Source organism: Gymnoscopelus microlampas (assembly GCF_963454915.1).
Source record: "Gymnoscopelus microlampas genome assembly, chromosome: 18".
NCBI lineage: Eukaryota > Metazoa > Chordata > Actinopteri > Myctophiformes > Myctophidae > Gymnoscopelus > Gymnoscopelus microlampas.
Window position 1 is genome coordinate 42,648,757 of NC_139955.1, and position 72,089 is coordinate 42,720,845.

The window sequence follows — 72,089 nt, forward strand, 5'->3', positions numbered from 1 at the left end:
GACAGCTGCACTGAGTTGGGTCTGATCAAGCTCTGGCTATTCACCTGTTTCCTAGGCTGTGTGTTTTCCACTTCCTGTCGATTTGATCCAATGAAATCCAATGAAACTGGTCAGATGACCAATGATATCCAATGAAATCGACAGGAAGTGGAAAACACACAGTCTAGGAAACAGGTGAATAAAGGTGCTCATTCTCCCTCAGTTCTGGCTTGCTCTCCATGGTGGAAGGACTCTACTGGGGCGGTGAGCGACACACTCCACTTCCTCAATATTAGTCATGTAGTTCAGACATTAAACTAATTTGATGTTTTCTATTCTATTTGTAGGCAACATAGGACGCATATACGTAATTGGAACGATACCCCGATCCGGAAAGAACTTTTGTTGGAATTGTTTGATTAACCCCCCCCCCCTGCTGTTGTAAGGAATCCCCCAATAAACATATTATTTTGTGCACTCAAAAACCCTTGCCTCTGTCTTGGTTCGATCAGTCTTTACAAGTTCTAGAAAAAAAAACTTAAGTTAATTCTCCATCAACCAGTCACATTTTGTGAATGTTTTTTTTGTCCAGCCCCAGTCACGGGCATCACTGCCAAATTCACATTCATGGACCAACTGCAAAGGCAGCCTGCTCAAATAGCCATTTTTTTGTGGCTGAATAGTGAATAGCCATGTCACCACTGCAATATGGGATTCAACGCGTTCGTTGCTGTCAAGAAGAAAACTTGTATCTCCATATTTCATACATAATTTATGTATTTGTGTTGCCAGACCCAGGGGGTCGGCCTACATGAGGCCTCCTGGTTTCCTTGTTTTGTAAAGGAATGCCCTACTTCATATGTCAGTATGAACAGTGTCACACAAAAGTAGCAGACATTGCAGAAGACAAAATTAAGTGCAAGTGGTTGAAGTGTGTCTGTGGGTTTTATAAATATTTAACAACTGAAAAGTATTTAGAGCTTGTGACTAAATAATAACTATGCTGGCTGGAGCCACAGGAACAGTTTCCCATTTCCTGAAAGGTAACAGTTTTGGACATACAAGACTTGACGTCACACACACACACACACACACACACACTTTTTGACTTAGACAAAAAAAACACTAATTTTGCCTTAGTAATGTTTATCTGCATTTATTTATATCTGCCTAACTCTACTCCCCTAACACTGCTGATTCATCCTGCCTTATTGCCTAACGAATAGCAAAAAATGTACAATGTACAACTACTACTTGTAGATTGGTAATTTTTTGCTACTTCAATTATTTGAAAACATTAATAACTAGTTACTTTGTAGATTTGTATTATTATTACAAAAGATACATTACCCACTTCAGTCCTATATACATTTCGGCCATTTGAAAAGATCTGATCTACAAGCTCAACGGGTCGGATTGTGAGCTTGTAGATATGCTTTTTTCAAAAGGTTTTTATACATTTGAAAACTTGTGAAATGAGACATTCTGCATAATGAGTACTTTCTACTTTGGTACTTTACGTACATTTTGATACCAATACTTTTGTACTTTTACTCAAGTAAATTCTGAATTTCTGCACTTTTACTTGTAACATTGCAGAGTATTGATACTTTTACTTAAGTAAAACATTAGGGTACTTTTTCCACCACTGGTTGTTTTTGATCATCTCATAATTGATCACCTCATGTTGCCTGATCTGATCATCTGGGTAGATCAAAAAGAAAAAAGTGCATCATGGCTGCAGACCCCTCTTCATCTACCGGCCTATAGACTGAAGTTTATATGCTAATTCTTCTGAGATGATCATGGCAGGCTGTTTGAATCACTTTGAAAGAGAGGGAAGGGGGTCGTTAAACTAGTTTGTAAAAAGTGTGTGTGTGTGTGTGTGTGTGTGTGTGTGTGTGTGTGTGTGTGTGTGTGTGTGTGTGTGTGTGTGTGTGTGTGTGTGTGTGTGTGTGTGTGTGTGTGTGTGTGTGTGTGTGTGTGTCGGGGGTGGGGGGCACTGCCTTTTGAAAAGGTATTTATAAATGATCTGTGATTACAGACTGAATGTAGATGAGGAACAAAACAGTGGACAGACGTTTTGGAAATGTTAATTTGTTTACATTGTTGTATTTCATTTTGACTTATGCTTGCAGTTGTAAAGGCTTTAATAGTGGTTTTAGTTTAGTAAGGTAGTTTGAATGTTAGTTTCTTCTTGTATGGGGTATTTGTCAGGGGAATGGTTCATCATGTCAGAGAAAGTATTGTCATATTTAAACAAATGGTTGAAACTTTTTCTTTCTTTCTAGATATTGACAAAGACTCTATCGTTTCTGTAGTGTTAGTTGGCTTTGTAAATAGCCCTACACGAAACAGTTTGTTTAGTTAGTTATTTTCTTTTTTATAAGCCTCCTTTTTATTTTTACTTAAATTAACTGTATTTTCCCCCTTTATATTTTTAGGTTTAGTTAACTAATAGTTAGTAGTAGTTAGTTACTGTTAGTAGTAGTTTTAGTTAACTAGGCTTAGTTATAGGCTATAATAATGTTGCAGAATTTCCCTGTGATCTGAAGTCTGACTGAACCATCAGTGTTGCCAGATTTTGAGAGAGAAACAAGCCCAAAAGAAGCGACTATGCTACATGAGCCCTCTGAACCTATTTGAAAATAGCAGACCTACAAGCTCACAACGCGTCCAGCTTGCTATTTAAAAAAAAAATCTAGAAGAAAAATGTGGAATATTTTTGTAACATTTTAACAACACAGATATTTTATGGGGGTCCGCAGACAAATACCGTTACATATTAATTTGGGGGTTAGCCCTACTAACGCTCTGGACCAGGGCTAGGGGTCGTTCCCTTGAAAATGTTTGAGAACCAATAGTTTAAACAACATTAGGAAACAAGGCTTGTTTCCTAATGTTGTTTAAATCAGTGGTTCTCAAACATTTGCTTAACAAGCCCAAAATAAGCGACTTTAGAGACGAGCCCAAAAAACCGCAACCTGCAACGATCTCATTTGAAACAAGCCATTGCGGCTTTCCTCGGCAATCCATTTTAGTTGACCTTGTATTGTAAACTGTACTTCCATGTGCATTTTCTCTGCAGCCTTCTAAATAAAGTATTCAATCAATCAATCAATCAATCAATCAATGTTAGGTTGCTTGATAATAATTGGTTTAAACCAATTATTATCAAGCAACCTTACTGAAAAACAAGCCCAAAGTTGTTTATAACAGTGGTTTTCAACCTTTTTTCGCGTCAAAGACCCCCAACTTGACACATATTAGCCCACGGACGGACCCCCATTTGAAAAGATATGCCCTGCAGGGACTCAACCATTTAGGTTTATTGGGGGTCCCGATCTACACTGTATCATCACCATTAGTGTTCATTTGACTCTGAGAGTGTACAAAATGGTCTCAGAGTTACAGACACATAAGGGTCCATTTGGTTCCTAACTATTAATTTGTCTGGGGACCCCCTGGAACCCCCTCAAGGACCACTGGTGGTCCCCGGACCACTTGTTGAAAACCACTGGTTTATAAGAAGCGGACATGGCAACACTGTGAACCATAGGTGTAAAAAAAAAAAAGGTGTCGTGACTCGTGGGGGTCGCAGCCTCCAACAGCTCCGCCCCGCCCCCGCCCCCCATGGTGAGGATGTGTAAAGAGTTGTTACAAAGTAACAAGATAGATAGATCACTGATCAGTGAGAAGAAACGTGTTCAGATTCAGATCAGGATTCAGGCGCAGAAGCGAACGGATCGAAAACAAATAGGCCTATATAAATATAGTCTAGAATAAGGTCGCGTTTGTGGGAATAACAATAATTTTGAGGTACTTTCGTTGAGTATTTCCAGTATTCTACTCCACTACATCTCAGAGGTAAATATTGTGCTTTTACTCCACTACAATTATTTGAAAACTGTTAGTTACTTTTTGTAGATGTTTTGATTATTATTACAATTACAAAATATACAGTAGCCTAACCACTTCAGCCCTGTATATACATTTCAGCCATTTGAAAATAGCCGATCTACAAGCTCACAATGCATCTCCCAGCAACATTTTATGAGCATTTTATGCATTTGAAAACTTTTGTTTGATACCAATACCTTTGTACTTTTTACTCAAGTACATTTTTAATTTCGGACTTTTACAACAGAATATGTCTAACATCGCAGTATTGATACTTTTTACTTAAGTAAAAAAAAAAAAAAAAACATCTGAGTACTTCTTCCACCACTGTCAATTATAGAGAGATCTCAAGATGATTTTCGACGAGCTGAAGCACTTCGACATAGTGTTCGATTCCCCGGACACCCCGCTGTCCTCCCCTCCTGTGTTCAGCGGAGGGGACGCGGTGTCCGGCCGCGTGCTGGTGGAGCTGTCCGCGGCCTGCAGCCTGCAGACCATCAAGCTCCAGGCCAAGGGGGTCGCCAAGGTCCGCTTCACCGACTGGTACCTGCCCACCGAGGACGAGGATTACACCAGGGAGTACAGCGACGAGGAGGAGTACCTGATCCGGAGAGAGGTGCTCCTTCTGCGGGCAGGTAAGAGAGAGAGAACCCCCCCCCCGGTCTGATCTCCACGATGGCACGATCACATGTTATCTTATCAGTGGTGGAAGAAGTAGGCTACTCACATTTTTTACTTAGGTAAAAGTATCAGTACTGCAATGTAGACATAATCTTTTACAAGTAAAAGTCCGGAGTTTAACATTTACTTGAGTAAAAGTATAAAAGTATTGGCATCAAAATGTACTTAAAGTAGCAAAAGTAAAAGTAGCCTATACTCATTATGCAGAATGTCCCATTTCAAATGCATAAACAATATTTTGAAAATAGCAGATCTACAAGCTCGCAAGGCATTGTGAGCTTGTAGATCTGCTATTTTCAAATGGCCAAAATGTATCTATGGCTGAAGTGGTTAATGTATGTTTTGTAACAATAATCAAAATCTATAACTAGTAACTATAAGTTTTCAAATAATTGTTGTGGAGCAAAAGTACAATATTTGGATCCGAGATGTAGTGGAGTAAAAGTATTGGAAATTGGAAATGCTCAAGTAAAGTAAAAATACCTAAAAATTGTAGGCTACTTAGGTTTACAGTACTTACGTAAATGTACGTGAGTTACTTTCCACCACTGGTCTGATCTCCATGATCACATGTTATCCCGAACCTTTTCATGTCAAGGAACCCCCATCTGAATATATCAAATATTTGTATTTGTGTTATAAAAAAACAAAACAAAAAACAAGATTTATTTGAAAATAGCCGATCTACAAGCTCACAATGTGTGTAGTAGAGCTTGTAGATCGGTAGGGTTAAGGTGGTTAAGCTGCTTTGCTTTTGCTGCAGGGAACCCCCTGGAACACCCCTCAACCCCTGGATGTCTCAAACTTTTTCATGTCAAGGAACCCCCAAATTAATATGTATATTTGTCCTGCTTTTTTTTACATTGCGTGCCAGGGACTCCACAATTTGTGTAGTTAAAATGTTACAAACACTTTCCAGATTTATTTGAAAATAGCCGATCTACAAGCTCACACTGCTTGTAGTCTAGACTCTAGAGCTTGTAGAATAGATTTGAAGTGGTTAAGCTGATTTTGCATTTGCTGGGGGCAAATGCAAAATGCTGAAGTTTTTCTATTTTCACACCTACTCTTGCAGAGAGACAGAGAGTGTCTTTAATCCTTTGTGTTCTTGAGAAAAAACTAAGCACGTTCAATGGGAGAACCAGTCCTTTGTGCAAGCAGAGAAGGAAGGTAGGAGCCATGTGATTGTTTTTGCTCCTGTGCTGCGGTCATGGAAAGCAAACTGTTTGTAGGCTGTTTGTTGAGGTGTTGAATACAACACCAGAGATATTTCATATTACCATACTTTTAGCTGAGTGTCAAGAACTAAAAGAACAACTCCTATCCTTTGAACTGGTGATAAACCACGCCAAAAACGTTTTGTTAATGTTTAGCAGTGGTGGAAAAAGTACTCACATTTTTTTTTTAGATTAAGTTAAAGTATCAATACTGCAATGTAGAAATACTCTGTTAAAGTAAAAGTCCGGAGGGTCCCCAGCTAAATGATGGACAGCGACCAAATGGACCCTTATGGGTCTATAACTCTGAGAGTGTACAAATGGAACCAAATGGACCCTAACGGGTCCATTTGGTTCCATTTGTACACTCTCAGAGTTAAATTAACATTGATTTTACAATATGAATTGGGGTCCCAGAGACATACATGCCATTAAATGGGGGTCCGTAGCCTAATGCATGTTAAACTGGGGGTCCTTGAAATTAAGATGGTTGAAAGCACTGCTAGAGAGCCGTAAAAATCTTCTATTATGGGGGTCCCTGGCTTATCCTTTCAAATGGGGGTCCGCGGGCTAATAAGTGTCAATTTGGGGGTCCTTGACATGAAAAAGTTTGAGAACCACTGCTTTACACCACTGAAACATGGTAGTATGAATGTTAACGTGCATCATTTGTTTTCCGTCCCTCAGATAATGGAAAGCCCACCCTGCTCCCTGCAGGCAGACATGAGTTCCCCTTCAGTTTCCAGCTTCCAGAAGAGACCCTGGTGACGTCCTTCGAAGGGAAACACGGCAGCATCCGTTACTGGGTGAAAGTGAAGCTCCACCGACCCTGGGCCTCCGTCACGGAGGTCAAGAAAGAGTTTACGTTCATCGAACCCATCAACGTCAACACACCCACCCTACTGGTACGGAAATACATGCGCAAAAATCGACCCGCAGCTGTACCACTGCAAAAATTGCTCAAATTCACATACACTCACATAGAAAAAACATCAGCTTTTATGCTTTGTCAGCAGTGGTGTAGAGTAACTAAGTATATTTACTCAAGTACTGTACTTAAGTACAATTTTTAGGTACTTTTACTTTACTGGAGTATTTCCAATTGTCTATACTTTTACTTCTACTCCGCTACATCTCAGAGGCAAATATTGTACTTTTACTCCACTACAATGATTTGAAAACTTAAGTTACTAGTTACTTTGCAGGTATAAATTATTACATTATAAAACATACATTAACCACTTTAGCACTATTTTATACCTAGGCGATTTGAAAATAGCCGATCTACAAGCGTTGTGAGCTTGTAGATCGTCTATTTTCAAACATTTTTGTACTTTTACTTTTGGTACTTTAAGTATATTTTAATACCAATAATTTTGTACTTTTACCTCAAGTAACATTTTGAACACAGGCCTTTACTTGTAACAGAGTATTTTTATAATGTGGTATTGCTACTTTTACTTAAGTAAAAAAATGTGAGTACTTGTTCCACCACTGATTTTCACCCAGTGCAACATTATCACTCCGCCGTAATCTGAAGACTCAACCCTTCAGACTCCTCCGTAGCCTGTAGCACTTGCCGTAATGCCGTAGCCATGACGACCGTATAGGCTTATGCAAAGGTTAACATGTAATTTAGATAGCATGTCATGTAGACAGATGCCAGGTTCATTTTTGACCTGCCACCCTATAGTTTGTATAGTTTCAATGTACAGAATTTGATTATACTGTTTAGAGTCTAAACAGTATAATAAAAAAAGATGTCATCTATCATCAGTCTAAACTTTAGACTGATGACAGGTTCTTGGTTTACCTGTGATCCTGGATTACTATTTCTATGCATTTGATGTATTACCTTTTGTTTACCGTGCTTACTGTAAATCGCTCTGGATTAAGAACGTCTGCTAAATGCCTAAATCAGGGGTCTTCAACAGGGGGTCCGGGACCCCTAGGGGGTCCTCAGAGTTACTACAGGGGGTCCGCCAAGCTCACAACGCTGCGAGGCGTTGTGAGCTTGTAGATCTGCTATTTTTGGCTAAAGAGGTATATGTGTAGAGGGAAAAAAGAGCAGACCAAGTAAACAAAAAAGGTTTAATCTGAAACACAATTTTATACAATATAGAGGAGGGGGTCCCTGCTTCATCTCTCTCTCAGCTAGGGGGTCCTTGGCCTGAAAACGTTGAAGACCCCTGGCCTAAACTGTAAATTGTAATCAATTGCCCTGATGAAACATTGTACTGTGACAAAACATTTTGCTTGTTTCTACCGAGTGACTTATGCATGTAAACATGTTTTTTTTTCTCAGACATCACAGTCTGTCACCAAAGCAAAGAATGTGACCGTGTGGTTACGGAACATTGGACACCTGTCCATAAAGGCTCAGATCCTCCGCCAGGGCTACACACCAGGTGAGAGACGAGCTCTTTTCTAATCAACATTCCACCTTTGATTCTGCCATTGTTTAAGGTTTTGTGTTGGTGGGAGGACCTTACAAACAGGATGGAGACCAGGATTGAGGATGTAGGCCTACAGCTAGGTGTAGAACAGTGGTGGAAAAAGTACTAAAATGTTTTACTTAAGTAAAAGTATCAATACTGCAATGTAGAAATACTCTTGTTACAAGCAAAAGTCCGGAATTCAAGATGTGCTTGAGTAAAAGTACAAAAGTATTGTCATCAAAATGAACTTAAAGTACCAAAAATAGAAAGTACTCAGAATGTCCCATTTCACAACGTTTTCAAATATATAAAAAAAAAGAAATGTATATAGGGCTGAAGTGGTTTTGTAATAATAATCAAAAATCTACAAAGTAACTAGTAACTAACGTTTTAAAATAATTGTAGTGGAGTAAAAGTATAATATTTGCCTCTGAGATGTAGTGGAGTAGAAGTGAAAGTACTGAAAATTGGAAATACTCCAGTAAAGTAAAGATACCTCAAAATTGTACTTAAGTACAGTACTTGAGTAAATGTACTTAGTTACTTTACACCAGTGCCAGGGGGTGGTCAAAAAACACGCGCTAGCGTGCACGTCCATGCCTCTGTGAGACTGCATGCCCGCTGCATCGAATCAAGCGGTGCGACCGTGAATGCCTGGGTGATTTGCATACATACCACGGCTGTAGGAGCCCAGCATGCAGCTCTGTTGTTGGTACTTAAAAGAAACAATAGACAGCCGCGAACGGCACTTCGCACCTCACCACCCCCGCTTCTATACTGGGGGCCCTATCTTCCTAAAAGGTTTGGGCCTTACTCCTTATGCCTAAACCTTTAAGGCATTTTTTACTATTTTGAAAAACATTTGAAAATTGTGAAAACACGTTGGGAGCTTGTAGATCGGCTAATTTAACTATTTAAAAATGTTTTTCAAAATAGTAAAACATGTCAAAAACACAAAAAAGCATTGCTGTCTCTGTTTGTTGAAGAGGGACACATTTTCTTAATGCTGAATTATAGAGCTTCAGCTGATAAAGTATGTACATTTAACTAAAGAGATTGCGCATAGTCATATACATGTGAAAGAACGCAATGGTAACAAGCTGCTGTCTTTATTGCGTTGTATGATATATATAAGCATAATAAACATAATACACACATGTATTAAATTTCTCAGTCACCAAGACTGATTTCAGTCATTTGGATTCCATAGAAGCCAGCGTGTCTTCTATGGAAGCATGTTGCGCAGCGAAAATAGCCGATCTACAAGCTCTCAATGCGTCTGCGACGCATTGAGAGCTTGTAGAAAGGCTATGCTCTACAATTCGGTTATTTTAGAGCATTTGAAGTGGTCAAACTAGCAATATGTTCATAAGTATCTTCCATAATATCTTAATCGTCTCGGATATGTCATATAAAAGCAAAGGTTAAAGCCTGAGTCTGTGATTTCTTCACATGGTTGGCAGTATGTAGAACAGCAGGAACAATATTACTAAAGCATCCTAATTGTACATAATGTATTCATTGTTTAGGAATCGGCGCTAGTGTGTGTGGGGGATCCTTTAACACGGTTTCACAAATCGCACATTAGGACATTTTCAGTCGTGAGATTTAAACTAGCTTGAATCCATGAATACAATGATATAGCCTACATTGGTTACCACCAATGTTATGTTTATTATCAATAAAGAGGTCAAAGTGAAAGCTTGCTGTCACAGTTTTGTTCGTATAATGCTGAGTTTTACACAGCTTCAGCAAGAGGGACGGGGGACGTTAAGCAAAAGCAGGGACGTGAGCAAAGATAGGGCCCTGGGTCTATACTTATATTTCGCCGAAATAGCCGATCTACTACTCACAACTCACAATGCCGTCGTAACGCTTGTACAGTAGATCTATTTTCTCTGAATATTTGCCATTGTTTTTGCCGAATATGTTCTCCCAGAATGATTTGGGACGCAAGGGTTCATCTGGTTAACCCCCCCCCCCTCCCCCCTCTCCACAACTGTGCTCTCAGGCGAGGTCATTCCCGTGTTCGCTGAGTTCGACAACGCCACCTCTCGGGCGGTGGTGCCCAAGGCCTACATCACCCAGACCCAGACCTTCATCACCACCGGCGAGGGAACGACGAAGAAGGAATGTTCCGTGGTGGCGACGCTCTGTGGCGCCGAGGTTGGAGCGCAGTGCCTGGCGATGTGGGTCGGCCGTCCCATCAGGATCCCCAGGGTGGAACCCTCCATTCTGCAGTGCCCCATCATCAAAGTGGAGTACATGCTCAGAGTAAGCATTTTTTTTTCTGTTTGTGTGATTTACAATGAGAGGAAAAACACTAAACAAGCCACTCAATGGAAGTTGAGCACTTTAACCCATTGAGACCTGAAGCCGATTCTACATGTCTCCTAAATTTCAACAGTATTCTCAAAAACATATGTTTCTGTATCAGTGGTGCTCAATTTTTTTCATGTCAAGGACCCCCAAAATTATATGTATTCGGCCACGGACCCCCATCTGAAAAAAATGTGTTCCAGGGACCCCCAGAAACAAAGATTTTAGTTAAAAATGTTCGCTTTAACATTCAAAGATTATTCAAAGATTTGCACACATTTTCACGATTTTTCAAAAATAGCAGATCTACAAGCTCGTAGCGCGGCACTCGGTGCCGCGCTATGAGCTTGTATATCTGCTATTTTTGAATAGCCCAAAGTGTAAAATAATGCTTTTTAGCTCAAATCTAAAAATGACACAGTTCCAGGTCTTAATGGGTTAATGATTTCAGAGTGCATGTATCTTTGTATACCTTTGTGGTGCCAGCGGGGATAGAACCGTGGCAGTGCTCTACTGATATGCAATAGACAGGAAATCAAACCCGTAGCTACAAAGGGAGCATACAGTATTCTTTACAAATAATAATAACGCATGTGCCCAAGACTTGATGTTACATGCAGTGGTGGAAAAAGTACTTACGTTATTTGACTTAAGTAAAAGTAATAATACCGCAATATAGAAGTACTCTGTTACAAGTTAAAGTCCGGAATTCTAAATGTGCTTGAGTAGAAGTACAAAAGTATTGGTATGAAAATATGCTTAAAGTACCAAAAGCAAAAGTACAACATTTTTTGAAAATAGCAGATCTACAAGATCACAACGCGTTGCGAACTTGTAGATCGGCTATTTTCAAATAGCCTATACGTATAAAATAGGGCTAAAGTGGTTAATGTTTGCTTTATAATGTAGTCATTTATCTGTGCAAAGTAAGTAGTAACTAAAGTTTTCAAATAATTGTAATGGAGTAAAAGTACAATATTTGAGATGTAGTGGAGTAGAAGTAAAAGTATAGACACTTGGAAATACTCCAGTAAATTAAAAGTACCTCAAAATTTCACTTAAGTACAGTACTTGAATACATGTGCTTAGTTACTTGTGTGTACATAATAATGCATGTGCCCAAAACGTGATGTCACACATGTCCTAAAGCCGTGCTCTCCCATGGTGCTTTTCCTCAGGTTTTTGTGGAAATTCGCGGCACGTCCAAGCTGTGTGTGGAGCTGCCTCTGGTGATGGGCACCATCCCTCTCCGCCTGTCTGGCGAGAGCAGACTGCAGGCCGTCTCTAGTCCCTACCTGGAGTGGCTCAACGTAGCCTTCCCAGAGCATCAGCATCCTGCGCGTAAGTATCTTGTCTTAACCACTTAAAGGAGTACCTAGGTCAGCCAAAAAATTACCTGTTTCCTATCAGTTACACACCTCATGAAGCATTGGATTCATGAAGATTGTTTTGTTTTTGTCCAAGTCCTGAGCCAATAATTTGATGATGATAATAAAGACCCTAATGTATCCGGTTGGAGACACAATGAGTCTCCTTTATGTCTCCTACCGTATACATTAGGGTCTTTATTATTAGCATGCTTCATGGGGTGTGTAATTGATAGGAAATAAGTACATTTTTGGGTGAACTACTCCTTTAAATCCTTATTGTGGTGAAGGCTTTCACAGAAAATAGCAGATCACTGTCAGCTATTTTCAGCGAAAGCCTTCCTCACAATAACAGAAAACAGAAAAGACACTAGTTTAGAGCCCAGAGGGTTGTTCTAAAGTCCAGACATGAACCTCAAATCTCACTTTATGTTTTCCCTCCCCTCAGCAGCTCCTCCTGAATACAGCTCTGTGGTCACAGAGGAGGAGGCAGAACAATACACCTCCTCCTCATCTCCTCCTGCTTACTGCGAGGTGGGTAGCGTCTCCTCACCAATACAAACCCCCCTGCTCGTCCATTTACCCAGTCTGCTTTAGTTTGGCTTAGTTATTATTACATATAGAGAAGAATGTACAGTCTGTGTAAGGAAGATGAAACGGTAAAACAAACATCTCTCAAGTGAAACAAAGAAACGGTCATGAGCCAGATTGAAAGTCTACTATGTGTTTTATTCTTGAAACTCAGCCGTGTTTTCTCTCCATCGTGTGTACAGGTTGACCCCTACCCTCAGCCCTTGTCATGAGACCTCACCTCACTGAGTGACCTGCTGAACCAGGAGCCTCATCCGAGCCTCCTACCTGGATCACTTCTCTCTGATAATGGACCAACTGTCTGTTTGACAGAGAATCTCCCCCAAACTCTTTTTCAGCGCAGAAAGACAGAGAGACATGTTACCGTTCAGTCAAGATAAAACCAGGAACGAAGTACCGCCAGTTCCTAGTCCTCCAAGTGATTCTGGCTTTTATATGAAAGCCCTCAGAACGTCCGCGCTCATCAATGAATCCCTCACAAGAAGCTTGTTCAGAGTTGGATGGAGTTTAGGACATTTTGTGAAATAGCTCCTTCGGCCAGACAATCAGTTTCATGGATGACCAGACTAGCAAGAGAAATGCACACACACACACGCACATGCACATTTCACATGTTACGCACACTGGCACACGACACTTTGGATATCAGGATTGCACACGCAAAGATATGCACACTATGTAAATGCACATACACATATACAGTGGCGTGCACAGACATTTTGAGGGGCAGATGCTCAAGTAAATTATACTTTTTTTTTGTTTACTTGGTCTGCTCTTTTTCCCCTCTACACCTATACCTCTTTGCCAAAAATAGCCGATCTACAAGCCCACAACGCCTCGCGCTGCGAGGCGTTGTGGGCTTGTAGATCTGCTATTTTTGGCTAAAGTTCTCCTCAGAAAAGGGATGCTAGGTTTCGAGTGGTTATGGTAAAAAGAAAAATCATATCACATAAAGATTTGGCGGACCCCCTGTAGTAACTCCGAGGACCCCCTATGGGTCCCGGACCCCCTGTTGAAGACCCCCCTGTTGTGTACCCCTTTTTTCTCAAAAGGGCACTTCTGGTCAAGTGGGCAAAGGGCAGGTGCTCTAGCACCACCTAGAGTCTATCTGTGCACGTCCCTGCACACACACACACACACACACACACACACACACACACACACACTACGCACACTGGCACATGACACTTTGGATGTCAGGTTTGCACACGCAAGCATATGCACACTATGTAAATGCACATACACATATACTGTAGATACATGTAAATAGATATTTATACACACATACTATGCAGTGTGCACATGCACATAGTAGGAAGTACAGTAGGAACCAAGCACACAGCACCTTCAAGTACCTCAAAGTACGGTATGCTATGACTAATGTACATACTTTTCTCACTGTTGTTGCTATTATTTATCGTTGTGTTACTGTTGTTATTGCTGCTACAATGCCGAGGAACCAAAACCAAAGAATTGTATACTTTGTATATAAGATGTAACAATAAACATCTAAAAGCTTGAATCGTTTGTTTGTTTATAAGGCGAGAGTTGGAGCTGCAGATGGTGTCACAGACCGATGGTTTCACAAACCTTTTAGCTCAAGAACCAAAATAGAAATTAAACGTTTGCCCGTGACTCAAACTAGTGAAAATGTCTTAAACTTCTTTTAATATTTATTTATGGAATTATTAGATTTTTTGATGTTATTTATGAAATGCTTTTGAAAAAATGTTGGAATTGTTTTTAATTGATGAAAAGTTGTGACTGTTTTGGTTTTAACTTTTAAAAATCTTTTGAAATAATATATTTTTTTATGTAGGAAACAAAAAAAGGGGGATATTTACTCGCGCGACCCATGAAAATTCCTGTGTTCTAAACATGTTAGATTAATTGGAAACACCCGTCCTTGGTTCTGGTGACCGATATTATCCTTCTAATACATGAGGATATATAAAAAATGAAAAAAGTGAAAAAACACGGACACATTAAGAGGGCAGGATGAGTCACCAGAACCAAGGACGGTTTTATATAGTATAGTTTGAAGTAACAATGGGTTTGTATAGGAATAGGTATTAGGATATAGTGTCTGATAAAATGAATATCAAATATCTAAATACTGAATCAAGCAACTTAAAAACTGTCTGGGGGCCTCACAAAAGCCTGAGTAGACGATAAGATGACCCATTTTGTTGTTTTAAAGTGAAATATCCCTCTTAAAATAATTCTCACTGCTTACTACTTACAAGTAAGCCTTTAGTGCTAGTGGGAATGTAATGTGCTCTGTATGTATAAGGTAAATGAGGTGAGCCTCCTGAGCTGGGTTGGACTAACAGTGAGGACATGAGCTTCATGGCTGGTTTATCTCTGACCTTTATGCAAAGCAGATCTGCAGGACAGCAGCTTTCATTGCTGTTACCGTCTTTACTCTTTAACGTCCAGTCAGACCGCCAGCCAGCCAGACAGACAGCCAGACAGACTGCCAGACTTTAACCATTGTGGCTGTGCTGAGTCCACCAGGGTCTTTTGCGCCCACCACCAACGTAACGATGCTACCTGTGGTGTTCCTGGCCAGTGCATTCTACACTCTGTTCGGTGGAGGCTGTCGAGGAAGGTCTCTGTTGTTAGTGTCAGGAGGAGGATGGGTTCTGTTGGGTTCTTCCTCTGGACTGGTTCGGGGCCACAGTGTGAGGGTTCGGTACCGGATGGATTTGCAAGTAAATGGTGGTTCGGACGTACTGGACGGTCCAGGATCAGGAGGCGTCAGAAGCGTGTTGGAGACCAGTTCGTCAACAGGACTACATAAGATCCAGGGGGCAGTGCTGGAAAAAGTATACTCACATTTTTTTTTTACTTAAGTAAAAGTATCAATACTGCAATGTAGAAATACTCTGTTACGAGTAAAAGTCCAGAATTCAAAATGTACTTGAGTAAAAGCACAAAAGTATTCGCATCAAAATATATATACTTAAAGGTTTTCTTTGGTTAAAATAAGTGTTAAATAGCTCTATATTCTGATAGTACTCATTGCTATAGAGTGTTTGTTCAGTAAAAGGAGTCTCCTTGTCTCTCCACCTCTTTATTAAACAGAAAATGCATTTTCGTTTCAGTTTCAGTTTAATTTCCAATTTTATCCAATCAGGATAGAGAACTCAATTAGGATATAGATTAAACAAGTGAAATTAGAAGTGATGACACTAAGAAATGAGCAGACAAAATTGGAACTGGAACACTATAAAAAATGAAGCTTAAAATGGGTACTTTCTCCTGTTTGCCTGAAATTTTGACACCTACCGGAAAATGTATTTCTGTTTATTAAAGAGCTGGAGAGACGGGGAGACTCCTGTTACTGAACAAACACTCTATAGTAATGATTACCATCAGAATATAGTGCTTTAACCTTTTAACAAAATACTTTTTGTTTTAACCAAAAAATATCACTTACCCTACGTTTAAAAGTACCAAAAGTAGAAAGTAGGCTAAAAAGTACAATATATTTGCCTCTGAGACATAGAATTGAGTACAGTACTTGTGTAAATGTACTTAGTTACTTTACACCACTGGCAGGGGGACATGATGGTGGAGTCTGTGGAGAACCTCCAGAATCAAGGCGACGACAGTCTTCCAGACCAGCGGGTGTTTGCTTTCCATCGGCTCGACATCACCGTGGCGTCTGAGCTGACCCTGACGTCTGGCAAGGAAGAGAGAGAGCTGGAGATGGTGGAGAAGGAGGATGCTGGGATGGAGAGGGAGGACCAGGGGGAAGGGGAGGACGGGGAGAGGAGCCCCTCGGTGGTGAAGGCTGTGGGGGGAGACGTGTACCTGGAATCACACGGAAGACAGGGGACAGGGTTGGACCTCCATGGCATAACAGGTCAGACTGCACACCAAGGTTACTTAAGTTTTTATAGGTTTTTTAGGTTTATTTTTCTGTTCTGATTTTCAATTTCAGGTTAGTTTTAAATTGTTTTTAAAGTTGGTTCAGTTGAATTTTTTTTTTTGAAAAGGTTTTAGTTGAGTTTTTATTAGATTTAGTGTTAGTTTTAGTTCTTCATCAAAATCTTCATCATTTGTCAGGAGCGAGATTCAAAGAGAGAGAGAGAGACAGACAGACAGACAGACAGACAGACAGAGAGAGAGAGAGAGAGAGAGAGAGAGAGAGAGAGAGAGAGAGAGAGAGAGAGAGAGAGAGAGAGAGAGCAACAGAGTCAAACTAATCTCTCTCAGTGAGCAAACTGTATTTGACTGGTAATGTTGATAAGAGAGAAGTGAGAAGAACTGTATTATTGCTCTCGTCTCCTGTTGTGTCCCGTTTCATTCCATTCACTTCCGTTCCTTCAAGTGTTCAAATGAAAGTTGTCAGTGAAGTTGTCTGTCTGTCTTCCTGTCTGTCTTCCAGGAGTCGTTCTCCATGTTGGCATCAGCTTCAGTGGAGGCCGGACCCAGGTGGAGGCCGGACCCAGACGGAGGGGAGGACAGGTGGAGGACGGTGGAGGTCGAGACAGCAAAAAGTGGGGACATGATTCTGATTCTGACAAGGAGGGGAAGGAGGCCGTGCCTCTCTCCGTACCGTCCACCATGCGAAGGGAACTGAACGAGGAGCTCACTGATGCTAAAGCTAAAGCTAACGATGCTGATCCCAGAGTACCACACCAGGATCTCACTGCCACTAAGGCTAACGCTAATGATACTGATCCCAGGGTACGACACCAGGATCTCACTGCCTCTCAGGCTAATGCTAATGATACTGATCCCAGGGTACCACACCAGGATGTCACTACCACCGACGCTACGGCCGATGCTAACAATGTTGATCCCAAAGTACCCCACCAGCATGTCACTACAAGACAGAAACATGACCTAACACGACACACCAGCGAAACGCCTAACAGTGAAGTCAGTGTTGAGTCTGACTACAGAAACCTGGTCACCGGAGAAGACGTCCTCTCACCTCCATCCTACCACGATATCCTACCCACCCCCTCACCCCTCCACCCGCCTCCGCTACCGTCTGCCGATTCCTTTACCACAGGGAGGGAAGACCGACAACGGACAGGGAGAAATGAGGAGGGGGTGGCCGAGGGACAGACAAACGGGGAGAGAAGGGGACAAAAAGAGACAGAAGGAGAGAAGGTGAACGAGAGCAAAGGAAAGAAAGAGAAAGAAAGAAGTGCAATCAGGGAGGCTGGCCAGCTGCAGCCATATTCGTGGTGGACAGTGAGGGTAGAGCGCCTGGGAGTTCTGGCTCTTCTTCTTCTGTCTACAGTCATGCTCGTCATAGCCTGCCTGGTTATGTGGTGCCCACACTGGCACAACAAACACAGACGCCTCCACTGCTGCCCCGAGAAACATGGCTGTCTCCGCTGCTGCCCCGACAAACATAGCTGCCTCCGCTGCTGTCCCGACAAACATGGCTGCTTTCGCTGCCACAACAAACATGGCAGCCTCTGCTGCCCCAACAAACATGGCTGCCTTTGCTGCTCCAACAAACATGGCTACCACTACCGACATGACACAAATGCCTGCCATCACTGGAACCAACACCCGGGAGACAACAATTGTATCCATGGCAACAAACAAAGTATCCTCGGCGAAAGAGACACGGGCTGTCTTTTGGGTATCAATCAGGATGTTCTGGACCAAGGTAAACGTATGGCATGCCATTTGTCCGACAGCCCACTATTCCGAAGTACCGTTTGTCCGACGGCCCCCATTATAATTTACCCTAACTAAGGCTGTCACGATCAACTAGGGCTGTCACGATTATGAAATTGTTGGCTTTTAGGCTTCGTAAACAAAAGGTGCACAGGGCAGATATGACAAATATGTGTTTTGAGCTTGTAGATTGGCTATTTCCACTATCTTTGAAAATGTTTTCTGGGACGTCGGAATAATGGGCTGCCCCCTCTATTTCAGTGCTATTTGAATGATGAAGACAGTGAAGACAGACAGACAGACAGACAGACAGACAGACAGACAGTGAATGCATTGGAAAATGGTCGGCAGTAATGTCACTCAATTAAGTTGTCTCAGTGTAACTTTCTTTTGCTATGCAGATTTTGGATAATTTCTAAAGAACATGCTTTCATTGCTTTCATCCTCATTATCAGGTTACCACTGGGACACTTCTGATTGGCTGCCAGAGCATGACGGAAGAAACAGCCCTTTCTCTTCTTCTGACCCGGCCCCGATGGAGAATGAGCCTCATCCAGTGCTGTGTCACACCCTGATGCACAGGATCCAGCCGGAGACAGAGTCCCTGCCCCCAAGGGACCGGACCCAGCCTCCGACCACTAAACGGCTCCGTTCCCAAAGCGAGCCTGTCAGCAATAAGTGTCATTCAAATGCCCCAATGTCCCACTGCGAGCCAGACAGCCACCAGTACCGATGCTGTCCGGAACCTGAGCCTAAAGAACTCGACCTGCACCAACTCTGTATGTCTCACCCATCCACCCATCACCCATCCACCCTGCCGGCGCTCAGCCCACCTCAACAAGCAAAGGCCCAGCTCCATCCCCGTGGCAACGGGGGGCGATGTTTGCTCGGAGCCCACGGGCAGACGCTCTGCGGCGCCGGGCCCATGCAGCGGCTGACCGGCCCACTGGATCGCCCCGGATCTGGATCAACCACACCACCACCATCATCGCCCTCTCCATCTCCCTGTTGTTCCCTCGCCTCGCCTTCTTCGTCTCCGGCAACCCGTGGCCCCTGCTCTCCACACCCGCCGCCCTCACCCTCCTTTTCTACGTCGTCCTCCCCCCACTCTGTCCGTCTACCTCGAACCTCTGCCTCCTATCCGTACCTGCCTCCCCGTGCCCACTCCTCCTCCTCATCCTCCTCCTGCTCTCACTTGGAAGGTTTGCAGATTCTGGAGAACGGGGAGGCGGGGAGGAGAGAGGAGCGTCAAGACCTCTTTGGTTATCTGTCTGCCTGAGACTGGAGTCACCGCATGACCACACGACTCATACACTGTAAAATCCTCAGTGTTCATTTCACTCCAAAAGGGTGCCAGTGTAACCAAAGTGACCTATGAGGGTTTCTACACTCTCAAAATTAAAGTTAAATTAACAATGAATGCGCCATCGTGGTTGTATCCCTCCAAACTGTTTCAGTTTACTATGTCTGTCCAGACTCCTCCTATCAAGAAATACCACAAACTAAAGCAGGGGTCTGTTATGTTTTTCAGGCCATGGACCCCTAGCCAAGAGAGAGTGGAGAGACGAAGCAGGGACCCCCACTATAGCATAACATTTTGTTGCATATTCATTTATTTTTCTTTTTTGAGAAAGCCTTCCAATCAACTTGATGATAGGCTGATTGTCTCACCAATGTCTGTTGACCATTGATACTAGTGTGGAAGTTTTCAATGGGTTTTTCTTTTAAGTGCCTATGTGTTTCCTCCAAGTGATGTGTCTTTGTTTACACACATTTTGCTAATATGTTGATAATGTGTATGCTCAGACATTTACACATTCTTGGAGGAAAAACGTTACCACGCAAAGATTTTCCCCAGATTTATATAAATAAAGAAGTATTTGTTTTCATCACTCACAATACATATAAATGCATGTGTCATAATTACAGTATGACATAACATGTATGCGCAGTACAGGGCAGGTCCGTGGGTCAAAAGTAACATAGTAATATAACTTGTAATGTTGTTACCGGTACTTGCTCTTGATACCAAGTAATACGTAATGTAACATTTTACCTTATCAAGGAGTAATAAATGTTGTTTACTATATTCTGTCATTAATTACCATAGATAGAGTGTTGAGTATGATTTACTTTGATGGCTAATGCCGCTTGTAATCTGGAAATGATTTATCTACAAAAGGTAACATCATAATGTTCTTGGAAATCTAACGTGCAAATGTCCTATAAAGCGGCATTTCCATACCAGCCATTAGAATCATACTTTACTTTTGATTTTCTTTTATTGCCTGTATTGAGTTAATGCAGTAGTTTTAGGTTGTTTTATATATTGTAATATGAACTAGTGCAGTACCCATTTCAGTGTAGTACTCTGAAGCCTGTCTATGATGTCAGTCATCTATGACACACACACACACACACACACACACACACACACACACACACACACACACACACACACACACACACACACACACACACACACACACACACACACACACACACACACACACAGATACACAGATATTCCTGGGTTTATAAAGATGTAAAAGACAAAATGTAATGGTGTTCAAATGTAAATAGAAAGTACGGTACTGTAGGGGAAAAAGGTTTCTCAAGTCAAAGTAATGACTTGACTGACTTGACTTGACAGGTGAAAGTGCGAACTCAATGTGCTTCAAATTAAAATACAACAATAGTAGCAAAATACATCAAAGTAGCAAAAAAAGCATTAGTGACCACCCTAACCTCCCACCCACAATTGTACAGAAAGCAGAAATTACACGATGTCTCACTTCAAATCATGCAAAGCGCAGAAAAACAAAAGGCTTGCATGACAGAAACACCAGAAACTGCAGACGTTCGCTGACAGACAATCAATCACGCAAGCCGGTTGTAAAGAATCCTGTCCTGTTTTGCTTTTGTTTGTTTGTGTTTTGTGTAGTGGGCTGTTATTTGTTTCTGTTACTGTTGGTAGTCATGGCTGCCCGTTCCCACCTGATGTAGTGGGGGAGTCCCAACTGGAGCAGCCTTTTTTATTAGGGTGCTAAATCCAAATAATGATTGACGTTTCAATGCTACTGCATCGAAACGTCAGTGTGTTCTCTCTACGTTTATGCACTGAGAAGAAATGGAAAGGGAGTACTGCCGTGCCTCAGCCAAACGAAGGCAGGTTCTGGTGCATCACAGAAGCACAACAACATAGCATAGACGTATACGAACACACTGACGTTTCGAAAACATTAGTGTGTCGAAACATTAGTGTGTTCTCTCTACGTTTATGCAAGTAGGTTCATTTTAGATCCAAGATGGTGAGGGGATTCTCCAAATATTGCCTCCACAGGTTGGAGAAGCGACACATGGTAGCACCGTCGATGATCCTGTGGTCAGCTGACCAGCTGACATTCATGACGTGAGCTTTGACTACATCCCCTCGCGAGTCGAACCTGGGGAGAGTCCGGACGGTCCCCAGAGCACCGATCGCCACCTCTGGAGGAAGAATGACTGGCTTGGCGTACGTCCCTCCGATTGAGCCGATGTTGGACAGGGTGAAGGTTCCTCTTGTGAGGTCAGAGGTTCCCAGCTGACCGGCGGCTCCCAGAGCCTGCAGGCGGTTCAGTTCCCGAGCGACGTCGAACACGCCGAGCAGCTGAACGTTCTTCACGTTGGGAACCAGCAGGCCCTGACCGGTGTCCATGGCCAGGCCGATGTTGTGAGACGCCTTGTAGGTGATGTTCTGACAGCCTTCGTCCACTGACGCGTTGAGAGTGGGGAAGTGCAGCAGAGCGAGTGATGCGGCCTTTATGAAGAAGGGCATATAGCTCAGTTTGAGTCCGCGAGCCTCCATCACCGGTCTGAGCTCTGAGCGCAGAGCGACGAGCCGCGTCAGATCCACCTCGTCGCAGTAGCCGAAGTGGGGAATCTTCAGGGCTGCCGTCGTGGTTTTCACCATGGCTTTGTGGAAGCCTGTCAGAGGTTCAGTAACGTCTTTCCCTGTGAAGACGGGTTTGGGTTTGGCCGTGGCCGGCTGCGGAACACTGGGCGGAGCCTTATCTCGAGGAGTGTGGATGTCCTGGAAGAGCTGAGTCGGAGGCAAGCCGGCTCCGGTCTGCTTGGCCAGGTAGTCTAGTACATCCTGTTTGAAAATGCGACCATCACGGCCCGTTCCAACAACCTCACTCAGTTCAATGTGGTTCTCCTTGGCCAGTTGTCGTACGCAAAGTGTGGCCAGAGTAATATGACTGCCGTTCATCGCCTGGTGGTCGTGCTCATCGCGGGACGTGGCTGGAGTCTCGACCACCTCCCACGCAGCCTGGGTCACCTCTGGACCGGACTGCGTCTCGATGTCCACCAGTGGCTTTCCAACTAAAGCTGTGTCTCCCACATCATAGTAGAGTTTGCGTACGATTCCGTCATACCGACTGGTTATTGTCACAGAGGCTTTGTCACTCTGGACCTCACAGACGCTATCAAACTGAGCCACCTGGTCTCCTTCCTTCACGTGCCATTCTGTGACGGTGACCTCCATGATTCCCTCTCCAATGTCTGACAGTTTGAACTTATGTATGGGTCCCTGACTCCTGGAAGTGGTGTGTACTATAGTCTGGGGTTGCAGAGGGGGTGTAAGGGCCTCATGGAAGTGCTGTGTACCAGCCTGACATTGCAGAGGCGAGGCAGGAAAGGAGAGTAAGCCTGGATCATTTTGTTGCCTTTAAACACCTGGACTCTGAAACAGCAACGTTTGTACTGGTGTGACAGTAAAGCTCTTGATAAGGTCATTGAGCATCTAGTAACTGCTGCCATCGTGCCCACTTGCTTGCACGTGACACTAGGCACTGGGTTATTAGTGAAGCGCTAACACAGTTATTTAGTGTCACAGCTGTGCGCTGATTGGACAGAGTGTGTTGACAATTTCACGGCTGCTATGGTATGCAGAGATCAATTACACTGTCTGATGTCATGTACCTCCATACTAGGACGACAAGACAAACATGGAACTCCATATTTGGGCACCTCCATATTTGGGCAAGACTGACATGGAACTTCATATAATGCAGTGTTTCCCAAAGTGGGGTCTGGGGGCCCCAGTAGTCCTTCAGGGGCTTCCAGGGGGTCCCCAGCTAAAATGAGTTTAACCATTTTAACCCTATACATTGGCTTTTTGAAAGAAGCCAACGTGATGAGCGCTGTGAGCTTGTCGATCTGCTACTTTAACAAAAAAATCTTGGAAAAGATTTGGAATATGTTTGAAACATTAACAACACAAACCTTGTATGGGAGTCTCTGGCACACTATCTTTTCAGATGGGAGCTGTTAGCTAATGGACTTTAATGAAATAAAAAATCACACCCTGTGTGAAGGAAGCGGTGCCTTCGATGAGCCCCGTATTGATGTTGTCATCAATATTTGTTTATAGCCCAGCCAATAAGAATGTCCGGGTGTGTCCGGACAGACACACGGACACACGGACACACGGACACACAGACAAAGTCAGATATAGAGCGGTTGGCACCGCTAAAAATTCAATGAAAAAAAAAAAAAAGATAATTAAAGAAATAGTTTAAAACACACACTCTAACCCACTCAGACCATATTCACACAGCGGCCATATTGGAATTTAACATTGAAAGTGCCACCCCGTTGCCGTGGAAACCGGGGTGGCACTTCATTGACTTAATATCAACATGGCCGCCGTGTGAATATGGTCTGAGTATAACAGAATGCATGGTGGAGTCAGATATATGCATGTATTAACAACCATGCGAGCTTAAACAAGCAGTTATTTACTGTTTCTCTAGTCCCTGGCCTTGTCCAGATTGAAATCCCTCGCCCGGAGGAACCGCAGCAAATGCTGGCCCTTTGGAATCTTTCCCTTGTGAGTCTCTTAGCCAAGCCACTGGCGCAGTCGACAGCTAGTTCTCCTGCAGAGGCGTTAAGTGTCCTATAGGGTTGTAATATGTCTGATGTAGTCTGCGTCCAGCTTGTCATCGGTTGAGCCAGCCTGTTACTCCGTGGGAATGGCAGGCTCCATCCTGGCCCGCCCCATTGGCATTGGGCACTGAGATGGCTGTGGCTGTGGAGAGGGACAGCTGGGGCATCGCAGTGGCAACCGGAGAGGCCAACGGAGGACTCCAGCGAGGGATGGAAGTGATTCCCTCTTCCGCCAGCTCTTTCATGTAGTATTCTATAATCTCTTTACCCTTGTCAAAATAACCGGCATACTGTTTCATGGCGATCTTCTCCGCCGTGCTCTCGAAGCCAAAGAAGGACTTTATGTCCAGGGTGGCCGTCTGCTCGAAGCACGTCCAGTCCTCGTTCTCTGGATGGACCTTATAGGTGCAGATCTCGTGGACGACGAGTCTGTTGGAGAACGACTCGTTGTTCACCTCGATGTGCATCGTCCTCTCTTTGCGGTTCAGCGTGTTCTTCTGAATGAAGTATAAGTAGTCCACACCAGCCATCTTCTTGATAAGCCAGCTGTCCACGTTAACTGTACAGCGCCTCTCGGTGACCAGAATAGAACCATCCTCTCTTTGGCTCTCGCCGAGGACGTCACAGTCCACAACCACAGGGACCAGGGGACACGTAGGGAACCTCCTCACGTACGCCGCCATAATTAATTCAAATGGATGTTTGTAGACGATCACGGGCGACTGGTATTCCTGCACCATTGTTAGTTTTAATCCACCAGCAGCCAAAACAAGCTAACACAAGACCGTAGCACAAACACCTAGGAGGTAACAAACATATTTTACAACAAATTCCGCCCCCCTTTCGGGTTGGAACACTAGTTTCAGATGAGCATGTGAAGCAACACGATGCTATTTAGACCGCTGCTATATCTGTGAAGCAAGGTTTGGCGACCCCTTTTTATTCACGCAAGTAATATATACGTGACATCACTGGTGATGCTGACATCCATTATTTAGGCATTGTGTAAGCGTGACATCACTGGTAATGCTGACATCCATATTTGGGCATTCAGTTGCTGATGTCATGTCACCGTATAGTGCAGTGTCCATATTTGTGCATGACCGTATTGAGCATTGAGGGGGCGACATCCTAAAATCATCCTGTTAAAATTGGCTTCAGGGAGGGCGAGCAGGGGCGTGGGTGGGCGGGCGCACAACGTCACCACGCTCATGTCACCATGACTCAGCCATAACCATATAAGGAGTTCCCAATGCAGCTACGCCCAAATATAGAATGTGTTGTCTAACCTCATCAGGCGCAAACAAATCAGTACGCTCAATATATGGGCACAAAAAGGGGCATGCCTATATATGGGCATATACTGATGACATCAGGGATCTCCACATATGGGCATAAAGGGGACAAGGACTGACAAATACAAAGATCTCCATATATGGGCATAAAAGGGACACGGGTAGACAGACAGATACAGAGATCTCCATGAATGAATCATGATGTGGTTCGTTCATGATGAACCCATTGAAGTGCCCCACACAATCCACTGGAGGGCGTCATTGCATAGATAATAACGGTAAAAGGTACGCTCTTGTTTCTTAGCCTGGTAAACCACCCTGGTCGCGGAATTCACATTTCATTTGATTTCAGCAATCAAATGAAATGTGAATGGGTGGTTTACCAGGCTAATTGTTTCTGGCTATGGCAGAGTATGGAAGAGCAGCGGGTGCAGCCCTCTCATGTTGGTGACTCAGTCAGAATAAAAATAATAAACCGCAACTCCTTCAAAAGTCAGTAGGCCTATAGCTATGGTCGTATAATAATTGTATTTTTATCGACTGTGTTTAATGTCTTGGGCCAGAAGGATTTTGCATGAGTTATGTATGCTAAGGAATTTTAGAACGAGCGACGGCCCCGCCCCCGTCCATTGAGTTCAATGGACAGGTGGCGCCATCTCGAGGGGTCTTCTCAGCTATTAATTTCAATGGTGTGACGCCACGTTCTTTTCTATCATACTGTTAACGTAGGTAAGGTCATAATGTTTAAAAAAAAAAAAAGAACCTTGGAGATGCCGGGGATTGAACCCGGGGCCTCATACATGCAAAGCATGCGCTCTACCACTGAGCTACATCCCCTTCGTATAGCCCTATGTTATATTGATATTATTTATATGTGTTGCCACTGCTCCTCCTGTCTGTGGCGCTATCCCAGCAAATCACATCAGTAGCCTATATTACTAAACAGTAACAACACATATGACATGTTTATGTTTTTTTCGCCATTTATTTTATGATAAAAGGTTACTATCAGCTCCCATTAGCTCAACAAACTCAGGCTCCCCCTTGGTGAAGTTTGACATAGACGGGGGTAATTTTTTCCACTTTGAAGTTTGAATATCCGGTCATGTGCGGATACGGAAACAAAGTGTATTGCTTACATTTATGTGTTCGTGGAAGTTACCGGATACAGTAGGCGGGTCCTACCATGGGTCCTACGCGAACCCTTTTTCTACCCCTTGTTTTTCAGTAGCGGGGGGCGGGGGGCGGGCGAAGTATAAAAAGTATAAAATAGGGTTGATTAAAGTGTTTAATCAATGTATTTGATAGTAAAAAATCTATAAACATTCTTTTTTAAAGAATGCGGTTCTATGAATTGGTCCATCATCATCAAGATGATCAACATTTTTTTTTAAAGAATGCGGTTCCTCATAAGTTACTCATAAGGCTATCATCATATAATGATTTACTTATATTGACTGTATCGACAGCTGTTTCACTCATCTAATATAACAGTTTATACTTAGGCTGTCGTGAAAGTGTAATATTTAGAGAAATTCTAATCAACCCTATTTTATACTTCGTTGTACAAAGGTGTTGTGCAAAATAACAAAATGTCCCGAAATTATAAAAAAGTTACTCATAAGGCTATCATCATATAATGATTTACTTATATTGACTGTATCGACAGCTGTTTCACTCATCTAATATAACAGTTTATACTTAGGCTGTCGTGAAAGTGTAATATTTAGAGAAATTCTAAGTTTCAAACGCAAATTTTATTTTTAATTTAACCAGTAAAACCACGTTGAGACACAGTCGCAAAAGTAGTGGTGAGACAGCTGTTTCACTCATCTAATATAACAGTTTATACTTAGGCTGTCGTGAAAGTGTAATATTTAGAGAAATACTAAGTTTCAAACGCAAAAGTAGTGGTGAATTAGGCAAATGGATATTTATTATATATTTAGACTGCATGTTTCCTTTAAAGTTTAATGCACGCAACTGTTTTCGCCAGATTTCATTTCTGCTGTTTCTCATGAGCGTGCGTCAGTCGGGCTTCAACAACAAAGCCGTCTGCGCATCGACTTCCGCTGCACTGACAGCGCTCGCCCAGTGTGGGCGGAGCTATCCGTCTAGGATGTGACGTAGGGACTAGGGCGCCCCCCGCTCCCCGCCCCCCGCCCCCCGCTACTGAAAAACAAGGGGTAGAAAAAGGGTTCGCGGGTCCTACATCGTCTCTCACAGTTAAACAGTAAATAGAAACCAAGGAGGCTTTCCACGGGGGTAATGCGCGAGGTTAGAGATCATTGAGCTCGCAGCTCCCAATGTTTATAATATATAATTATATTCAGTCCACCATCTCAGCCCTGACAGAGATGTTGGGGGTTCTGCTTCACTTGGCTGGGGAAAATGAATATAAATATAATAAAGTCAAATAAATGAATCTGATGCAACTTGCTCTACATCCCGTAGCCTGGAGGGACGGCCGGTCGCGCTGTGATTGGCTAGGTGGGAAGAGAGGCGACGGCTGAAAAAATTAGCATAGTTTTGTTTTGTTTTGTTTTGTTTTGTTTTGTTTTATTTTATTTTATTTTGTTTTATTTTATTTTATTTTATTTTATTTTATTTTATTTTATTTTATTTTATTTTATTTTATTTTATTTTATTTTATTTTATTTTATTTTATTTTATTTTATTTTATTTTATTTTATTTTATTTTATTTTATTTTATTTTATTTTTCAAAAACTACCCACATAGTTTTGAGTTTAACCTATTATTATTAAAACAAATGTGGACGTATCTCCCTGACAACCAACTAACCAATCGCTACTAGTCCATCCCTCCAGCCTATGGGATATATATCTACGTCGCGTCCGGCGTGCGGGCGTAGAGAGGAAGTGTGTGTGTAGTTAGCTTGTAGCTATTAGCCTGGGCTTGTGTTCGTGTTAACCGGTCGCACATGCTGATGAAACGACACACACGTAATAATAATAATGGCAGACAATAAAACAGAGATTCAAGAGGCCATTAAAACGCAGGGCGAGGTGGTTCGCAAACTGAAGGCAGAGAAGGCAAGCAAAGAGCAGGTCAGTAAACTGAACAGAAGTGAATTATAATTATATAAACGTCCATGACGGTTGAGCTGCTAGCCTTATGAATGACAACCAATGGACACGACATACTACAGCAGTGGTTCTCAAACCTTTTCATGTCAAGGACCCCCAAATTGACACTTATTACCCCATTTGAAAAGATGTGTCAGGGACCCCCATAAGAGAAGATTTGTATGGCTCTCTAGCAGTGATTCTCAACCGTTTTAATTTCAAGGACCCCCAGTTTTACATGCATTTGGCTATGGACCTCCATTTAATGGTATTTCTATCTCTGGGACCCCAATTTATATAGTCAAATGTATGTCAATTTTGAGAGTGTACAAATGGAAGCAAATGGACCATAACGGGTCCTTTTGGTTCCATTTGTACACTCTCAGAGTTACAGACCCACAAGGGTCCATATCCATATATTCCATATATATATATATTCCTAACTATCTATCATTTAGCTGGGGACCCCCTGGAACCACCTCAAGGACCCCTGGCCTTTCAGGCTTCATATGTTCTGTCCTGTGCAAACATTGCACTGGGCAGTAGCCCTGAAACATGACTGTCATGTGAACCATGGCTACACTGGGCAGATATGACAAATAACTGAAATATATATATATATATATATATATATATATATATATATATATATATATATATATATATATATATATACAAAAAACGTATTGACATATGGAGGCGTTGTAAGCTTGTAGATCTGCTATTTTTAATATTTGAAAATGTGTGAACATTTTTCAACATGGAAATGATTGGATAACCATTATGCAAAAAATAATTGCGATTATCTCAAATAATTTTGGAGCAACTCGACCCAGACTCGTATGGCAAACAGTGGTTCTTAAAGGTGGGGTACAGCCAGGGACCCTCAGGGGTTCCTTGAGGGGGTTCCAATATTTGGACCCTTCTGTTACAGGTCCTTTTGGTTCCGATTTCCATTTGGTTTGAGAACCACTGCTCTATGGTTAAAGAGCATATCCATGGGTGGGTTACACATCCCACTGATATGCAGCCAGGGCCATAATGTCAAAACTATCTATGTCAGTGAATACTAAGTCAGTGAATACTATTGAACACTAATTAAGTCAGTGAATACTAAGCCCCCCCCCCCCCACAACCATAAAATCTCCTTATTTTTCACAGTCTAATAATGTTGGCAGGTGTGATCTCTGTGACGGTGTGGTTTTGTCCATATGTTAGCCACGTTCATCCTGGCCTCCTCATTTTTGGGCATGTCTTCATTATAGGGCTAAACATTTTCAAAAGTAACCTAAGTATAGAATAGGTAACTACTACTAATTGGTTAACGTGTATTCTTAACAGACTACCAACCTGACTGCTTTGCTAACTGAACATCTGTGTCAGGCTATCCAGCACTGGTATATCCTTTTTTTTTTACTTAAGTAAAGGTAGAAATACTCTTGTTATAAGTTGCTCGAGTAAAAGTGCACATTGCAACCTAAATCAAAGCAAAGTAACTAGTAAGCTCAGCTGTCACATAATTGTAGTCAGACAGTAATTAGTATAATATTTGCCTCTGTAGTAGTGATAGTGGAGTAGAAATAGAAACTATTTTTAAAAAAGTACCTTTTTTAAAAAGGCGTACTGAAGTACAGCACTCGATTAAATGTAATTTTCCCACCACTGCAATGTGCTGACGTTACTTAAGTTCAGCTGCAGCAAGGGGAGTCCCTGGGGTCTTGTCTTAGCTCCAAAAGCTACATCAATCATAGTCTACTTGTACAGGGAAAAGCATCATACGTTTCAAAGCATGTTATGTAAATTATCATTCATGACAGCTCTGTCTTTGTGTGATACCAATCTGGGATTCGAATCTGGGATTAGTAGAGGAGTTTGGCTCCTCTTTCTTAGTCCACTTCCACCCGGGTGCTTCTGTCTTTTGTTCCTACTAACAACACTACATGATGTTTAAGGCGGTGGTGCTGACTTGAGAGATTATTGTGATACTGACAATGTAGGTGGCACTGGTGGCTTCTTTTATTTCTGTCTGTCTTTATGTAAAGCAGGGGTCTTCAACAGGGGGTCCGGGACACCTAGGGAGTCCTCAGAGTTACTACAGGCGGGCCGCCAAATCTTTGTGTGATATGATTTTTCTTTAGCCAAAAATAGCAGATCTACAAGCTCAAGACACCTCGCGCTGTGAGGCGTTGTGAGCTTGTAGATCGGCTATTGTTGGCAAAGAGGTATAGGTGTTGAGGGGGGAAAAAAGAGCAGACCAAGTAAACAAAAATAGTATAATCTGAAACACAGTTTTATACAATATAAAAGGGGTCCCTGCTTTATCTTTCTCTCAGCTAGGAGGTCCTTGGCCTGAAAACATTGAAGACCCCTGATGTAGCATTCAAGCAAGCCACCATAGGTTCATCAATGTGTGTGTAGTTTTATGCACGCCATGCCCTCCCATTTGTGTTTTGTGCGTGTGTCCAGTGTACGATGGTCCCACCCACTATGTACACATTCCACCCAATTACTCACATTTGGTTTCATTTTGATGTTGTCTGGGTTTTTTGTTAATGATTGGATTTCACTGACTGACAATATTAGAGGCAAGGACACCATATATATTATATATATATAAAGGTGTATTCTTTAATTCACACTTTTGCAAGGGTTCATGTGATCATTGCCTCTTCCTTTGCGACCTAGAAGGAAGGCTGCGTTCACAGGGCCTGAGGCAGTGACATCCCTGTTGTTTTGATTTAGAATTAATGTTTGATAATGTGGTTTTCTGCTGGAATATCTTTTGAGCTACAACTCGTCTAGTCTTAACCGTGTCTGAATTGTCTCAAGGCTTAAAGCTAGAGGCTTAAAATAAAAACGGCAAAAAAAAACACCCCATTAAGAGATCCGATCACTGTTGACCACTTTTCAACCTCCCGTCCCTATTTTGGGCATTTCATAGGCACACATGTAGATCTGCTACTAAAATAGCAGATCTACAAGCTCACAACGCATTGTGATGCATATAGATCCATCTGTTTTTGCCAGGCGACACCATATGACATAGTAGAAAATAGGGCGAGAAATGGGTCAGTGACATCCATCCCTGCACTTTATTGTCTTTCTGTGCAAAGCTGCGATTGGCCCTGTCAGTTTGATTGACCCCTGCGTCTCATGTTCTATCTTCCACGCTGTGATGATGATGATGATGATGATGCTGCTGCATCATGCCCTGCCCAACCCCTAGTGCTAGGGTCGCTCACCACTTTTCTCCTGTTCTTCCTGCCGGACCCTCGTTGATTACCTCCAACAACATCACCACCATCGCCTTCCTCCGTCTGCTCTACCTCTCTGGACCTTCCTGGATGACTGGGACTGGGCCACTAACTGACTGACTGACTTGGTTTTGATGGGATACCTCGGTTGGCCTTGGACAATGGCTGCACTGATGGTTGAACTCATGTACTGAACAAACCTTTTTTTAATTTTTATTTTTCTATCATCTTGAAACTCTTCACTGTTTTTTTTTTCCCCCTCGTGCTGCTGGGATGTATGCACTGGGCCCGTTCTCACTGCGAACATGTGCCTGTTTGGTGGGGCGTCACACTGGACTGCTGCGTGCCCCATTTCTGCGCTCCGTTGTCGGGATGACCGTGAATCAGGTTTGTCTTTCTAGGGGGCGTGGTGGTGGTGGTGGGGGGCGTTTTTGGCGAATAGAAAGGGACATGGGGGGGCCCCCTTTTCCACCAAAAGAACTTTGGTTCCTGAACTGGTTCCGTTCTAGATTCTTGGCGCCTTTTGGTGCTTTCACGAAACCGGCCACGAACCGGCTTGCGTTTCCACCAGTTTTAAGCTGAACCATTGTAATTGGGGGTAGAATTGGGCAGAAGACATAGCTGAATGCTGAATGAGAGCCTGCCTGGGGTGCAGGAGTCCCCAGTTGCCCCAGGTTCGATTCCAGGCCTGGCCAGCGATGTGTTGTACAGTATATGACTGGTCGAAGTGTCCATTTTTTCATGATTTTGCTTTTGCCACTGTTTATGTCGCATCTCTATCTTCCAGTTCAGGGCAAGAAAAAACTAGTATTTGTTTGGTTCCAGTTCCGAACCAACTTTTAGTGTTCTGAACCAATTCATTTTCAGTGGAAAAAAAACACTCTGAACTGGTTCAAAATTAGGCGGGGGGGGGGGAAGAACGGAACCGGTTCAACCCTGGTGGAACAGGGGCCATGGAGTCCCGGGGATTGATTCAACTGGCTGTCACATAAATAGGGGTATACACTAATTTCACGATATGATACACGATATTGGGGTGGCGATAATGATAACAATACAATATTTTAAGGTGTTTCATTATCATCAACATTGTCCCATCACCTTCAGTTTGCTGTGGTGGAAGTACCTGAGTTAATAAAATACATTTAATAAACTGTGTCTGTAAAGCACGTTTCCATGATACCAGAGAGGGTTCCTTGTAAAATCCTTTCATGCAATCTTAGTATCTATTTGATCACACAGAAATGCAAAGCATTATTGCCTCTTGCTGGACATATCAATAAAGTCTTGAATGAGTGTCAGCTGTGACTATTCAGTTTAATTGATCCATATAGGGCAGAAGACAGCCAATGATTTTGATTGATTGATTGAATACTTTAGTAATCAGAAATCTAGACAGCAAAAGGATAAAACAAAAAGTCCTGGGGACTTGTTTCCATTGTGGTCCCATGTATTCAATTCATCAACATATGATTATGATGATGACTATACAATGATTACTGTGTTTATGGTCAGCTTTCATTTCAACTCTAACTTACATAGTCTTTTGTCTTGACGTTGACGATGCATATCGGCACGCTTTAATATCGTGATATTTTCTGGCACCCTTAAAAGTAAATGAATGAGTTTTCTTTTCAAGTTGCTTACTGGTCCACATTTGCTACAAGATGAATTTCATAAAGAAAATGATCAGCAGTAGGCCCACTATGTTTATGGTTTTTGTGTGTGCATGCATACTGCATAATTATATCATCGCTGTCGGGTGGAAACCTCATGTGTCCAAAACTGTGACTTTTCAGGAATCAAATTCAGAAGTAGCAGATCTACAGTTGATCAAGTATATGGCATTCATTTACGAAAATGCACAAAAAGTTGGAATATGGAGATGGGAGGTTTCTGCTCGACAGCGACGATAGACATTGTTTTTGCGTGTGTTACAGATTGATGAGGAAGTATCCAGGTTACTGCAGCTGAAGGCTCAGCTTGGCGGTGATGATGGCAAACACCAGTTTGTCCTTAAAACACCAAAGGTAAGAACAAACGCCACACTCACACAGACACACACACACAACCAGGTTGATGCTTTCTTTTCCTGACTTGCTCTTCTGACTTGCTCTCTCTGTATCTCCTTTATTTATTTATACATTTTTCTTCATCTTTGTAATGATTTTCTCTGATCACGTGCGGCAGCCTCACTTGACTCTCTTCTCCACCAGGGGACGAGGGACTACACGCCCAAGCAGATGGCCATCAGAGAGAAGGTGTTCAACACCATAATCAACTGCTTCAAACGCCACGGTGCCGAGACCATCGACACACCCGTCTTTGAATTGAAGGTAACGGACGACGGGGCATTTGTGACCACATGAACCATATTCTGGGCTTGTCATAATAGGCAAACATTCAGCAAAAATAGCCGATATTGCAGCTATCTTCTAGGGCTATTTTAGCTGTTGATGACGGGGTTAAAGGCATTGTAGGGAGTTCAGACATAATCAAAGAAAAAAACTGTTGTCAAACACCGCCCCTCCAGCAGTTCTTTTCCCCGACCACCAGGGGGTGACGCAGGGGGGACTTTTTAAATGAGTCATGCCCAAAATAGGTTGCCTTATGCGGATACAATTCGCGGAAATGCCCGACCCTACGGTTCTCTGAATTTATATTTTTAAATAGGCTCTTTCATGATAAATTGACCACATATATGAAGCTAAACAACTAAATTCTATCCAAACGATTTTTTAAAAGTAAATTATGTGCCTCAAAAAAGAAGTTTGAGAGCGTTTTAAAACCGAAAGTAAAAAGTTGATACGGGCACGGACGCGCACGGACGCGCACATGCGTGCGTTAATTTACGACCCGGACATAAACAACATGAACATAAACATTAGGGAAAATACGAATTTCAGACAGAGGACTGTGTTTCAATGAAGGAAAACACCCCAGCATCATTATATAGTGGCTGATAGAGGGGAGAAAATGCAAAAAATATATATATACATATTTTTTAAATTTAGGCTTAATGTTCCCTACAATCCCTTTAAGGTAGGTTCCTTTTTGTTAAATAGCTCTATATTTTGACAACAAACAAACATTCCCTATAGAATGTTTGTTCAGTAACAGGAGACTCCCCATCTCTACAGCTCTTTTAGTAAACAGAAAATACATTTTCAGGTCACGGTACCAGTTTTAGAGAACTCGCACAGGATACAGAGTAAACAAGTTAAAGTGGAAATGATGACACACAAAAAGGCTCACTATCCCTCCTCTGCACATGTCCAAACCATCTCAGTTTGGCCTCTCTGGCTTTATGGCCAAAACATCTCACATGCACTGTTCCTCTGATGTACTCGTTACTCATCCTATCAATCCCCGCCACTCCCACTGAGAACATTTTTAGACCTGCAGCCGATTCTGCAAATGTCTCCTATATATCCCAACAGTATTCTGAAAAACGTATGTTTCTATATCAGTGGTTCTCAAACCTTTTCATGTCAAGGACCCCCAAAATTATATGTATTTTGCCGCAGACCCTCATCTCAAAATATGTTTTTCCAGGGACCCCCAGAAGCAAGGATTTGAGTAAAAAATGTTCGCTTCTGGATTTTTCAAAAATAGCAGAATGCCGCGCTACGAGCTTGTATATCTGCTATTTTTGAATAGCCAAAGTGTAAAATAAGGCTTTTTTTAGCTCAAATCAAAAAGTGACACAGATGCGTCCCAGGTCGTAATGGGTTAAATGAGCAGGTCAACATTTGACCTGGAACATAACTGATGAATGGGTACTCTTTCCTGATTGGCTGAAATTGGCAGCCCACCTGGAAAATGCATTTTCTGTTTATTAAAGAGCTGGAGAGACAGGGGAGAGGGCCCTGTTACTGGACAAACACCCAGTAGCAATAAAGTTAACAAAAACATCTACTGATGCACAAACTTTGACGCATCATCAGTGTTGTTTCCTGGAGTCACTGGGTGTTTCGGGTCTCGCAACAGACACCCTCCCTCCAGGCGACCCGACCGAGGCTGATCAGACCCCCGCCTGTGTCCCAAGTGGCATGCTACTGCCCCCACTGTCTCTTGAGGGGAGTTAGAGACAGTGCTAATTAGGGCTTTAGGATGGCAGGTGAGATGTTGAACAGCAAGTGTTGGCGACACTAGGAGGCTCTAGGCACTATGGGTTGACTCCGGGCCTTATAGAGCACCGAGTAATGTATGTTTACTGTGTGTTGGAGTTTCTTACTATCTGCTGTAACATAAATTGCCCAGTTTGGGACATAATAAACTTGAACTTGAAGTCTGACATAATTTACTCATCCTACCTGGGTTGCGGTTTATTTCCCCATTCAGAATTCCCATAGACTTGTTTAATATCGCGTCAAATAAGAACTGTGTTACAAAAATAAACAAATGACCCCGGCGGTTTGACTCATATGGATATGAAGCATCAACTGACGGTGAGAAAACGATAATGTTACTGCGGCCAAATTAGTTACATTTTCGCCAGAAATAGACTTTATCAAATATGAGTGACTGACTGACTATCATAAACGATACAGCGACACCTCCCTGACAATTTCGCCGGGACAGTTTGTTTATTTTTGGACCACAATTCTTATGAGACGATTCTAAGATGACCCAATGTTACTCTACATAGAGAAATTACTTCCGCAACCCAGGGGATGAACGAGTGACGTCAGGACTTCAGTACTCTATATGTTCCGGGGGAACATATAGTTTTGCTCTAACCAAAAAATATCACTTACCCTACCTTTTTAAGTTTCAGTTGAAGTCATGCGTGTTGGAAGCTGATGCTTCGTTGTCTCCCTGTTGGGTGTGTGTGTGTGTGTGTGTGTGCAGGAGACGTTGACGGGCAAGTATGGCGAGGACTCTAAGCTCATCTATGACCTCAAGGACCAAGGAGGAGAGCTGCTGTCCCTCAGATATGACCTCACTGTATCCTTAGAAACCAGTCCAAAAAGACGCAGCCGCCGTTGGACAAACAAAATGCATGTGTGTGTGTGTGTGTATGTGAAGCACGATTCCACTAAATGAAGCCTGGCAACACGTCTTTGACATGGTTGGAGTTATGGAGAGATTACTACGAGATATGTTAGAGCAGAGATATACTGACGGGTCTGGTATAACGTTGGAAGGCGATCGCTTAAAAGAAAATAGCTGATCTACAAGCTCACAGTGTGTCGCAGATGCGATGCGTTGTGGAGAAAAATTAGGCTTTAGAAGGTTGGGAAATAAATGATCAAAGTGGTCTGAATGACTTCTAGATGCAGTGCCATGAATTTGATACAGTTCAGGATCATCATTAAGGAGTGTGGCACGCAGACTTAAGTGATAGATCTCCTTTTGCATGAGAAATGGTAACGCATGTTGGACAGAAGAGACTGATTACTACGTACATATTTGTACACAGGAAATAGCCGATCTCCAAGCTCACAACCCGTCACACATCCACAAAAGGGGAAAGTACACATTTAAGCACCGGGGTCCATGGGTGCCAGACACCTGGTCACAGTAGTGTATCCTTGACCCCAGCCCACTCTCAGGTACCATTTGCTCGCTACCTGGCCATGAACAAGGTCACCAACATCAAGCGCTATCACATCGCCAAGGTCTACCGCCGTGACAACCCAGCCATGACCCGGGGCCGCTACCGGGAGTTCTACCAATGCGTGAGTGATCCTGAGAGAATGAATACAAAATGAATAAAATAACACAGTCAATTTCAAGTGTCATAGAGCATACATGGGCGACTGGCGGCCCGGGGGCAACATGTGGCCCCCTCCTTCACTTAATGCGGCCCGCAGGTTAATATCGGAATACTGATATATTATTGATTTCAGCTGTTACAATTCCAAACATGCAAACATGACCCGCTTTAATTACTTCAGTCTATATTAGTAGCTTAAACATTCTATTGTCTTTTTAATGTCCAATGTATTTGTATTTAACTTCATAAAGTTAACATAAGTATAACTAAATGCATTTGAAATTTAATAAAAATGATACTTTTCAGGATTCCATAAAAAAAATAGCAAAAAAAAAATCGGGATTCCAATTCAAAAATCGCAAAAATAGCAGATCTACAAGCTCAAAACGTTTTGAGCTTGTAGATCGGCTATTTTTTCTACTTTTGTGTGACAAAGAATGGTGGACAAAAAAAGTTCAAATACGGAGATAAGAGGTGTCTGCCCGACAATATGCAATGTGGCCCTCTGGAGTGATTGTGGAAATATAGTGGCCCTCTCCATCATCAAAGTTGCATCACCCCTGTTATAGAGCTACTGGGTACAGCTTTTCTCAGGTGCATAGGTCCATTTCTCATATAACAATGAACATGTCAGTGGCATCAGAATAACGTGTTTATGATTAAAAGGCCAATAGAAATATATATAGGGAATATGTTTGTTTCATGGGTGGGTGGTACCCACCCATAAAACAAACATGGGTATGAGTGTGCCAAAGCATTTGAATGATAAGTTTATTTTTATGACGTGCACAGTTGACTAATATGAATGTCATGTGTGCGTTGGAAGAAAGTAGTTTCGATTTTCAAAGTGACTGAGAAAATCTTTATTATGCTATTTCATTGGATTAGTCCAGTGGTTTTCAACCTTTTTCATGCCAGGGACCCTAAATTGATATACATTTGGCCGCGGACCCTCATCTGAAAATGTTGTGCCAGGGACCCCCCAGAAGCAAAGATTTGAGTTCAAAATGTTTGCTTTAAAAAATATATACATTCAAGGCTATGCACACATTTTCAAGATTTTTCAAAAATAGCAGATCTACAAGCTTGTATATCTGCTATTTTTGAATAGCCAAAGCTAAGTGGATAAAATGATTGTGACACTATGTTAACACATGTTGCTGGGGACCCCCTCAAGGACTACTGGTGATACTGCTTTTACATATTAGTGTGTGTGTGTGTGTGTGTGTGTGTGTGTGTGTGTGTGTGTGTGTGTGTGTGTGTGTGTGTGTGTGTGTGTGTGTGTGTGTGTGTGTGTGTGTGTGTTCCCTCCCAGGATTTTGACATAGCAGGTCAGTATGATCCCATGATCCCCGATGCCGAGTGCCTGAAGATCGTTCACGAAATCCTCAGTGAATTAGACCTGGGAGACTTCCGGATCAAGGTGTCTCTTTAACACACACACATTCATACTCGCCCTGCGATTTCATAAATGCATCCGCTGACTATTAAATGTGTTTAATACAGGTGAATGACCGGCGTATTCTGGATGGAATGTTCGCCGTGTGTGGCGTGCCAGATGACAAATTCCGAACCATCTGTTCAACGGTCGACAAGTTAGACAAGGTACAGACACTCACTACCTACGGCCCAGTCGTGTACTACTGTATGTGCCAGTCAGTCTCTTCCTTCATGCCTGGATTCTCTTATGTCCTCCCCTTACTCTTAAGCTTGATTTATACTTCATTATTGCGGCTGTTTATAGGCTGTTCAAAAAGCAGCGAGGAGCTAAACATGGAAGTTAATACGATTGTATGACACACACAAGAACTCAGTGCCCAATCTGTTAAAAGTAGGGTAAGTGATTTTCTTTGGTTAAAATAAACGTTAAATAGCTCTATATTCTGATAGTATTCATTGCTATAGAGTGTTTGTTCAGTAAAAGGAGTCTCTTTGTCTCTCCAGCTCTTTAAAAACAGAAAATGCATTTTCCTTTCAGTTTCATTTCCAATTTCATCCAATCAGGACAGAGAACTCAATCAGGATATAGATTAAACAAGTGAAATTGGAAGTGATGACACTAAGAAATGAGCAGGCAAAATTGGAACTGGAACACTATAAAAATGAAGCTTAAAAATGGGTACTTTCTCCTGATAGGCTGAGATTTTGACACCTACCGGAAAATGTATTTTCTGATTATTAAAGAGCTGGGGAGACTCCTGTTACTGAACAAACACTCTATAGCAATGATTACTATCAGAATATAGTGCTTTAACCTTTTAACAAAATACTTTTTGTTTTAACCCAAAAATATCACTTACCCTACCTTTAATCAATGTGAAATACTAATGTCAATTATGATAAAACAAGAGACTTGGCAAAAGTCATGGCTCCTACATTCGTTGTACGACAGTGTCACGTGCCAAAGATATTAGACCTACAAGCTCACTAGTTCTGAACTTGTATATCGTCTATTTTCGTCTCTTAAAACGAAGTATAAATTAAGCATAACTCTCTCAAGACTCCTCACTGACTAGTCTTCTTCCACCCTGAACATCAACCTCCTCCTTCTCATTGCTAATACCTGTGGTTCTCTTCTGTCCTAGATGTCCTGGGACGAGGTGAAGGAGGAGATGGTCAAAGAGAAGGGGCTGTCAGAGGACATAGCGGACCAGATCGGGGAGTATGTGAGCATGCAGGGTGAGGCCACCACCACATATGACTGACTGACTGACTTGCACCCTCACAACAGCAGTCGCGTGGCAGAGCTTTCATCTCTGTTGGCATGGTTAAGATCTACTCAAGCTGGGCTAACGCTACAGGAGTTTAAAATCCTAACCGATTTTGAAATCGGTTTGCATCAACTGTCAGTGTTGTCATAAGGGAAATATTGAATTATCGTACCGGAGGCTTAACATTATCGTATTTGAAAGAAAACTATCGTACACAGCCAATAAAGAGAAATCACACAAATATTATTATTATTATTTAACCCTTTAAGAACTGGAACGCATCTCTGTCATTTTTAGATTGGAGCTAAAAAGCATTATTTTACACTTTGGCTATTCAAAAATAGCAGATATACAAGCTCATAGCGCGGCACCGAGTGCCGCGCTACGAGCTTGTATATCTGCTATTTTTAAAAAATCGAGAAGATTTGCGCTAAACTTTGAATATATATGTATATTTTAAAGCGAACATTTGTGACTCAAATCTTCGCTTCTGGGGGGTCCCTGGAACAAAATATTTTGAAATGGGGGTCCACGGCCAAATACATAATACATTTTGGGGGTCCTTGAAAAAGATGAAAACGTTTGAGAAACACTGATATAACGCCTATGTTTTTTCAAAAAACTGTTAGGATTTAGAAGACATTTTATAGAATCGGAACCTCCAGGTCTTAATGGGTTAACTGGTTGTGGGTGCATGTTGTGTGTCCCAGGTGGTATGGACCTGGCAGAGCGCCTGCTCCAAGACCCGAAGATGAGCAAGAGCCCGGCGGCGTGCGCCGGCCTCAGTGACATGAGGCAGCTCTTCAGCTACCTGGAGCTTTTCAAGGTCACGGACAAGGTAAAGGGAGTAGACCCAGTCTAGCGCCTAAGACTCCCAACAATAACCAATGTTTTCCATCACTGCGTTAACTCATCCACTGCCACTGACGTAATAAACGTAATTATTAATTTTTCCCCCCCAAAAAAATGTTTTTGTTTTTTTTTTGACCCAAAGACCAAGGAGATATGATTTTTCGAAGGAAAAGACTCCCATCCACTTCCTTGTTAACTTAAAGCTTAAAAATTCTGTATCTCAGCTCCTGAGTACTTTTTTTTTTTCAATGAAAAATCTCTGGCAGTGGGCAAATGCGGCCAGCAATAAGTCTGGCAGTGGATGAGTTAACAGTAATCAACAAAATATACTATAAAAAAGTGTCAAATTGACACATTTTGAATTGAAAATAGTTGTGGTTACATGCATTGTGAGCATATATAGATCAACTATTTCCACATTTTTATCTGTGGAAGCAAGGCAAACAAAATCGAATGCCTCAACTCCTACAATTCCAAGTGCTTGTCAGGGGGGGGGTGGGGATGGGGTTCAAATATCATTCATTTTGGGGGATTGTGGCCTGAAAAGTTTGAGAATCCCTGGTTCCCATCGACCTCCGTCTCCGTCTCCAGGTGGTGTTCGACCTCAGCCTGGCCAGAGGTCTGGACTACTACACGGGCGTCATTTACGAGGCCATACTGAGCCAGGCGGGAGGCGTGGCGCTGCCGCCCGCAGATGACGGCGCTCAGAACGGCGCCGCCGCCGGAGGAGGAGGAGACGAGACGGTGAGCGTGGGCAGCGTGGCCGGAGGCGGCCGCTACGACGGCCTGGTGGGCATGTTTGACCCCAAGGGCAGAAAGGTGCCCTGCGTCGGGGTCAGCATCGGCATCGAGAGGATCTTCTCCCTCATGGAGGCCAAGGCTAAGGTAAGGCTCACCTGAAGACCTTTAACTGGGAAGTGGTTTTGATTGATTGATTCTAAATCCGGACATAAGTATATTATATTCAAAAAATTACAAAATATTTGTTGCTATATACTGTACATGGCAACAACAACCCAAAAGGGGTTCCCGAATTCAAAGGTATAGTAAAGTATAGAGGTTACGGTATAATACTATATGATGGTATCTGTTTTACAGGGATTTGTGCGTACCACGGAAACGCAGATCATGGTCGCCTCAGCACAGAAGAACCTACTGGAGGAGAGGCTAAAACTCACAGCCGAGCTCTGGAACGCCGGCATCAAGGTCTGGTCCTTTGGTCTGATTCCCTATACTTGTGACGTTGTGAGGACCAAATAAGTCCACATAAGTATAGTAGAAATATACATTGTTAGGACCATTTTCCTTAAAATGTGTTTTTGATACGTTTATTATTAGAAAGAGATTCAGGTTGGGATTAGGATTAGACATTCAGAGGTTAGCTTTAGGAGTTGGAAATAGAGCTAAACGTTGTGAGCTTGTAGATCTTTTTTACGGTTAAAAATGGCTAAAGGGATTACAAAATCAATCATAAAATCGCTGTGCAAAAATGTTGATGTCCTCACAAATATAGTAATACAAACCTGTGTGTGTTTGCAGGCAGAGACCATGTACAAAAAGAACCCCAAGATGCTGAACCAGCTGCAGTACGCGGAGGCGACGGGGGTCCCCCTGGTGGCCATCCTGGGAGAACAGGAGCTGAGAGACGGAGTGGTCAAACTCCGCACGGTTTCCCTCAGAGAGGAGGTGGGGAACATTGGACTCTTATTCTTACTCAAAATGTTTAAAGCCCAGTTCAAAACAATTAAGTACACGTCCCAGACTCTTCTCCCTTCCGGCTCCCAAACTGTGGAACAAACTCCCCATTGCAGTTAGAACTGCAGACCAGTGTTGATTTCCTCGACTAAAACTATGACGAAAAATGTTAGTCGACTACCTTTTTTCACTGACGAAAACTAGATAAAAACTAAATAAAAACCAAGCTATGATGACTAAAACTAAGACCGAATATACTGACAATTTCGTCAACAAATAAAAACTAGACTAAAATGAGATCCAGTAGAACTAAAAGACAAGTAATTTCTGGTGTCGGGTGTTGGTGTCTGAAAATAGCAGATCTACAAGCTCACCCGTTGTGAGCTTGTAGATCAGCTATTTTCAGCATGCAACCAAGTGTAAAATCAGCCATTACGGCGCGATCAAGGCACCGCCAGAATACAGTCGACTGTAACTAGACTGAAACTAAATAAAAATGTGCTGTCAAAATCAACACTGCAGCAGACTCACTCCCAATTTTCTGCCGTAATCTGAAGACTCACCTCTTCAGACTCCACCTCAGCCCATAGCACTTGCCCTAGCCTTGACGACCTTGCAGTCTTAGGCAAAGGTTATAATGTAATTCAGATAGCATGTTACTTTATAATGTAATTTAGATGGCATGTTCTTCAGACTGATGCCAGGTTCAGCTGTTGACCTGGCATCCTATAGTAGCAATGTACATATTAATAAATGTTTTGATAGTGTAATGTTAACTGTTATTGGTTTACTTATGATCCTAGATCACCGAGGCACTACACTGTCTCTATGCATGTGATGTATTACCTTGTGTTTACCTTGCCTTACTGTAAACCGCTCTGGATTGCGCTTCTGTGTTTATTTCTACTGTTTTTATTCCACAGCTGGCCCCACCCTTGCCCTGTTCAAAACCCACCTCTTCAGACTCTCATTCCCCACCTTAACTCTAATCCCCCCTTTTCTTTCAATTCTAATATTTTTGTTTGCTAGTTTTTAGCTTTTTAACTAGTTATTCTCCTAATAAAGTTGTTTTTATTTGTTCTGTTTTTTTGTAAAGCGACTTTGGGTACAGAGAAAAGCTCTACATAAATTGTATGATTATTACTATTAACATTACATGTTTATGGCAGAGATTACTCGCACACACCTTTTCTTTTTTTATCGCACCCACCTGCCTGTGAGAGAGAGAGAGAGAGGGCGCGAATGAGAGAAAGTTTGGGAAGAGCTGATGCAATATAATAGGTTGATGCACTAATGGAAACAGTAAACAACCTGTCGTCTCCTTGATGTGGACTTCCCTGTATTAGTATGTTACCAACCACAGTTTTTAGGATGCTGTTGCACGTTTCAACTCAGCTTGTCGTGACCTTAAACGGTTTCGTCATGTCACGAAACATTGATCTGAACTGTGCATAATATGTATCGTAGATGGTGCTGGATAGCAATCTTTAGCTGTGAAAATCAACCAGTTCTGAAATGATACCAACGCTATATGTGTCTTTTTAACTTACAGGTTGACATACCAAGAGGAGATCTAATAGCCGAGATCAGGAGAAGGACCTCAGAGGTCTAGTCCCTCTGCTCTACCCAACAACAGCTGCTCCGCTTCACCCGATTGGTCCACACACATTACACAGAAGAATCCTACAGGACCCAATACAGTTCTAAACAGTTCTTGTTCTTAACAGTTCTTGTTCTCAAAAATAGTTCTTTAACTTCTTGGACAATTGGTCCACATACATTACGCAGAAGAATCCTACAGGACCCAATACAGTTCTAAACAGTTCTTGTTCTCAATACAGTTCCTTAACTTCTTGGACAAAGCATATTGAAAAAAAAATCACTGTCCTGGATGCAACTTCTCCATACATTAGACGCACACTATAGGCTCTGGGCGCGTTCGGAAATACAGCACTGAGCGCACTGGCCACAACAAACTAATAGGCAAGTGCACTCCGGTGTGCAATTTCCGAACGCACCCTATGTGTATGCCTGTAGCTCCTTTTTCCAGAAGGTGGCATTCCCAATTCAGGTCAGTCATGGCTTTGTTTGATTGGCTCCGCAAGATTAAAACACACAACACCTTTTTGTGTTTCCTGTTAATATCTGCTGCTGAGTAGTCTCGCGCTACCAGACTGTTGCCTCCCACAATTTTCAAATGTTTCCAGCATACAGTCTGGGACCCGGAAGCTCTGATCATGATTAGAATATAAATCGGATGTGGAGCCTCCTCTCCATTTCCGTTTCATCTTTACAGTCGCGCAAATTTATCCTAATATAAATACAAATCATCTAAGTGTATTTAGCTTGCTGCTTTGCAGAAATGGAAATTAAAAAGTAAAGATATTTTAAAATATATTTTCGTGAACGGAAGTGCCAGTTTCCTCTCGGATTTTGGGAGTTGTAGTTCCAGACTCTATAGCATTCAGAGATCGTGGAATATTTGTCTGGCTACGCAAGACTAGCTGCTGAGCCAATCAAATTAAGCTACAGTATGAGGAATTGACCGGAACAGGAAAAGGGGAACTACAGTCATGCGTAGAGCCAGTATTGTATGGAGTGGTTGGCTTATGTATTGGCATTATACCCATCTAGCCTTTTAGGACACCAGCAAGCCAACTGCATTGAAAGCAACCAAGAATGTGATGGTTTGCTACTTTCAAGGAAATGTCCTGGAGAAAAAAAAAACGTTCTAGCATACAGTATATACATGTATAAAGACAAAGCAGTCGGTGGTAAAGCCAAACTTGTATATTTATTCGAAATTGTTTAACTGATGGCAGAGCCTGTTGTGGCTTATATCCAGGAAGTCTCTCTGCAACAAACACTGCAGTAGTAATTACTGTCATTTCAGATTCAGTACCTGCTTGTTAATGTCATCGCGAAAATAAAAAGTTCAAACGATACTAGACTGATTCCAGATTCTTTGCTTATACAGCAACAAAAATGTAAATGATTCCAGGTTCTTTGCTTTACACAGCAACTACACGTATGTGTTAAATGGTTTGCATAATTGCCTTGATTTATTTAGCATAATACTGTGTTGATATCATGTAACACCAGTTCAGCTGGTTTTAAACGATGTACAATATAGACCATGTCTGTACTTTAAATTTAAATCTTGTACTGTAGAATAGCAGTACAATAAATCTGCATTGTTTTCAATTCAGTCTTCACAGAAGCACCGATTTCACTCCGCTGTACTCGTGTGTATCATTCAAATTGGTCTTGGTGTGGAAGTCAATCACAATTCTATGTGGTTCAAGATGTATCATTCAAATAATATCCAAATTGGACCGTGTGAAAGTCACGATTCTATGTGGTTCAATATGTATCATTCAAATTGGACTGTGTGGAAGTCACTCACGATTCTAAGTGGTTCGAGATTAAGAGCACTAGATGAAAGCGTTGCCAACCACCTCATGATGACTCAACTCAAATCCACCCAATAAATGAGACAGAAAAGGAAAACATAAGATCTAAATCTCATTTACTTACAATGAGAAAAACAACTGGCACTCGAATACGTAATAGTTATAAAAAAGCATGCATAAAACAAACATAAAAGTTCAAACAAAGACAACTTATCTTTTTTTTTCATAAGCATCAACAATTATAAAAGCAAACATGCATATAAATCCACAAACAACATACAGAACAGGATCCACAAAACTGCATCATCTCCACCCCTCCTCCGGGAACAAAACATGTTAAAGGTTATTACATGGCTGAGGTAGAGGTATTGTGTAAACAGCAACAGGCTGAACAAATGATGTTTAAAGGGGAACAGTTATTTCAGGTGGTGATAGCTGGTTGGCTTAGTGAAGCAATGGGACTAGCAGTGAATCAGGGCACATAAAAGGCCGACAGCACCTGTGTGGCGGCGGCACAGCGAGCATCCTCTACTGTGCCCACGGCGCTGGGCCCCGGCAGGGTCATGACCGTGCCGGTGAAGGGCGCGGGCAGCCCGGCAACCTGCACCGTGTAAGTGAAGTAGATGAAGCCGTTGGGCCCCGTGGCGCTGTACTGAACGTCGTAGCGCGGTTGCCCGCATCCGTACAGCTCGCACACCTTGCGGAGGACGACCATGGGGGACGGCATGCCCATCGCCGCCACCACCGAGCCCCCCTCAGAGAAGCCGTTGTTGTTGGAGCATGAATTGGGGCGGGACATTGGGGCGGCGGTGTTGATGGGTCCCCCCACGGCCTTGGAGAAGGCCCGCGGCGCAGACGGGGCGCCCCCCCGCGGCGCCTTGTCCTGGACGGCCCGGAGAAGAAGGCGCGGGGGCAGCGGGGTCGAGGCGCGGGACTCGCCCGAGGACTTGGCGGGCTTCGCGGGCGTCATCGGCAGGAGGCTCCTGGGTATTTTTTGCGGAGCCGCTGAACCCTGGGTGCTGGGCGTGGCTGCCGGATGCCACTTGACAGAAATGGTCACGTTGTAGTTCTTCTTGAAAGCTGCAGGGGACGTGATAAGAGGAGAAACAATTGTAAATTCAGGTCAGGATACCAATTTTGTCCAATGAGGAGAGAACTAATACAGGATAAACCAGCAACATTGGAAGTAATGAAAAGAAAATGAGCAAACGAAATTGCTACTGGAATATTATTAAAATTGAAACTGTTAAAATTATCTTTGTGGGGTTCTCGCTCCCGATTGGATTTAAGAAAATGTATTTTCTGTTCACTAAAGAGCTGGAGATATATTTTGCTATTTTTGAATAGCCATAGAAATCTAAAAAGTGACACAGATTCTTTCCCGGTCTTAATAGGTTAAGTCCAACAACCTACCTTCTACCAGGATCTTCTTGGCCATGGAGGCGGTGTGGTGAGAGGAGTAGGCCACCAGAGCAGACATGCCCTCTATGCCAGGCCCCGTCTTCAGAGTCACAGCCTCCGCTCCTTCACTCAGACCATGCAGCACCTTGGGAGTGAGGAAGAATTGTACATTATACTATATTGTTTTTTATGGTAGTTAGTGTGGTTGCCCTAACAGGGCAACCAGACTATAGTAGTCTTCCTACTTTAGTCTTCTTCCGCGCTATTCCTCCCACAGTTTCCCCCCCCCCGATTTGGTGCCATATGTCAAAATGACCGGCTTCACCGGGAATCGTGCGCTTGTATTTTGCTAAGAGATTGGTTACATAGTTTAATTGATATTGATTTATTAGTGCATTCAATTTCCCCATCCACTTTAATGGGAAAATGAAAAAACTCCCATTCAAGTATTATTTTCTCAGAAACTGTTAGGGCTGGAGTTAAAAGACTTGGAGGGGAGGTTTGTAATTTAGTGCAAAATAATTACACTAGTCGGCCTCATGGTGGCGCTATAACATCCTAACCTTTACATTTTACCGTCACTTGTAGTGATAGGTCATATTTGGTAGCCTGATGGAGCCAAAGATATCTCCGAAGCCGCCCCTGTGAAGTTCTGTGATGTTTTTATTTTGCTGACGTTTCCATTTGAACCAGAACCACCCTTGAAAAGGAAAATACATCTAAAAAAAACATCTCTTAGAGATGGGGTTGTGTGTGAAAATCCCAGTAGATCAGCAGTTTCTGAAATACTCTCAGACCAGCCGTTTGGCACCAGCAACCATGCCACGTTCAAAGTCACTTAATTCACCTTTTGTCCCCCATTCTGGACGCCTGGTTTGAACTACAGCAAATCGTCTTGGCCATGTCTGTGGGTCTAAATGCATTGAGTTGCTGCCATAACGATTGGCTGATCAAGAAATGTGCGATAATGTGCAGTTGGAGAGGTGTGTCTAATTAACTCTTTTGACTGCCACGAAATAAAACATTGTTTGCCACGCCGCTGCCATCGATTTGAGTGTTTTTACTAACCTTTGAAAAATCATGGAATATTTTCCATGATCGCCGTCCTCATGCCTTTTCACAAAAAAATAGCAGCTCTAACAAGGTCCTAACGCATTATGAGCTTGTAGTATATCGTCTATTTCCGGTTACGTTTCCACACAAGCCGTGGCACCAGCAGTCAGCAGCATGGATTAAAGCTAAATAAAAAAGTGGTGTCAGGCCAGGTCCTAATTCGTGAATCAACATGTCTTAAAAATAACAAAAATAGCTGATCTACAAGCTCACAGTGAGCTTGTAGATCGGCTATTTTGTCTGTGCAGCAACATGCCATTCCATAGAAGACATGCTGGCATCTATGGAATCCAAGTGACTGAAATCAGTCGTGGCGACTGAGACCTTAAAAGACCCAGAGTCAGGGTCAGTTTTATACTCTCAAAACGTTCAATGAACACTTCCCAACATTGCAGGAGGGCTCTTCAGCAAGGAATACAATTAGTGGGACAGTACAGATGATATGGTATACTATTTTGTCATTACAGATTAATGTTTGCAGGCTGCTGCCCTGGTTCATTCTCTTTCACAACCTTAGAGCTGCTCGAACTCATTCCTCAAATAGTGTTTCTGTGTACATTATCATGCTCAATCTGTAAATTTGTGTGTGTGTGTGTGTGTGTGTGTGTGTGTGTGTGTGTGTGTGTGTGTGTGTGTGTGTGTGTGTGTGTGTGTGTGTGTGTGTGTGTGTGTGTGTGTGTGTGTGTGTGTGTACACATGTTGTGACTCTTGACTTCGTTTCTTTGCGGACAGTCCATCAGCCCCTGGGTCAGTGATGTTTTTAGCTGCACGTCCTACGTCTGTGACTCATATTATTCCAAAACACATTAAACGTACTATCAACGCGTCCAGAAGACACACAATGTTTACATTGACCGGAGAAACACCCTTTTCTTTTGCCGACCGGACGGAAGTGATTTACAACTTGTAATTGGCTTTTACAACCACCAACCAACCTCTCCACTTACGTATAAAGAAACGTCTCTCAGTCCTCTCCCGACCCCACTCTGTATAAAATTAATCATAAGAATTGCCTTGATTGTAAGGACAAGGGACATCATCATTAAATGGGCTGCGTCGGAAAACACTTGTGGTAGCAACTTGACAACTGCCCAATCTGTTAAAAATAACTCTGCCTTCTCTTCTCCTCCTGCCAGGCACTCACTGGCTCTGTTGCTGTGTGTGTGTGTGTGTGTGTGTGTGCGTGCGTGCGTGCGTGTGTGTCTCAGAAAGAAAGAGACTTGATGCGAGTGTGTGAGAGACACAGGCTGCCCATTTACTTATCCCACGTAAATTTGTCATGTCATTTGATTGGGGACGCATTTAGAAGACCAACCGTGGGTCCCGGGACCCATTAAATTGAAAACCTAGCTCTTGATAGCCTTTCAGTTAGGAAGGGGCCAAACGCCCAAAGGGCCCTTTTTTTCTAGTTTATAAAACACCCTGATGAAGGCATGTGTGAGAATGCAATCTGTAAAACATTGTGAAAGAAACCTCCACACTAGTGCCGCGTTTCCTACCTCAAAGAGCTTCTCAAACCACAACCCCTTCCAATACCAACTTTCTCTTTGCCCCTGTGACCAAGTTCCGCAAACATGGGCGACCGGGCATTCTGCTCCACACCTGTGGAATGAACTCCCCGACCATTTGAGAGCCTCACAGTCTACCAACGCTTTTAAAAATGGGCTAAAAACATTCCTTTTAAACAAAGCTTTACTTAGTCTTTTTTTTTTTACTCTATGCTTTAATTCGTTTAAAATCTACGTTTTACCCCAAGAAGGGTCTTATGTTGTTGCCGATGTTTTTTGTTTCAGTTTTGCCGTTTTTATGCCGTTGTTTTTAAACCCGGTAGCACTTAGTGATTTGCAAAAATGTAAAGTGTTAAAATGTTTTTATTATTACCCCACCTTCAGTAGATACTCCCTCCCCATGCTGACGGGGAAGGGCTCCAGGCAGAGGTGTCGCTTCTCCGTGCTCCGCCGTACGCTCAGGCGGACGTTGGCGCCCAGCGGGTGGCCGTGCAGCGCCTGGACGGCGCCGGCGGCCAGGGCCGGCGAGCCGTACTTGGCGTAGGCGAAGCCGCGGTTCTGCCCGCTGAAGTTCATCATGAGGCGGAACTCCCACAGCGGCCCCACGGAGCCGAACAGCGGGATGAGCACGTCCTCGTAGGCGTCGCGCGGGATGTGGCTGATGAACACCTCGCTGCCGGCACACGGGGCCGGGCCCTTCCAGCCTGAAACCACACACACACACACACACACACACACACACACACACACACACACACACACACAGACACACACACGGGGGAAAGAGGATGAGAGGGGCGGCTAGAATGTAACTAGAGATCAAACTAATCAATTTGATTTGAGCTAAAAAAAAGCATTATTTTACACTTTGGGCTATTCAAAAATAGCAGATATACAAGCTCATAGCGCGGCACCGAGTGCCGCGCTACGAGCTTGTAGATCTGCTATTTTTTTTAAATCGAGAAAATGTGTGCAAATTAATATATTTATATTATTTTAAAGCAAACATTTTTATCAATGCTTCTGGGGGTCCCTGGAACACAATATTTTGAGATGGGGGTCCGCGACAAAATACATATCATTTTGGGGGTCCTTGACATGAAAAAGTTTGAGCACCACTGACATAGAAACATACGTTTTTTTCAGAATACTGTTGGGAATTAGAAGACATTTTGTAGAATCGGCTTCAGGTCTTAATGGTTAATAATGTACGTCATAGACCAGTGGGGTCCGGGGAGCCCCAGCCCCAGGGGTCCTTGATGGGGTCCCCAGCCAAATTACTGATAGTTATAGGAACCAACTGGACCCTTATGGGTCTGTAACCCCGAGAGTACACTCTCAAGAGTTAGATTAACACTGATGATCCTAGAGATCAAAATGGTATAAAATGGGCAGCGAGCTTAACAAACGGTTATTGGAGTTGACTGACTAATCTTTTCTATTTGATTGAAACCTTTAAAAAGATTGAGTACTTTTTCCAGCATTTGGCAGCAAAGTGTATGCCGTGCGTGTGCGTGTGTGTTTGTCCTGGGCATGACGTTAAACTGCCCTGTTGTAACTACCATCGTCAATGTAGTAGGTGCCAGTGGATGCATTTGCAACTTCTGTGGACTATGTAGCTTGCATACAAGAGTGTGCATGTGTGTTTGTTTGTGTTACCTTGGGGCGGCCCTCCAAACTTCCTCTGGCCGTTGACCTGTGTCAACTTCAGGTTGGTCATCTTCAGCCACCTCTCCAGGGCCGCCTTACGCTCAGGGTTCACCTTGAGTCACAGTTTGGAAACAAAACAGCGACAAAACAAAACAAACCTTTAAAACATGAACCACTTTTAACTACTCTCAACCTGACAACCGCCCTACAACCACAAGCCTCCTCCAATGGTGGAAAGTAACTAACTACATGTACTCAAGTACTGTACTCATGAGAACAAATTTGAGGAAGTTTAACTATACTGGAGTATCTCCAATCTTTCAATACTTTTACTTCTACTCCACTACATCTCAGAGGCAAATATTGTACCGTTACTCCACTACAATTAATTGAAAACTTAAGTGACTTTGTAGATTTTGATTATTATTACAAAACATACATTTACCACTTCAGCCCTATGTAAACTTTGGGTATTTGAAAATAGCAGATCGACAAGCTCACAATGCATCGCTATCCTATGCGATGCCAGCTTGTAGATCTGCTATTTTCAAAATACTTTTCCACATTTTAGACGGGATCATTCTACATAACTAGTACTTTATAAGTATGTTTTGATGCCGATACCTTTGTACTTTTAACTCAAGTAAATTTATATTGCCAGACATTTACTTGTAATAGAGTATGTCTGCAGTGTTGACACTTTTACTTAAGTAAACAATGTGAGTACTTTTCCCACTGATCCTCGTCGAGTTTTTTAGGGTAAAAACAAGGTTGACAAAATATGGACCTTAATTAGTTCATGCGCAACAGCTGCGTCATGTCTGATAACAACATGCTCCCCCCCATGGCAAAGCCCCGCACACATTCACACAATGTAACACTGTATCCCAAGTGTAACTTGGATACATTAATCATAATAGGCCTGCAAGAGTTCAATTAATCAATGTAGCACGTTTGCATGATCGACTTTATGCCGTTTAGGTGAGGTTCTGGGCTTTGTTTAATTGTTGCGGGTCAGACAGACAGACAGACAGACAGGTGGGATGAAATAAATAAAGTCAATCAAGACGCACCAACGACCTTAAGTGTTGATTTTCATTCCCAACCGGGACGTGAATTAATTGCAATTAAATGAAAAACAACAAATCAACAACATCTTTACCTGCTGGTCCCTCTCGGTGTCCATCATCTTCAACCGTGTGTGTGTGTATGTGTGTGTGTGTGTGTGTGTGTGTGTACAGTGTGGGAGGGGTCAGGGGTGCGGGGTGCATGTGGGTGTGTGTGTGGGGTAACTGGGTGTCAGTGTTGCCATATCGTGTGAGAGAGATAAGCAACCAGGTAAAAGATCTGCTAGTTTCAAAAACTCTTGCCAATTTGTTTTGGGGAATATTTGGAAGATACCAAATCTTGGTACGGGAGCTCCCTAGCACAAAACATTTTCAGAAGGGGGGTTTAGAGACAAATATATTAATTTGGGGGTCCTTGACATGGAAATATTTGAGAACCACTGGTTTAAATAATAATGAAAAAAAAACTTTTAGAAACAAGGCAACATGGCAACACAGGTGTGTGTGTGTGTGTGTGTGTGTGTGTGTGTGTGTGTGTGTGTGTGTGTGTGTGTGTGTGTGTGTGTGTGTGTGTGTGTGTGTGTGTGTGTGTGTGTGTGTGTGTGTGTGGGTCTGCAACAGGCCATGAACCAGCCGTGACCTCCCTTGGTGTGCAGCCATTGGACAGAGTCTGATGATGATGTACAGAGTTGGGCGTCGTCAGCCAAGTGGACGTGAAACAATGGCTACTTTAAAAGGTAGGTTGACCTGCAGTCAAACATTTTTTATGCTCTATGCACAGCAGTCATGTTGGATAGAAGGTTACTTTCTTCACAGTCAGGTCTTACCATAGGCTCTATTCACAGCAGCCATATTGTTTAGACATTCACAGGTGTTACCAATGATACTAATGAAGGCTCTGTCCCATTCTGGTCAAACAGAGTCAGGGTGCTGATATTATACATGTCGACTCACTGGAAACACTCTGTTACACCAGTGGGACTAAAATATGGGTCCAGGGGGACCCTCATGGTTCCTTAAGGGGGTTCCAAATCGCCCCTTACGGGTGTGTAACTCTGAGAGTGTAAAAATGTAACCAAATGGACCCGTACATTTGTGCACTCAAGAGTTATGGCGGTGGTGGAAATTGAAAAATCTGAGAACTGTGCTACACGAAATGGAACAGAGCCTTCATTAGTATCATTGGTAACACCTGCTAAGGAAGTGAAAATATGGCTGCTGTGAATTGAGCCTATAGACGGATTTCCGCGCGACGTCATCACAGAGCAGAATGCGCAATCTGCGCATGCCCGGGTGAAGGCGCGTTCGAAAATACAGCCCTGAGCGGCAGTGAGCGCACTGGCCAATACAAACTAATAGGCGAGTGTGCTCCGGTGCGTAATTTCCAAACGCACCCATAGGCTTCCCCCCGCAGCTGCGCGGTCATATTCCTCTCATGTTTACTAACAGGAAACCTCTCTATAGGGACCCCCGTCATATGACGAAGCACTATTAAAGCCATATAGCTAACACTTGTAGCCAGAATGCGACATCATCATGCGTTTGTTTACAAGTGTGTCAAACTGGACACACGTTTCTTCTTCGGTTTGTAACTTTATAACATGCTGCTAAACTGTCGACACATTTAAGTTCAACACAAGGCTTTACCCAGAGTTTGTTTTGCAAAGTAAACTGAACTCAGTTGTTTACAATCTATATATTTGCAAAACTGTCAACCAACAGTTTTTACCACTGTTTTTGCAAAGCTGTAAACAACTTACTGCTTTTTACACTCATTTTACACGCAAAAACTGTAAACACAACTCACTGTTTTACTAATTTTTGACTCATTTGCAATGTAATGTAGTGTATTTGCATAGTACTTCTAGCAACATTATAGAAATACAGGTGGTCTCTCTACAAACTATTTTGCCTTTCCACATCCACACAGGTGAAAACACTTGTGTTGATAATGAGTTAACTTACAAAGCAGAGAGCTTGAGCACAGGGCAGGTTAACAGCTGGTCTGCAGTAGTCTCGGAAACCCATGCCTTTTTTTTTTTAGGTCTGCAGTGACAAGAAGGGATGAGGACAATGATGAAGAAAGAGGGGTGAGAACTAGGAGGTGAATATAAGGAGGTGAAGAAGCAAAAGGATGAGGAAGGGCAGTCAGGAACACAATCAGTGATCAGAGCATCTGTGGTTGACTTAACCATGTTGTCAGGAGGGCTGGTCACCAGGTTCAACCCAATCTGAGCCAGTCTGGTGCAGCTGCAGCTATCTGGGTATTTCATGAGAACTGTCAGTGCTGCCTGTAGTCTTACTGGTATATAGGTTACAACAGTGGACGGTTCTCAAGCTTTCTCAAGTCAAGGACTCCCTAATTCAGTGGTTTTCAACCTTTTTCATGCCAAGGACCCCCAAAATTGATATACATTTGGCCACAGACCCCCTGAAAATGTTTTGTGCCAGGTACCCCCAGAAGCAAAGATTTCAGTTAAAAATAATTGCTTAAAAATATATATATATTCAAAGATATGCACACATTTTCAAGATTTTTCAAAAATAGCAGATCTACGAGCTCATAGCGCGAACTAATTTTGCTGGGGACTTCCTGGTACCCCCTCAAGGACCACTGGTGATCCCCGGACCACTGGTTGAGAACCACTACCCTAATTGATACTGTATGTATTTGGCCGTGGACCCCCCTCTTATGAAAAGGTTTTGTGCCAGGGACCACCCCGAGAAGAGAAGATTTATGTTTAAAAAAATGATCAAAATTGTTAAAACATTTCCAGATCTGCTATTTTTGAATAGGCCAACATATAAATGGATAAAGTGGTTAAAATTACTGTGATGCTGTATTAACACATTTTTATGAGACCCTATTTTTATGGGCGGGGGGGTCCTTTGAGAACCACTGGGCTGCAATAATATGTACTGTACACTCATAATGAGAAGGGTCTATTTTAGTTGTCTTGTACATTGGAAATTGTATGAGTGTGTTTATTATTGATTAAACTTTTCTGAACCCATAGCACTTGCCTATAGCCTCGTTTCCAGCCCTGGCACTTGCCCTACCCTTGACGACCTGGCAGGCTTATCTCATTAAGACCTGAGGCAATCGTTTAATTTTTTTCTGAATCCCAACAGTTTTTTGAAAAAAATATAAAAAAAATATTTTCAAGATTTTTCAAAAATAGCAGATCTACAAGCTCATAGCGCGAGCTTGTATATCTGCTATTTTTGAATAGCCAAAGAAATCTAAAGTGACACAGATGCGTTATGGGTTATGCAAAGGTTACAATGTAATTTAGATGGCATGTTATTTAGACAGATGCCAGGTTCATTTGTTGACCAGGCATCCTATAGTGATATAGTTTCAATGTACAGATTATTTATTTTTTGATATTATACTGTTTAGACTGATGATAGGTTCTTGGTTTACCTATATCCTAGATCAGGGGTCTTCAACGTTTTCAGGCCAATGACCTCCAAGCTGAGAGAGAGATGAAGCAGGGACCCCCTCTATATCGTATAAAATTGTGTTTCAGATTCAATTTTTTTTATTTACGTGGTCTGCTCTTTTTTTGACCTCTTATGCCTCTTTGCCAAAAATAGCAGATCTACAAGCTCACAACGCCTCGCAGTGCGAGGCGTTGTGGGCTTGTAGATCTGCTATTTTTGGCTAAAGTTCTCCTCAGAAAATGGATGCCAGGGTTCAAGTGGTTAAGGTAAAATAAAAAATCCTATCACACAAAGATTTGGCGGACCCCCTGTAGTAACTCTGAGGACCCCCTAGGGGTCCCGGACCCCCTGTTGAAGACCCCTGTCCTAGATTACCTTATCTCAATGCATTTGATGTATGCGTTTACCTTGCTTACTGTAAATCGCTCTGGATTAAAGAGCGTCTGCTAAACGCTTTAATTGTAAATTCTCTGTATGTCTCTGTATGTCTCTCAGACTATGACACCGTACTCTGAAACAGCGTGTGTGAGGAGGAGGGGTCTCTCTGCGCCACCTCGTCTACTGAAACACCAGGATTAGGATGAAGAGACCCTTATGGAGAAGCAGGTAAGCTATAATGCGATGTGCTACTGTGCTACTGTATGCCTCCACCAGTGACAGCTGTGTGTCTGGAGGCCTTTATATTGTATGTACGTACGTTCGTACGTACATACTTACATACGTGCTTCTATCCCAACATTTTGAACGTGATGCGTGGCACAAACATCCACTTGGACTCGAGGAAAAACTGATCATATGTTCATAACAAAACTGATATTATATGTTTGTTAAATTCCTTCAAAGTCTTCATTCACTATATACTGTATGCCAGTGGTTCTCAAAATGGGGTCCCAGGGGGTCCCCAGCAAAAGTATAGTTAATATAGAATCACAATAATTTTAACCGTGCACTTTATCAATTTATATTTTGGCTATATTCAAAAATAGCAGATTTAGAAGCTCACAGCGAGCTTGTACGCCTGATGTTTTTGAATATCTTTGAACATTTTTTAAAAACCTTTTGAGATGGAGGTCCATGGCCAAATTCATATGAATTTGGGGGTCCTTGACAGTTTGAGAACCACTGGTATATACTATATGAGTCTGGACAGACACGGATGTAAACGGCAACTGGTTGGCAGAGGCATACAACCGTGATGGGGTACTCTACTGTACCTCTAGTTTCTGACAGTAGGTGGAGCTATCGTTATGCAGTACATCATGAGCTAATGCATGTGTGGAAGGCAGGTGTCAACCTTGCAACAACAAGGATGCAGAAATATCACCTTATTCGTATTGATAGTGTGTTATGTTTGGAATACTCATCATCCGTAATTTACATATTTGGATACATGAGTGTTTACTACGTGTATGACAAACGTCTATGCACTGCACACAGAAAACACAAAAGCCACAAAAGTGGAAGCCATTAATTGATTGATTGAATACTTTATTAACAGTTTGCCAAAAGTACAGGGGTACAGTTATGCAATGATGCTAAAAGGATAACACAAAAAGCCCTGAGGGCTTGTTTCCATTGTGGTCCTGTGTATTCAATTCATCAAGACATAAAGACATACAATACTATACAAGAAATCATCAATACTAGAAGCAATAAAAGTATACTTACAGAAAAACTTTGGGGGGGGTAATTTCTTTTGGCAAACTAGAAGACAGGCAGACAGGTGCTCTTTTATGGCGGTTTTGAAGGAGGGTAGGGACTGGGAGTCACACTTTTTTGAGCTGTTGGTAGGGGCATTCCACATATTGGTGGCATAATAGTAGAATAAATTCATCCCCATGTTTGTGCCGAACCTGGGGGGAATGAGATCAGTAGAGCTCCCTCTGGTGTTGTTGCCCGTGGGCGTTTGTCACTCTTTTGAAGTATTTTGATAGGTCCCTTGAGCATCTGGTCCCTTGAGCATCTTGAAGACCAGGCCTATTGCAAGTTGCTGTACTAAGGATAATTCCTTTTAACAGGTCGTTCATGAAAGTCCTTGCGGTCTTGTTTCCAATGAGAACCTGTGAGCAATTAGGGGTTAAGAGTCTTGCTCAGGGACAAATTTCATTTCATTGACACATATGCTGGCCTGGCCTGGAATCGAACCTGGGGCAACCAGGGCCTCTGGCTCTCTAGGCTGGCTCACTAACCACTCAGCTATGTCCTCTACCCTGAGCCATGCCACCCTAGCATAATGAGCAGGGGTTAGGTGAGGTCTGCTTCGTAGTCTGATCAATGCGTAGTTCAGATGCAACTTTGATGATGGAGAGGGCCACTATATTTCCACACTCACTCCAGAGGGCCACATTGCATATACTGTCGGGCAGACACCTCTTATCTCCGTATTTTAACTTTTTTTTGTAAATTAATGCCGTACCTCGCCATTCTACAGTATGTCACACAAAAGTAGCAAAAATAGCCGATCTACAAGCTCAAAACGCGTCGCACGCGGCACGTTTTGAGCTTGTAGATCGGCTATTTTTGCTATTTTTAAATTGGAATCCTGATTTTTTTTTTGTTGTGCTATTTTTTCATTTAAAATCCTGAACCCTTACCCTAACCCTAACCCTCAAATGTATTTAGTTATACTTATGTTAACTTCATGAACTTAAATACAAATACATTGGACATAAAAAAGACATTAGAATTGTAATACTAATCATTAAGCTACTAATATAGACTGAAGTAATTAAAGCGTGTCATGTTTGCATGTTTGGAATTGTAACAGCTGAAATCAATAATATATCAGTAATCGGATATTAACCTGCGGGCCGCATTAAGTGAAGGTGGGGGGCCGCATATGGCCCCCGGGCCGCCAGTTGCCCATGTATGGCGTAGTTGGTGCTTCACGTGCGTATTCGGAGGGTTTGTGTGTGCTGTATTGAAACAATAACGAAAATGTTTCATTGAGTTTTGCAACTATCGTATGCTTTTACAAGAAAAGTATAATGTTTTGATGGTTTGGTGCATAGACTGTAAAAAAGAATGGACAAAGCCACTCCCCTGCTTTCTACAGAACGAAAATGAAGCCGATAGTTCAGGAACATGCATTCCTCCATCGTTAATATATACAGTTGGCCACGTCCGGAACTCAAACGCTATTGGTTGAGACCAGACACGTGACCAGCGAACCGGAAAACACCCCCAAAAATGCTATTGGTTGGGTAGCTTGTCAATCAAGAGCGGGGGCGGGGAATGAATGCTATTGGTTGTGTAGGTTGTCAATCAAATCATCCCGCCCCTCCTGGAGCATAGCCTACTTTATCGTCAATTTTAGAATAAATGGGACCATAATTTAGCAAAACGCATATCATGATGATTGAAAGGAGACTTTAAACTAGCAACTGGAAGCATATAGAATTTATGACAATTTTTATTACGGTAAGAAAATCTAGTCTAAAGTTTGTCAAAAACCCATTCACTTGCGCTAAAATAAATTCTTTCTGACACTTCAGGTCGGCGCAGGGTAAAACAGCGCCACTCTGGCCATTCATAAGCTTCCGTGTTGGCCTCATCGTAAATATCCAAGCCTTGCCCCTTGGTTTGGTGTCATGTTTTGTGTTTAGTGTGTTGTAGACTGTAGAGTTTTGCTAAATATAGCCTAGTTTCAAAGAACCACATGAACCCTAGCACCCTTATTCTGGGCATATCATAGGGGAACGCATTCGGAAAGAATAAGTGAATATTAGGTGAAACTATAGCAGATCTATAAGCTCACAACTTGCCATGCTGTGTGTTGGCACGTCGCATTCTGAGCTTGTACATTGTTTAATTTCGCCAAGTACAGACCCCTGGGGGTTCAACAAAGTTTCGTGGCTGTTAAGCAATCAGAAGAACAAGTGTACTGCAGAGTGCAGACAGTGTGATGGTGAATTGCACGTCAAATGAAGCAGATTTACCAATTCACAAAAAAATATGCGTCAACACAAATTTCTGAGGAGAGTGTGGCATACAGAGCAGTGTAATTGCCACGTACTTAAATATGTTATTCTATACTGGATGTATATGCACTCCATCTGGCATGTGTAAAGACATCCCCATTAAAATCCAAGCGTTTCTATTTTGAGCGTTTAAAAGGCTCACAGGATCACCTTCAGGTGCATAACATTGATGTCGGGGCAGAAAGATCTTATCTCCATTATTCTTTTTTTCTTTTTCGTAAAATGAATGCCCTATTTTTTATCATACTACAGCAGGGGTCCTCAACCAGTGGTCCGGGGACCACCAGTAGTCCTTCAGGGGGTTCCAGGGGGTCCCCAGCTAGGAACCAAATGGACCCTTATCATAAGGGTCTTACGTGCCTGTAACTCAGAGAGTGAACAAATGTTTGTACACTCTCTGAGTTAAATTAACATCGATTTTACAATATAAATTAGGGTCCCAGAGATAGAAATGCCATTAAATGGGGGTCCGTAGCACTAATGCATGTCAAACTGGGGGTCCTTGAAATGAAAATAGTTGAGAATCACTGCTAGAGCCGTAAAAATCTTCTCTTATTGGGGTCCCTGGTATATCTTTTCAAACGGGTGGTCCGCAGGCTAATATAAGTGTCAAGTTGGGGGTCCTTGACATGAAAAGGGTTGAAAACCACTGTACTACAGCATCACACAAAAGTATCAAAAGTAGCACAACCTCGCGCCACGTGTCGAGCTTGTCGATATGCTACTTTTAGCTATTTTGGAATTTGAATCCTGAAAAGTAACAGCTTTGGACATGTGAGTTTTCCACCCGACAGAGGAGAGCAAGCTGTGGGCCTGTGCTTATATGTTCTTCAGTTGGTACACTTGGCAGTTAACACCTGAACTATGTAACGCCGTCACTTCTAAAGTATATCACCCTTGAGTCAGCTTGCACTCTATGGGTGTGACATCTGTTCCAATCTTCTTCCCACCTGAAGTGCAGTTAATTGACTTATACTTTTATTTCAACATTTGATTTGGAGGATAAACCCCTTCAGATGCACCGTCTCGTTTTCGAGGGGGTCCTCAGGCACACAAGACACAAACAATGACAAGAAACAATCGCACAACAACAATCAACAGTAAGCTTTTTAGCAGCCTGCTGCCGGTGGCTCTGAGACTGTGGCAACGTCTGAAACAGTCTGTGGTTGGGATGGATTCGTTCCTTGTGTTAGTAGTCAATAGTAGTCTATAGAGGTGGTAAATAGTGGCTTGACAGGGACACTGTAGCCCCCATGGCAAGATGTAGTTATTAATAGGTTATCAACGAACGATCCCTGCAAGTTCAGTCAGTATCCACATGATGGCAGTGTGGGTTCATGTCTGCTGTAGCCTACTCCAAATAACATCCTCATTTTAGAGCAAAAATACCTTGTTGTATATGGAATGTAATTACCATAATAATCATTGAAGGTTTTATTCCTTTTTACCCCTTTTGTCCCCAATTTGGTAGTTGCCAATGAATTCCTCCCACTGCTTGTACCCTACTGGAAACCAGAAACTTTTTAACTGTGTTCTGGTGAATTTTGGTAGTTTGATACTTTTTTTCAGGCTTACTAGCATTGGCAAATGATGGGTAGCCTACATTTTCCCTGGGATGGGGGGGGGGGGGACGACGACACTTGAGCTTGTTTTTCTCAAACGTCACTTGTAAATATTGGTAGTTGCGGGTGTTGTTTTTTTGGGCTTGTTTCCATAGTGTAGTTGTTTATTTGGGCTTGTTTCCTAATGTTGTTTTTTCATGCCAAGGACCCCCAGATTATCTGTATTTGTAATCGGAACCTCATCTGAAAATATTTTGTGCCAGGGACCCCCCACACAAGATTTGTGTTGTTGAAATGTTCTAAGCAGATCTACAAGCTCACAGAGCTTGTCCTCGATATCTGGTATATTCAAATAGCCGATGTAAAGTGGTAAAACTTAGCTTCTTTTGGGCTCTAAGATTTCCCTATGGGAATATCAACCCCTAAAAATAAAGCCACGAACCAGGGGGACAGCGGCGCCCTCTAGCGGCAGTGACGTCAGCCTTCGGTGCTCTATGACGTTGGTTCTCAAAGTGGGGTCCGGGGACCCCCAGGGGTCCATGGGGGAGTTCTAGGGGGTCCCCAGTTAAATGATAGATAGTTAGGAACCAAATTGACCCTTATGGGTCTGTAACTCTGAGAGTGTACAAATGGAACCAAATGGACCCTAACGGGTCCATTTGGTTCCATTTGTACCCTCTCAGAGTTACATTAACATTGATTTTACAATATGAATGGGGGTCCCAGAGATAGAAATGCCATTAAATGGGGGTCCTTGAAATTAAAATGGTTGAAAATCACTGCTGTAGAGCCGTAAAAATCCACCTCTTATGGGGGTCCTTGGCATATCTTTTCAAATGGGTGTCTGCGGGCTAATAAGTGTCAATCTGGGGGTCCTTGACATGAAAAAGGTTTGAGAACCACTGCTCTATGATCCCTGGCACAGTGCAGATCACTACGCTATCCATACAGTCTGCAGCAGCCGTATCAGTTAGTCTGTTAACTGTTCATTAATTAGCCATGCTGCTTGACATCTGTCTAGACAACAACACCAGTCTGTTGCAGCGCAGGCTGTTACATGTGACAACAATCAGTGCCTGGCAACCCAGTGGTGGAAAAAGTACTCACTCATTTGTTACATAAGTAAAAGTATCTATAGACGGATTTCCGCGCGACGTCATCACAGAGCAGAATGCGCAATCTGCGCATGCTCGGGGGAAACGAATTGTTGCGCCGTTCACTCTGTTGTTGTGTTCGGGAGTTAGATAGCCATAATTCTGCTATTATAGGCATAATAGGCATAATGCTGCTATTATATACAAACAGATCCAACTTCCGACAAATCATTTTTATTGAGTAAACAAGGTATTACAAACTGCATAATTTAATCTACTTTCATTAAACCCGGTGAAGATCATTTCTTTTATGAATGGACATTTGACCAGAGCTGCTGCGGGTAATGGCGCCCTCTATAGGCTTCCCCCTCCTCTGCGCGGTCATATCCTCTCAATGTTTACTAACAGGAAACCTGTCTATACTGCAATGTAGAAATACTCTGTGATCGGTTATTTTCAAATGGCCGAAATGTTAAGAGGGCTGAAGTGGGTAATGTACTGTATGTTAATAATAATCATAATCTACAAAGTAACTAGTAACTAAAGTTTTCAAAGTTTTCAAAAAAGTACAATATTTGACTCTGTGATGTAGTGGAGTAGAAGTAAAAGTTCAGAAAATTGGAAATACTCCAGTAAAGTAAAAGTACCTCAAAATTGTACTGAAGTACAGTTGTGTGTGTGTGTGTGTGTGTGTGTGTGTGTGTGTGTGTGTGTGTGTGAGTGTGAGTGTGAGTGTGAGTGTGAGTGTGAGTGTGAGTGTGTGTGTGTGTGTGTGTGCGTGCGTGCGTGCGTGCGTGCGTGCGTGCGTGCTCTCAGTCCATGTAATCAAACGCACTCTGGTCTTGCACAAACAAGTATTCAGTATCAATTTACCATGGAAGTGTGTGTTTGTGTGCACAAGAGTGTGTGTTTGTCTGTCAGTTTGCCCCCATCATACAGAGTTGGATGTTGTTTTTTTGACAGCATCCGGTGTTTGTGTTACTATACTTGTGAGGACCACAATTATAGTGGAGTTTGAGAAATAGACGTTGTGAGGACTATTTTCCTGGTGCTCACCAAAAAGCTTATTTCATGATTAAAAATGAATGATTTTTAGAGACTCATTTACAAATAGAAACATATTCATGTTGGGGTTAGTGTTAGGATTAGACATTTAGAAGTTTTGGTTTAGGGATTAGAGATACTTGCATGATTCCCACACTTAGTTGCGCGCTGGTGTCGTGCACCGAAACATCTATGACACGTTGTGGGCTTGCAGATCTGCTTATTTTTTGGCTTTATGCTTACGGTTAAGAATGGCCAAAATAAAATCCTAAAACTTTTCTGTCCTCACAAGTGTAGTAACACAAACCTGTGTGTGTGTGTTCAGACAACACTGCCAACGCAGTCAGTCAGTTGTATGGAAAGAAGCCTTCCTGCTGGTCTTTCTCTCTCTCTCTCTCTCTCTCTCTCTCTCTCTCTCTCTCTCTCTCTCTCTCTCTCTCTCTCTCTCTCTCTCAGGGACGTGCACAGATAGACTCCAGGTGGTGCTAGAGCACCTGCCCTTTGCCCTCTTGACCAGACGTGCCGTTTTTTACAGCAGGGGTCTTCAACAGGGGGTCCGGGACCCCTAGGGGGTCCTCAGAGTTACTACAGGGGGTCCGCCAAATCTTTATGTGATATGATTTTTCTTTTTACCATAACCACTCGAAACCTAGCATCCCTTTTCTGAGGAGAACTTTAGCCAAAAATAGCAGATCTACAAGCCCACAACGCCTCGCAGCGCGAGGCGTTGTGGGCTTGTAGATCGGCTATTTTTGGCAAAGAGGTATAGGCGTAGAGGGAAAAAAGAGCAGACCAAGTAAACAAAAAAAGTATAATTTACATGAGCCCCTCAAAATGTCTGTGCACGCCACTGCTCTCTCTCTCTCGCTCCACATCTGCACATCAAGGCTTCAAACCATCATCATCATCATCATCATCATCATCATAACACTCCATTCATGTTTCATCTGTGATGGAGTAGGAAGAATCACATCTCACATGTTTTATTCAGGAACGGCCTTCTGTCCGCGCATGATGCACACCGCACCGGGGGTTTGTTTGTTTTGTGTACGTTTCATGTTTTGTTTTGTTATTTCTCTCGGTGTGTTGATGCGTGTTGTTCGTACAGTTTGCTACTAGTACACAACACACACACACACACACACCCACACACACACACATGCACACACACCCACGGACGCACGCACGCATGCATGTGCGTGCTACATCAGAACTCTGCTCGATCGGTGTCCCAAAACTGTTGTTAATTAGGATGTTTTCCTTTACTGGGAAGACAGAGAGGGAATAAGCTGTCGAGAGAGTGAGAGAGAGAGAGAGAGAGAGACTATACCGCTGCTGTATTGAGAGAGAGCCAGACATCAGACATTTGGGGGTGGGATGGTCGGGTACTGGCATTAGAAAGAGGTTTCACTGATCACCTGCCGGCCCCCCCCTTTCTGTGTGTGTGTGTGTGTGTGTGTGTGTGTGTGTGTGTGTGTGTGTGTGTGTGTGTGTGTGTGTGTGTGTGTGTGTGTGTGTGTGTGTGTGTGTGTGTGTGTGTGTGTGTGTGTGTGTGTGTGTGTGTGTGTGTGAGACCGAGAGAGAGAGAGAGAGAGTGCTGAAGGAGCAGTTCAGAAATTAAAAACAACAAAACCCTGATGACTTTTATGGATTTCTGTGGGGGGGGGATAGTGCCTTCATCTGCACGTTGCGCTCTGCTCGTTCTGTCGTGCCAAAACAAAGAGAGGTATGGCTGAAAGTGGAGAAGGATGAAAGAAGGTGTGTGTGTGTTTGCATTACTATACTTGCGAGGACCAAGTGTAGTAGAATTTGAAGAAATATACATTGTGAGGACCGTTTTCCTGGTCCTCACAATGCAAATGGTTGTTTTATAGTTAAAAAAAACTTTTTTTAGAGATACGTTTACAATTAGAAAAACATTCAGGTCAGGATTAGACATTTAGGTGTCTTAGAGTTAGGTTTAGGGATTGGAATTAGAGTTAAGCATGATATATACTTAGTTGCGCACCAGTGTCATGCACCGAAAACATAGCTGATCTATAAGCTCACAACGCGTCGCAGCGCGACGTGTTGTGGGCTTGTAGATCTGCTGTTTTTCGGCTTTAGGCTTACGGTTATAAATGGCAACTATTATTTTTAAATGGCAATCATAACATGGCTGTGTTGATGTCCTCACAAGTATAGTAGCCTAATACAAACATGTGTGTGTGTGTGTGTGTGTGTGTGTGTGTGTGTGTGTGTGTGTGTGTACATGCATGCTTATGAGTGAGCAAGCAAGGGAGAAGGGGAGAGAGAAGGCGTGACAGATGTAGTTGAGCAGCAACAAAAGGCAAAGTCACGGCGCTCCGCATTGTTGAGCTTGTAGATCGCCTCTTTTCGGTGTTCGGGCGAGGGGGGGGGGGGGGGGGGGGGGGGACAGACAGACTGACAGAAGCCGGTGAGAATGATACTGTCTGGGTTTTACGGAGCCAAAGATGACAGACAGATCTTCTTCAGATTAGTCATTGTTTATTCTACATTAATCTCTCAAGAACAGATTCTGCTCTCCGCTTGAATCTGTCGGGGGGGGGTTTGTCATATCGCGTACGCACTGGCCTACAAGTGGGCGTGCCTTCAGATCAGGAAGCAGGTCGCGCTTTACCCAATCAAATGTAGTGGGCGGGATTTACTGTCTGCTCTCGCTTCCCACTGAAAACAAACCGAAACTCATTTAACAATAGCGTCCTCGGAGCAGACAAAACCACGGAAAGATATTCACATTTTAACTTGCTCTTTCATCATAGAAACAAGTGGGCTTATAACCAAAACGATCCATGTTCTCTGGGAGAAGTGGTGTTAGTGTTCCGTGTAGAAATATTGTTAGTGGGAATGAAAACATAAGCGCACCACCGGAAGTGGAGCGCTGAGGGCAGACCAAAAACCCCGGTTTCCTTGCGCACGGGTGCTCCATTTAGCTCCCCCCAGAGCCAAGTGAAAGAGTAAAAAACAGCTGTTTTTCCTTTTTATTTGGCGATGGGTTCCCAGATTGATTCTGCATCAGTAATTCTCAAACTGTTTCGTGCCAAGGACCCCCAAAATGATATATACATTTGGCCGCGGACCCCCCCGTCTGAAAACATTTTCCAACAATTTTCTAAAACAAAATCTAATTTGACACACTAGATGCTTTCACGGTCTTTAGTGGCTTAAAGAGCAATCCATGGGTAATTGGCGGAGATTAGCTGAAGATTTGCTGTAGCAACATAAGTTGTTCAGAAAACTGTTAGAGGACGACTTCACCCATTTTCAACCTATCTTCATATAATAGATCCTCACTAATGCTCCTGATAAAATTGTGTCATTTCTTTCTACTCGGTCTGTGTCTCAGAGGAGGACTGTGGACACTTCTTCAATATTTCGCGAGAACAATGGCTTCCATCATAGCGTGCTAGCTTTCCAGGAATAGAAAGCCTGTAGTTTCTATTAGCTTGAATTCCCCATCGATGATGTCACTGGTCGACGGGTTTCTGAACTGTCCAAAGCCCTCCTCTGAGACACAGACTGAGTAGACAAAAATGGTGCCATGTTATCGTGAGCATTAGTGAGGACCAATTATGTGAAGACTGGTTGAAAATGGGTGAAGTCGTCCTTTAAGATTTAAAGAAGGCATTTTTTTTATTGGCCTCCGATCTAAATGGGTTAAACTAGCAATCAGACATAATCATTACCATTTCAGAATGTTCATCCTGTTATCACCATAGACTGTATAGAATGAATTACGCCCCTAGACTCTAAACACAGTAAATGAAGCCGATTGTTCAGCTGTGTGCAATCCGCCATCTTTCAATATCGCGTCATATCCTGCAGAATGAAACCAGACCATTATTGGATGGGTAGCTTGTCAATCAAAAGCGGGGGCGGGGAATGACTGCTATTGGTTGTGTAGCTTGTCAATCAAATCATCCCGCCCCTCCCAGAGCATAACCTACTTTATCGTCAATTTTAAAATAAATGGGACCATAGTTTACCAAAAATTCATATCATGATGATTGAAAGAAGACTTCAAACTAGCGACTGGAAGCATATAGTATTTATGAGATTTTTTATTAAGGTAAGAAAATGTAGTTTAAAGTTTGTCAAAAACCCATCCGCTTGCGTTAAAATAAATTCTTTCCGACACCCGCAGGGGTAAAACAGTGAAACTACAGGCCATTCATATGAACTGTCTCTTCAGTATTGGCGTCAATGTAAAAATCTCAGGCTGGCCCCTTGGTTATCACTCAGTGTTCACATGCACTTTTAATTGAGGCCCCCCTGTCACACCTGTTATCTATTTGGCTACCCTGACCTGCCACTGAAACACTAGCCTGGGATCAACTCCTTTTTTGGTTTTCTGATCCGGTCTAGAGTGGATATGACCCACGGCGGAACCCAAGAGCCAAAATGATTCTCCTCATTTAGAACTTGTTTAGTTTGGTGTAATCATTTTGTTTCTTTTGGTATAATAATCGTCTGGTATATCCATCTTGTACTCTTTATTTTTTCTTCCCACGATTTTGTAACCCCATTTTCTTTTCACCCAGTGCCAATTGTCTAAGTAATCCTGGGCGCTACACTCCCTCTGCCAGCCTAGGGAGGGCCCAGAGCCGAGCTCATGCCTCCTTCAATGCATGAGAGCTAACAAGCCGCTTCTTATCACCTGACAGGGGGGGAGTTTCCCCGTAGAACGTAGCGTGTGGAAGGAACACGTTATTCCAACCAGTTCCTTTCCCAGGCAGTATAGAGACCAGGATTACTTCTTGTTTTTACCTAATCTCTCAAGAACAGATTCTGCTCTGCGTTTGAATCTGTCGGTAGGCGTGTTGACAACCCGTGCACATTGGCTACAAGTGGGCGTGCCATCAGATCAGGAAGCAGGCCGCGCTTTACCCAATCAAATGTTGTGGGCGGGATTTACGTGTGTGCCGTTCGTTTCCCACTGGAAACAAACCGAAACTCATTTAAAAATAGCGTCCTCGAAGCCGACAAAACCACGGAAAGTTAGTAACATTTTAAATTGCTCTTTCATCATAGAAACAAGTGGGCTTATAACCAAAACAATCCATGTTCTTTGGGAGAAATTGTGTCAGTGTTCCGTGGAGAAATATTGTTAGTGGGAATGAAAACATAGTCGCACCACCGGAAGTGAAAGGCTGAAGGCAGACCAAAAACCCCAGTTTCCCTGAGCACGGGTCGTCCGTTCAGCTCCGCCCAGACCCAAATGTATAAGTAAAAAACAGTAGAGGGCGCTGTTTTTCCTTTTTATTTGGCGATGGGTTCCCAGATTGGTTTACCTAACCTAGGGCACACGGGGAGAACATGCAAACTCCGCACAGAAAGGCCCTTTCACCAACCCCACCATCTTTTCTTCTAACTCGTAGCGTGACTAGTAAAACTAAACTAATTCATTGGCATTATGTGGGGAACAATGCAACGTTTTTGCATTTTGTGTTTTTTTCTAAACCGGATCACACGGCTCAGGCGTTCCTCCGCGGTGGAAAGCCTGGTGACGCAAGGTTACTGAAACACCATCATGAACATTCTATCAGATAGATTTTAGCTGTGCCCCATTGTCAACCAACGACTCGGATAAAACACTCTGGAGAAATCACCCGCGTGTTAACCGAACACTTGAATCTTCATTGAGAAGCAAAGAGAATATTACATCACACGTTAACTTCTCCATAACGGCAGGAATAAAGAAGATGGAGAGAGGCAGTTCAAGGCTATAGCAGTGAGGGGAGGAGGATGAGGAGGGTTGGGGTTTGATGGCTGTTTCCTCCCGTCCTGGTTGCCTAATGCCTATCTGTTTGTTGTTATGTTCCCAGCAGGACGTTTTATCTCAAGTATCTGGGAGCTAAAGTGAATTACTGTAGCTGGTATCTCCAGTGGGGCAGATAAGCAGCTCCCGCTGCCTCTTTCAGGACAATCAGATTTGCATCAAGGTCTCTGGGCATTTTTATTGACCACTAGAAAGGCCCCCACTGGACTCAATATGACGCTTGCAGCTGGATGTCCGTTATTAAGGTGTGTGTGCGTGTGTTTGAGCGCGTGTGTGCGTGGTATATATCGTCTCTGTCGGGTAGTGGAAACCTCATATGTCCAAAACTGTTGCTTTTCAGGATTCAAATTCAAAAACGGCAATAGTAGAAGATCTACTACTGCTACTTTGGATGCTTTTGTGTGACACTGTAGTATGATCAAGTAGGGCATTCATTTACGAAAAAACACAAACATTTAAAACATGGAGATAAAAGGTTTCTGCCCGACAGCAACAAGATATATATATATATATATATATATATATATATATATATATATATATATATATATATTTATTATTTTTTTTCATTGTACTGTACGTATAGAGAGAGAGAGGGAAGCATGTCAGTGTGTGTGTGTGTGTGTGTGTGTGTGTGCGTGTGCGCGCGCGCGCGCGCGCGTGCGTGTGCGTGTGCGTGCTCACATTTAAATCCTGACCTGCCCGGGCGCTTGTGAAGTTACAGTTCATATCAGCACATTTTATTAGTACACAAACACACACGCACACACACACACGCACCATTATACGCGATGATCGGCCTTGTGTGATTTCCCACAAGAGGCGAGCAAAACGTTCAATTGCAGGGGAGCGAATGCGAGGCATCCTTGAGCGTGCGGCCCAGGAGATGTCGTGCCTCATCGTTTGATTATTATACTCTCACTTCGGGCGTCCTTGGCCCGTCGTGTTCGCTGCTGCGCTACGCAGGCTGAACCATCAAGGCACCGGATGGCTCCGTGTTTTTTTTAACGATGGGAGTTATAGCTGCAAAGTGAGATGGAGAGAGACGATGCTGTCTGTGCTTAACCCATTGATACCTGGAACGCATCTGTGTCACTTCTTGATTTGAGCGAAAACACATTATTTTACACTTTGGGTATTCAAAAATAGCAGATATACAAGCTCATAGCGCGGCACCGAGTGCCGCGCTATGAGCTTGTATATCTTCCATTTTTGAGAAATCGTGAAAATGTGTGCAAATCTTTCAATATATATTTTTTCAAGCGAACATTTGGAACTCAAATCTTTGCTTCCGGGGGGTCCCTGGAAGAACATATTTTGAGATGGGGGTCCGCGGCCAAATACATGTCATTTTGGGGGTCCTTGACATGCAAAAAGTTTGAGAACAACTGATATTATAGCAACATATGTTTAAAAAAAAAAACTGTTAGGATTTAGAAGACGCAGAAGCAAAGATTTACACAAATGTTCACTATTTTTCAAAAAATAGCAGATCTACAAGCTCATATGCGCTATGAGCTTGTATATCTGCTATTTTTGAATAGCCAAAGAAATCTAAGAATGACACACAGATGCGTTCTCAGGTCTTAAAGGGTTAATGGCTCACAGGCACGGGAAGATGTCTTACTCAGTGCTTACTGAGAGATATCTTTAACCAGCGTTGCCAAGTCTGCTTATTAAGCGAGAGAAAGCACTGGAATATGTATCTTTGAATCTCACTAGTCACTTGTTTGTTAGGTTTACCGAGAAACCAACCCCCTCCTTGATGTGTGTTGATGACTATGTCTATGGTTTTTAATTGTCAAGAAACATGTTGTACTTTGTAGTACTCAATGCAAAAATAATGATAATAAAATGAATAGAAAAAAAGGGTTTACTAACCTTTAAGGCCGCGTTTGCCCAGATTTTTCATTGAAAAAAAAAAGTACTCAGGAGCCGAGATACAGCATTTTTAAGTTTTAAGTTAACAAGGAAGTGGATGGGAGTCTAGATCTTCGAAAAATCATATCTCCTTGGTCTTTGGGTCAAAAAAATAAAAATAAAAATAAAAATAAAAATAATTAAAAGTCGTTTTAGTCGTTCTAGGCAGGCATGGCTTATTAACAGAAGTCGTTTTAGTCGTTCTAGGCAGGCATGGCTTATGGACAGAAGTCGTTTTAGTCGTTCTAGGCAGGGAATGAGTTAATAGGCCCTGAAGTGGCGTGCATTTATGGAGTTGGCTCTGCGCGATCATCCTACAAACTGTATTTGTGTAAATGTCTAATTGCATTGTATTTCACATAGTATTTATTTGTCCTTTTCTGGTATTCCCTATGAATA

General features: G+C 42.7%; 4 protein-coding genes and 1 pseudogene across 6 annotated transcripts; 2 read left to right on the forward strand and 3 right to left on the reverse strand.

Annotated features, from left to right (window-relative positions):
* Positions 1–4,231: 4,231 nt before the first annotated feature.
* On the forward strand, positions 4,232–12,704 carry LOC311034066 (arrestin domain-containing protein 2-like; the record flags this gene model as incomplete). The annotated part of the gene is made up of 7 exons (XM_084041806.1): positions 4,232–4,514; positions 6,465–6,682; positions 8,083–8,185; positions 10,227–10,489; positions 11,713–11,875; positions 12,350–12,435; positions 12,675–12,704. The coding sequence occupies 7 exons, from the start codon at positions 4,232–4,234 to the stop codon at positions 12,702–12,704; spliced, it is 1,146 nt and encodes a 381-aa protein (XP_083897932.1).
* Positions 12,705–21,436: 8,732 nt separating this feature from the next.
* On the reverse strand, positions 21,437–22,947 carry LOC311065403 (lipoamide acyltransferase component of branched-chain alpha-keto acid dehydrogenase complex, mitochondrial-like; annotated as a pseudogene). The gene has a single exon. The product of its transcript is annotated as a lipoamide acyltransferase component of branched-chain alpha-keto acid dehydrogenase complex, mitochondrial-like (transcript).
* Positions 22,948–24,128: 1,181 nt separating this feature from the next.
* On the reverse strand, positions 24,129–24,815 carry LOC311034067 (SEC14-like protein 1; the record flags this gene model as incomplete). The annotated part of the gene is made up of 1 exon (XM_084041807.1): positions 24,129–24,815. The coding sequence occupies one exon, from the start codon at positions 24,813–24,815 to the stop codon at positions 24,129–24,131; it is 687 nt and encodes a 228-aa protein (XP_083897933.1).
* Positions 24,816–28,254: 3,439 nt separating this feature from the next.
* On the forward strand, positions 28,255–45,636 carry hars (histidyl-tRNA synthetase). 2 transcript variants are annotated; one of them, XM_084041346.1, is made up of 14 exons: positions 28,304–28,439; positions 31,684–32,098; positions 33,652–33,741; positions 33,928–34,047; positions 36,566–36,661; positions 37,270–37,395; positions 38,749–38,856; positions 38,940–39,038; positions 40,019–40,112; positions 40,855–40,982; positions 41,588–41,881; positions 42,095–42,202; positions 42,536–42,682; positions 44,244–45,636. In XM_084041346.1, exons 2-14 carry the CDS (start codon positions 31,985–31,987, stop codon positions 44,301–44,303), a joined length of 1,584 nt encoding a protein of 527 aa, XP_083897472.1. In that variant the 5' UTR covers positions 28,304–28,439; positions 31,684–31,984; the 3' UTR covers positions 44,304–45,636. The 2 variants fall into 2 exon arrangements, with proteins under 2 accessions (XP_083897473.1, XP_083897472.1); XM_084041347.1 differs by lacking the exon at positions 31,684–32,098 and having other exon boundaries at positions 28,255–28,439.
* Positions 45,637–46,576: 940 nt separating this feature from the next.
* Positions 46,577–52,965, reverse strand: dnd1 (DND microRNA-mediated repression inhibitor 1; the record flags this gene model as incomplete). The annotated part of the gene is made up of 5 exons (XM_084041808.1): positions 46,577–47,184; positions 47,518–47,650; positions 50,505–50,830; positions 51,786–51,888; positions 52,939–52,965. 5 exons carry the CDS (start codon positions 52,963–52,965, stop codon positions 46,577–46,579), a joined length of 1,197 nt encoding a protein of 398 aa, XP_083897934.1.
* Between the last annotated feature and the right edge of the window lie 19,124 nt (positions 52,966–72,089).

What these genes read in the sequence shown, in the direction of transcription:
- hars (XM_084041346.1), top strand. Translation starts at nt 31,985, where the DNA reads ATGTATGCACTGGGCCCGTTCTCACTGCGAACATGTGCCTGTTTGGTG. An exon ending in CGGTCGACAAGTTAGACAAG is followed by an intron (nt 39,039 to 40,018) that starts GTACAGACACTC and finishes CTTCTGTCCTAG; the next exon opens with ATGTCCTGGGACGAGGTGAA. An exon ending in CGGTTTCCCTCAGAGAGGAG is followed by an intron (nt 42,683 to 44,243) that starts GTGGGGAACATT and finishes TTTAACTTACAG; the next exon opens with GTTGACATACCAAGAGGAGA.